Here is a 72,089-nt window from a genome sequence, read left to right on the forward strand (position 1 = left end):
GTCCCTGTGCGCGCGCATAGACTTGTGAGATGGCGATGATCTACGATTCACACGGCCCACGATTCCATAGATAGTTTCATTCGGCATCGTGATGGAGACTTAGACTCCCTCTTCCCCTATTCCTGAACCCCATAATTAGACTCACGAGCCAGGTGGCGCGCGCGCACGCATGATCCATGTAAAAAAAAAACCCTACCTGTGTGTGCGCATAGCTTTGTGTGCACGCACAACCTTCAACACCCCCTCTGCTCGCAGCACACGCACCCTTTGTGCGTGGGATCACCTCCCTCTTTTCCCTTCTGTGCGTCCGCACACGCCTCTGTGCACGCACAGACCCTTATGCCCCTTCCCTTTGCAGCGCCCGCACGTTGTTGTGCGCACACACAACCGCATTTTCCACCTAGTGTGCGTACGCACACATCCCGGTGCATACGCACGCCTCTGTTTTCTCACCTCTATGTTTTTTTCTTCTCTTCTCTCTACTTCTTCTCTTATTCTTCCTTCCACCCCTCTCTTCTCTTACTTTTTCCCTCTTCTCTACTTGCTTTGCTTTGTTTTGTTTTCATTTCATTTCTACTTTAGTGATTATATTAGTTTTGCTTTAGTTGTTTATTAATTAAATAAGTTGCAAGTGTTTGCTCAATGTTGATTGGGTTGCTTATTGATTGGACTTCATCAATGCACTTATACTTTGCCCTCCATTACTATCACCTAATTAGAATTGCACATTTAGATTTTGTTGGATATTAGGTAAAACTTTTATGAGTGCATATGAAATTTAGTGAATTGAATTGAATTGCTTGTTCATAATGGTTTTTAAGTCAATATAATCACATCACGATGTCCTTGTTTCTTGTTAATGCCTTGCATTTGTTTGAGTTGACTTGACTTGATTCCTATCAAGACTTGTCACTTTTTGTAACAAACACCTTAACCACATGATAATTTGATTTTTTCTTAGGGTGAATAAGTAATTTTTTTCCATCATTGCATTGGTTATTGGTTGTTGTGCTATTATATCCAATTTTTCTCTTTCACTTATACAACTTCAATATCCAGTAATTCTTACATTCAATTCACTCTTGTTGTAGTTGCCTAAGTTTGCATGTGCTTAATTAATACTTATTCATTTCTTGCACCTTAGACCACTTAATTGAGGTACTCATTCTTACTTTGTGATTGTGTGGATGCCATTTTTAACCTGCCGTTGTGTGTATTCTAACCGCGTGCACACTTGGAATACACACATGGCTCATCTTTTCATCATACCACACAACTATGCAAACTTCCTCAATTAGATGCTTATTTACTCTCACCTTTTTCTTTTTGTGCTACTTGCCCTATGATTCCTAATTATACTTTATTCATTCTTTTTGAGGATGAGATGTAAAGGCAAGGATCCGGGAGAGGAGAAAAACACCGAGGATGGAGATGCCGAGCATGCATTGGACTTGGCAATTTCCACACAACCTAAACCCCCGCATCCGCCAACCGAAGGTGCAGCTCTTGAGAGACATTCTCACCGGATCATATTCGTGCACGGAGGACCGTGCAATACTTAAGTGTGGGGGAGGATTCGTCATTTTGGGGCGTAAATCTTCTTTCCGAACACTTTTCACTTTGTTTTTGTTTCCTTGTTATTATGTTTCTTGTGGATATTTGGAGTGTTTTTTATTGTTGCATTGCATTTTCTTTTGGTATATATATCATAGTTATATCTATTGCATTTTTGCATCTTTTTCTTAGTATATATTTTATAGATAGAAGTTGTGATTGGATGATGTGAATAGTATAGCACCTAGTTCAATTTTGTCCTAATTGTTCATGTTAATTTTTGCTTGTTGAAAATTAGGAAAAGAACTAGGAAATTTTTTATGAGAAAGTGCATCCATCACAACATACATACATACATACATATAGGAAATAAGTTTGGTAAAACAACAAAGAAGTTTCAAGAAATCTCTTTTAGGGCATTCAATTGATTAGATTTGAAAACTTGTTTTTGGACTTGTTTAAAGTATTCTTTTTATGGAACATAGAAAAGAGCTTGAACAAATACCAAGTGAGATTTGAGCTTAAAGTGTGTGGTTGCACATTTTCAACCACAAATTTTATTCTTGTGTGTTATACTCCTTTGATGATTGTGATCTTTGGTTTGCTTTAATCTTTATGTCCTATATTTGTTATTTTGTATTGCATCTAGTATGATTGAGGCCATTTTTGAAATAAACTCACTTAACCCATATGGCCAACCCTTACATCTACCTTTATAAACCACTTTTTGAGCCTTTTAATTCTCCTTTGTCCTAATTTTAAGCACATCATTCACCCTAAGTGAAAGACCATTATGTCCTTGATTGTATCTTTGATTAGCTTGGATTTGAGTGTGTGTGTGTTAATCAAGTGTGGGGGGAATTCGTGGGAAATATTGGTAGAAAGTTAGTTTGGGTAATCATTGAGAAAATTTGGAAAAATGGGTAAACACTCATGCATTCTATACTTGAAACATATACATCTCTTTTGATGTTAAAAAAATGTAAAAAAAAATGAAAGAAAGAAAGAAATCAAAATAAGAATGTAAATAAAGGATGCATATGTGGTTGAATTGAAAAAAAGAAGGATGCATGAGTAAATGTGAGAAAGGGATAAATGGGTAGCTAGGATTGTTTTGTTATGTATATAGGATGATATATAGCATTAGGTGGGATGCTTGAGCTAATCAAAGATCCAACCTATTAGCCCACTTAACCATATTAATCCTACCCTTACCTAAGCCTCATTACAACCCATAAAAGTCCTCATGGTATTTGCATTCATACATCAAATATTAGTTGATTGTTAGATGACTTGCAAATCTTTGAGAAACATGATTAAAGGATGATTGAGTGATTAAACCCTACACACCTAGCGATTAGAGTGTAAACACATCTAGTGAGGGTTTCAATTGCTCAGTTCTATGTTCCCATTGCTTATCTTGTTTCTTCTTGCAAGTTGTTGAAATGAATTTTGAAAATTTCAAATCAAATCCTTGGACATTTATTATATTGCTATATTTTCATGTCTTGGCCCTAAGTTCCTATTTTGGATTGATTGAGATTCTCTTGTTTGTTTGTGCCAAACTCAATAGGAACCATAGTATAGATATAGATAGTTAGCATTTTGCATAGTTGCATGCATGTAGTTAGTACATTGAATAAATTGTTTTCCTCTTTACCCTTCTCCTTTGATTGCGATTAGCATGAGGACATGCTATTGTTTAAGTGTGGGAGAATTGATGAGTTCAGATTTTTTGGTATATTTTGGTTTGATTTGAGAGGATTTCATCACATAAACCCACATCTATTCATGTAAATAGCATGCTTTTATGTTTTCTCTCTAGATTGTGCCTAATTGTGAAAACATGCTATTTTGTGCTTAAATTAGTAATTTCAATCCCACTTTTATGCCACTCGATGCCATGACATGTTTGTTGAGTGATATTAGGTCCTATAGGCAAGTTTGGCAAGGCAAAAATGGAAGGAAGCATGAACAAAGGGAGAAAACATGAAGAAAAACAAAGGAGGAGCACACATTGGAGTGTGCGTGCGCACAACCTACTGTGCATACGCACAAGAACCACAAAATCATGCGTGCGTATGCACAACAACCTATGCATACGCACAAGAAGAAAACCAGCACGTGTGCGTATGCACACACCTGTGCGTCCGCACACGTCCCAACACGTGACTCATTTATTGCAAATCGCTGGGGGTAATTTCTGGGCCTCCAAGGCCCAATTTTGGGGCTTTTTGAAGCTGATTGTGTGCTATATGAAGGAAGGCCTCACTCCATGTGAAGGGGGGAGGAATTAGGGTTAGATTAGCATTATATAGGTTGTTCTCTAGAGAGAGAAGCTCCCCCCTCTCTCTAGAATGAGGGTTCTTTAGTTTAATTTCTTGCAATTTTTACTTTTAATTCTTGTTTCTATTTACTTTTCCTTGTCATTTTTTTGTTTTATGATACTCTTGTTATTTTAATTTACATTTAATGCAAATTTATGTTTCCATGTCATTTATTGTTCTCTTTAGTTGTTATTGTTATCTTCTTGCTTTGGTAGCTTTAGAATTTATTTTATTGCATTTTAATATTATTTTATTTTCATGCATACCAAGTGTTTGATAAATTACTTGGTTTAGTTTTCACTTAGTTTTTCTCCACTCTTGGCTTGAAATTGTTGACTTTGGTATTTCTTGAGTCATTGATGTCCATTCTTGTTTGATACAAAAGAGTAGTTAGTTGATTTGGTTTCCCTTGACTCTATGTGACCCCTTAGTGTTGACATAGGACTTAGGGATTGAAATCAACTATGCCTATTTGACTTATCTTCGATGTAAGATTGACTAAGTAGGATTAACTCTTCATAATCATCATGTGTTTGTGGTCAATGGCTAGGATAGGTAATCTTAGCTCTCCATGGCTTGCCAAGAGGTTTTCTTGCATTTTAAGTTTTCGTCCCTTGCATTTAATTGCTTTGACTTTTAATTCCTTGCATATTTATTTAATTGCTTTGATGTTTAATTTCTTGCATGTTTAATTTTCACACCCTTGGTTGAGAAATTAGGTGTTTGGATGGAATTGAGTTGTGGATGTCCATTCCGCATTGTGTGAGGATGGTTAATTGGTTTGGTTTCCATTGACGCTAGTCTTTCACTAAGTAATTAGTGAGTTGACTAAGACTTATGGATTGAGATCAATTACGCCTTTTGACTAATTCTCAAGGAGGATTGACTGATTTGGATTGATTCCACACAATTGACATGTTTGTGGTCCATAACTAGGATAGAAAACCTAGATTACCCAATTCTTGCCAAGAGTTTCCATTTACATTCCTTGCATGCTTGTTTGCTTTCTTGCTATTTATAGTACTTGCTCTCTTGCTTTCATTCCCAATCCCCCATGCTCTCCTTCATAGCCAATAATTGTACATTTCATTGCAACTCCTAGGGAAGACAACGTAGGAGTCTAATACTCTCGATTTATATTTGTTTTGTATTATGATAACATTTGATTGATGGTCAATTTGTTGGGTTAGGATTATACTTACAATGCCAATTCCATTTTTGATAATCAAATTCCTAACTTACGCAAATTTCTCATTCATCAGAGCCCTGCTGAGTCCTATGAATTAATAAAAGTACTATTGTTTCTTTTTCGATATGTGTTTGATCTGTTTCTAAGATGTATATCTGATCTTCATCGTGGTGAATAGGATGATCTGATAAATTAGCTCTATTCATCACATTAAGATGAACGTGCCTGACAAACACCCGCGTCTACTTGGATTCGTGTGAATACGTGGCCGAAAAGCACGAACCAACAACTATGTTTATACATCTCTCAGACGGTTAATCCATGACTTTGTTAAGGACTTCTCGAGACACCAGTTCAGCTGATTTTCGGGGAGATTAGGGTCTCTGTGGTATAGGCTAGAATCCATAGAAGCAGCACTCTCTGATCCGGATGATTCGACCTTGTCTGTGGCATTTTGAGTATGATCGCCAAGAGAATGAACTGCTAGAGATTCACCCTCTATCAGATTGAATGACCACGGACAATGGCGTTTAATCTAGAGCAGAGGAGATCGATGACCACGGGCCATGGCTTTGATCACATACAACCTGCCATAGAAGAAGATCACTCACAAGCAAAGAAGACAGTACTACCAGAATTAATTCAGAAAGACTAAGTAACTCCAATCCTTAACTAATCTCTTTTCATAAGTTTACACGACTTCTGAGTTCTAATTACTCTGTTTATTTATTTCCTTTATTTTTATGCAATTGAAAATAACATACTAACATCTCCTACTCTTTCATCTTCCTGACTAAGACCTGCAGGATAACCATAGATTGCTTCAAACCACAATCCTCGCAGGTTCGACCCTGACTTGCTCAGGTATTACTTGGATGACCCAGTGCACTTGCTGGTACAACAGTATGAAGGTGTAGGGATTCGTGCTACCAAAAAGCCCCCTCTTCTATCTAGAATTAGGGTTCTTAGGTCAATTTTCTTCTTAGATCTAGGTTTTAATTCTTGTTTTCCTTTAGTTTTTCTTGTAATTTCTTGTTCCTACATCTTAATTCTCTTAGTTCACATTGTTAATTTCTCTTTTATGCCTCTTTTAGTTTATGAATGCTCTTGTTGGATTTGGATTTCTTTTAATGCAATTGATGTTTTATGTTCCTTTATTGTTCAATTGAGTTGTTATTATTACCTTTCTTGCATTGGGTAGTGGTAGATTTTATCATTTCTTGTAATTTATGATGTTTTCCTTTTATGCCTTCCAAGTTTTTGACAAAATGCTTAGTTGCATGTTAGAGTAGATTTTTTAGCATTTTTGGCTTGGGAAGAGAAATTAGGCAATTTTGAGTCATGAATAACCAACTTATGTTGGTGATCTAGAGTTGTTGGTTAATATTGTTTTCATTGACGCAAACCTTTTGCTAATTCAATTAGTAAGTTGATTAGGACTTTTAGATTGAGATTAACTAGTCTTATTTAACTTTCTCTCGTGTGAAGATAATATTGTACATTCTTCCATTGTTGGAGATGACTAAATAGGATAAACTCTTGATAATTATTGTGATATGATTTATGACTAGGATAGAAAGCCTAGATTCTAAATCCTTGTCATGAATGTCTCTCTTTATTATTTGTTTGTTGCTTTATTTTCTTGCCCTTTTATCAAATCAAACCCCCTTGTTCCTTCATAGCCAATAATTGATCACTTCATTGCAATTCCTTGTGAGACGACCCGAGGTTCGAATACTTTGGTTAATTTTCATTGGGGTTTGTACTTGTGACAACCAATATTAAAATTTGATTGAGAGTTATTAGTTGGTTTGGAACTATGCATACAACGAGGTAATTCTTTTCTATAAGAGAAATTATAGACTGACAATAATTCTCTCTATCAAATTTTTGGCGCCGTTGCCGGAGAATTGCAATGGTGTTATGTTATTGGCTATTGTATATATGTTGATATTGTGAATATGCTTCTTTGTTAGTTTTTGCTTGCTTTAGGAGTTAGTTTTTATTAGTTCTTATTAGTATTTGTTTTTATTTTCTCTTTATACCATGAATTCTCATCACTTTGGCTATGAGTTTGGCTACAATTATGTTGTAAGAAATGAAAGCTTCAATGAGGAACCACATTGTGGGAATGGATATCTAATTAGGGAGGAGCCACATGTTTATGGTCAACCTTCATGGCAACAACCTCCTCCAATCTCTCATGGCTACAATCTACCCCATAATGTATATAATTATGAACCAAACCCTCAATATTGTTGTCAACTTCACTCACAAGCCTCATACCACCATTCACCTCCATATGATCCTAACCCATATCCACCATACCAACCACCATATGAACCATACTTAGAGCCACCACCATTCTAACACCAATACTCCCATGAACCACCATTTTCTTATACACCACCTCAAGACTTTCACCAATATGAACCACCTTCCAACTACAATACCTTTCCCCTCAAACAATGAACCCTCTCTTTCACCACCACCTTTGTTGGACCAATCTCTCCAACCCTTAATGCAAGAGCAACAAGAGCTTCTAGCTAGGTGATGAACCACGTGGTATCATTGTGCTCAAATATCCAAGACACTCTCATGGTTGAATGTGGAGGATTAATTGAGGAGCACAATGAGGAGGAGAATTTGGAGCTTCAAGGGGAAGAGGAAGAGTTAAAGCAAGAAGTGCAGCAAAAGAAGGAAGTGGAGATAATTGGACCAAAGGAAGTGGTTGAAAATTTAGGAGATGAGTGCAAAAGGGAATCTCAAGTTGAAGAGCCTTCTTCCGTGGAGTTTGAAGTCGATGTTAAGGAGGATAGTGCACAACCTCCAAGGCATTTTATGAATGAAGAACCGGAAGAGATGGTACAAGTATCAAGTCCTCCTATTTATGATGATTCTGTATCAACATATGATCCTTTTGAGTTTGAGGAAATGAGGTAGATTTCACTCAACTTCCTATTTATGATTTGAGTTATGGGGAAGAGCTTGAAGAAATTGGTGAAGAAGAACTTGAACTTGAGGAAGCTTGGCAAGAAGTAGAGCATGAAGCATCTTGTCAAGTGGTGGAAGCCCCTAGAAGAGGATGGATGGGAGTGGAACATGCTTTATCAAGATCATTGGAAACTCCTCCACCTAAGTTACCATCTAATCCTTCATTTGAGTGGGTAAAACTCATGACTCGTAGCTTTATTATTCCACTCGAATTTGGCTTGCTTGAAACGGATGGCCAACTTAGGGCACTTTATAGAATTAAGCATAAGAGGAGGATGTTTAGTAGTTGGCATTGTAAATCTAGGCTCATTATGGTTGGAAGCTCAAAATTTAGGAGCATGGATTGGTGTAGTGCTCAATTGGATGGGTCTAGGAGGATAGTTTGGTGCCTTAGTGAGAATTCGGCTTGCTCACCACCTAAAGGGAATCACCGTGATCAACTTGAAGACGGGTGTGAAAACAAGGTTTGGGATTTCGGATTACAATGTGAGGATCAATGTTGGGAGCTCTAAGCTTGTGAAGAACTCCATCAAGACTTGGTGCAATTAATTAAGAATCTTGAAGCACAATGGAAGACCAAGAATTGGTGGAAGTTCAAGGATGAATTCAAGCACAAGCCACCTTGATGAGAGCTCTACATAAGTCCAACTTAAGGACAATAAATAAAAGTGCTATGTGGGAGACACCCCACCATGGTAACATCTTTTTATTTTTCTCTTTTGTATATATTGGAAAAATAAGTTTAATTTCATGTTTTGTTTAGTTTGTTAAGTTTATTTAGTAGTTTAGTATGTTAAATAAGGTTTTATAGTGTTTTGGTAGCTGTTTGGAGGTTTGGAATGCTTAGTTTGGTGGAAAAACTTAGAAAAATTTTGAAAAACAGAGCACTATGCCACGCATATGCGTCACCCACGCGTATGTGTGACTGATGAATCCATATTTGACGATATATTTTGGTTTGATTTGAGTGGATTCCATCACATAAACCCACATTTATTCACCTAAATAGCATGCTTTTGAGATTTCTTCCTAATTTGTGCTTGAAAGTGAAAACATGCTCCTTTGTGCTTAATTTAGTCAATTTTATTCACTTTAATCCCATTTGGTGCCTTGATGTATTTGTTAAGTGATTTTCAGGTTTCCAAGGCAAGTATGGGTTGAAGAAGTGAGGAAAAGAGCATGCAAAAGGGAAGAATTCAAGAAATGAAGGATTTGGAAAGCTACCAACCCTGACCTCTCTGTACTAAATTGGTCATAACTTGAGCTACAGAGGTCCAAATGAGGCGGTTTCAGTGGCATTGGAAAGCTAACATTCGGGGCTTCAAAATGATATGTAATTTACTATAGTGGAGATAAGTCTAAGTGTGCGTATGCACAGGTACTTGTGCGTACGCACAAGTCAGGATTCAGCATGTGTGCGGACGCACACATCTGTGCGTCCGCACAGGTCCCTACACGTGACCTCATTAATTGCAAATCGTTGGCAGAGATTTTTGGGCCCCAAAAACCCAATCCAACTCATTTTTTTGAATCTATTTAAGGCCAAATTGAAGAAGGATGAAAGGGGCAATTAGGGTTAGCTTTTATCATGTTTCAGTGTAGTTTCTAGAGAGAGAAGCTCCCCCCTCTCTCTATAATTAGGGTTCTTTAGTTTAAATTCTTGTAATTTCTACTCTTAATTCTTGTTTTCATTTACTTTTCCTTGTCAATTATTGTTATTTCATCTTTGTTCTTAATTATTTCTCTTGTATTTCCTTTATTTTGCCACTTTTATGTTATGAGCACTCTTTTGTTATTTTAATTCCAATTAATGCAAATTTATGTTTCCATGTCATTTATTGCTTTCTTTAGTTGTTATTGTCATTTTCTTCCTTTTGGTATTTTAGCATTTATTTTAATATATTTTAATATTATTTTATTCTCATGCACACCAAGTGTTTGATAAAATGCTTGGCTTAGTTTTCACTTAGTTTTTCTACACTCTTGGCTTGAAATTGTTTACTTTGGTAATCCTTGAGTTATTGATGTCCATTCTTGTTTGATATATTAGAGTGAGTTAGTTGATTTGGTCTCCCTTGCCTCTATGTAACCCCTTAGTGTTGACATAGGACTTAGGGATTGAAATTAACTATGCCTATTTGACTTATCTTCGATGTAAGGTTGACTAAGTAGGATCAACTCTTCATAATCATCATATGTTTGTGGTCAATGACTAGGATAGGTAGCCTTAGCCTTCAATTACTTGCCAAGAGGTTTCTTACATTTTAAGTTTCCTTTACTTGCATTTAATTGCTTTGACTTTATTGTGTTGACTTTTATTTGCTTTGATGTTTAATTTCTTACATGTTTAGTTTTCACACTCTTGGTTGAGAAATTGGATGTTTGGGTGGAATTGAGTTGAGGATGTCCATTCCGCATTGTGTGAGAATGGTTAATTGATTTAGTTTCCATTGACGCTAGCCTTTCACTAAGTAATTAGCGAGTTGACTAGGACTTATGGATTGAGATCAATTACACCTTTTGACCAATTCTCAAGGAGGATTGACTAGTTTGTATTGCTTCCACACAATTTCCATGTTTGTGGTCCACAACTAGGATAGGAAGCCTAAATTACCCAATTCTTGCCAAGAGTTGCCATTTACATTCCTTGCATGTTCATTTACTTCTTGCACTTAAATTTCTTGCTATTTACATCTCTTGCTTTCATTCCCAATTCCCCATGTTCTCTCTCATAGCCAATAATTTTACTTTTTATTGCAACTCCTAGGGAAGACGACCCGAGGTTTAAATACTCTCGGTTATTATTTGATTTGAATTTATTATTTGATTGATGATCGTTGGTTGGGTTTGGACTATACTTGCAACAGACAAATTCTATTTTTAGTGTGAAAATCCAAACCTATGCTTTTGGTAATCGTCAGTGACCCCAAGTTTTTTGACCACTCACGCGTACACCTCGCGCACGTGTACGCATGACATCTGAATTTTTCACCACCCATACAAAAACCAGAGAGTTGCATGCGCTTTGGCTGGAATTGTGCCTCTAGCAAAAAATCCATCCACGCGTACATGTCGTCTCTCTAATTTGTCCATCAGTCACGCATACGCGTCGCACCCCTTTCACCTCACCACGCTTACGCGTCACACCACGCATACGCGTGGGGACGCTGTTCCATCCTCCCTCTTTCCTTCTCTTCTTTCCATTTCTTTCCTTCTTCTCCCTTCTCCTCTTGTCTTTCCACCCTTCAACGATCATCCAACACTACCAATCACCATATATTACCATTTCTTTTAGTTAGTTAGTTAGTTATTTAGTTAGTTTGATTTATGTTTATTTTTTTATTTTTCATTATAAGTGTTGGACTATTAATCTTGTTTACTATTTTTTGTTGCTGATTATTGATAAGATGTTATTTTAACATCATTGTTGTTAATTTTGTTTGTTGAATTTCTTTATTGAGGTTACCTTTTGTTACTCGGTTTGAATTTTTCATGTTTAACATCTTTGAATAGCTAGTACGTATGACATTGCCTTCAAGCACCTTAACTCTTTTGAATTGCATGCTTTAGCCACCATGCATTCATCATCCATTGTTAGGCAATTGTGTATTATCAATGCATTTTTTTGTTAGGTGATGCTTGTTTATGATTGACCATTATTCACATCACCTATTTCATGCATTGAGATTTTGGAGTTGTGAAATTGGATTGTAAGCTTGCCTAGTGACATATTTTTTAGCTTTCTACGCTTTGTGGACCATGCTTGCTATGTGATTGGTTTTTACTTCTATCTTCTTTTTCCTAAGTTCTATAGCACCCATGTCTTCCACTTCTATGTCAGTTAGGTATTGCAAATAAACTTCAATATGTGTCATTGTTTGATGTGTGAGCTCTATATTTCATTTGGTTCACTAAGTTTACTTACACATCAATCAATGTCCATTCATTATCCAATTCACAATTGCTTGATTTTTGCTTGAATATTTTCATGCCTCTCTATTGCTTGTTTGGTTGTCTTAACCTACAAGTTTTCTTTGAAGTATTTCAAGTACACTAGAATAAGTGAAGTGTATGCTTTTTTTTTGTGTAATTATGACATAGTTTTTATGATAGTGTGTGTGTTCTAAACCGCATGCAACTTAGAACTTATACATTACTCTCCTCAATGTCACACTAATTCACTCACTTCATTGAAGTGATCATCACCTCATTCCAATAATTTACGCTTTCTTGCTTTTGCATTTTTGCATCTTATTGTGCTATTTTCTATTTTTCATGGATGAGTCATCATAAGCAAAAATGGAAGGAAGAACACGCAGCAACCAGTTGATCCACCAGCTGAAGGTGGCAATCCGTATAGTCGCAGTACCCCCTTGCTCGTCTTTGAATGCACCGAGGACGGTGCAAACTTTTAAGTATGGGGAGGTCGTCCTACCAATCGGTGTTTTTGGGTGACAATTCCTAATCCCAACACTTTCGCGTCTCATTTTTAGGTCTTTTAGGATTTTTTGTTGCATTTTCTTGTTTTGCACATATACATAATAAGCTTAGTCAAAATAATAAAATTCTCCAAGGATGTTATCTATAGAGCACCCCAATTGATTGAAAAAAAATTTTAGAACTTTCTTGAATTATATATATTGTGGATCATGTTTTTGAGCTAAGAACACATAAGCATGTGAGCTTTGAGCCTAATTGTGTGGTTACATCATATAACCACTTATTTTCATTCTTGTGTATATTATTCTCTTTATATGATTGTAATCTTTAATTTGTTTGATTCTTTATGTCCATTTTTTGTGTATGAATGCATTGAATGTTAAACCATATGCATTGATTCTCTTGTATATATTTTAGTTTAAAAAAAAAACCATAAAGAAAAAGAAAAATGAAAAGAAAAAATATATATAGAAAAAGAAAAAGAAAGAAAAAGAAAAGCAATATAAAGGGGATAAAATACCCCAAAGTGAACTTCAATAATAATCAATGCATATGAGTTGTGATAAAAAAGAGAATGCATGAGTGTGTGAAAAAGTAAAGAATGAGTAGTTAGGTTTGTTTAGAATTGAATAGGTCGTAGGTTAGGTGAGAGTTTAAGTTAATCAAAGATTCAAATTTCAACCTTACTTGACCAAATACAATCCTACCTTGACCCTAACCCCATTACAACCTTTGGATAAGTCCTCATGATATTTGTATGCATGCATTGAATAATTGTTGATTGTTAGATGAAAAACAAATCTTAGAAAGCATGATTAGGGGAGGATTGAATGAATCAACCCTATACACTTGAGTAACTAGAGGGGATACACATCCGGTGAGGGTTCGATTGCTCAATTACATGTTTTCACTGATGATCATCTCTCATCTTGCAAGTTTGTAAACTATTTTTAATAACTCAATTCAATTGTAGATTTGATTTGATTATGATTGCCTCAGTCCTTATGTTCATATATGTATTCTTGGAAATTGATTTATTTCGACCAAGTAATTGCATTCATTTAGATAGATTGCATGTAGATAGGTTGCAATAGATTGTTTACTTGCATTGAATAAATGTTGATACCCTTAGTCTCTTTCTTGGTTTAGCATTAGGACATGCTTAGTTTAAGTGTGGGGAGGTTTGATAAACCCCAATTTTGTGGTTTATCTTGTGCTTAATTTAGGAAATTTTATCAATTGATCCCACATTTATTCAATGAAATAGCATGCTTTTGTAATTCTCCCTAGTTTTGTGCTTAAGTGTGAATACATGCTTTTTAGGCCCTAAAATAGCTAAATTTAATTCACTTTAATCCCATTCGATGCCTTGATAAGTTTGTTGAGTGATTTCAGGTTCATAAGGCAAGTATTGGATGGAAGAAGTGAAGAGAAAGCATGCAAAGTGGATAATTCATGAAAAAACAAGGATTTGGAGTACTTAGAGCGACGCGCACACATGACAGACGCGTACGCGTGAAGAGGTGCACCGTCAAAGGCGACGCGTATGCATGACATAACGCGTACGCGTGAGAAGAAAAAGCCAGACGACGTATACGCGTGGCCTATGCGTATGCGTCACAGCCAGCACGTGACCTCATTAAAGTGAGAACGCTAGGGGCAATTTCTGAGCTTCCTAGGCCCAAATCCAACTGATTCCTAAGGCTATTTCATGCAGAATTGAAGATTGGACAAAGGGGAAGCAATTAGTGTAGCTTAGGTATCATGTAGGATAGTTTTCTAGAGAGAGAAGCTCCCTCTTCTCTCTAGAATTAGGGTTCTTAGGTCAATTTTCTTCTTAGATCTAAGTTTTAATTCTTGTTTTCGTTTAGTTTTCCTTATAATTTCTTGTTCTTACATATTAATTCTCTTAGTTCACATTGTTAATTTCTCTTTTATGCCTCTTTTAGTTTATAAATGATCTTGTTGGATTTGGATTTCTTTTAATGTAATTGATGTTTTATGTTCACCTTTATTGCATTGGGTAGTGGTAGATTTTATCATTTCTTGCAATTTATGATGTTTTCCTTTTATGCCTTCCAAGTGTTTGACAAAATGCTTGGCTGGATATTAGAGTATATTTTTTAGCATTATTGGCTTGGAAAGAGAAATTAGGCAATCTTGAGTCATGAATACCCAACTTATGTTGGTGATCTAGAGTTGTTGGTTAATATTATTTCCATTGATGCTAATATTTTGCTAATTCAATTAGTAAGTTGATTAGGACTTTTGGATTGAGATTAACTAGTCTTATTTGACTTTCTCTCATGTGAAGATAACATTTTACCTTCTTCCATTGTTGGAGATGACTAAATAGGATAAATTCTTGATAATTATTGTGATATGATTAGTGACTAGGATAGAAAGCCTAGATTCTCAATCCTTGCCATGAATGTCTCTCTTTATTATTTGTTTGTTGCTTTATTTTCTTGCCATTTATTTTCTTGCCCTTTTATTAAATCAAACCCCCTTGTTCCTTCATAGCCAATAATTGATCACTTCATTGCAATTCCTTGTGAGACGACCCGAGGTTTGAATATTTCGGTTAATTTTCATTGGACTTTGTACTTGTGACAACCAATATTAAAATTTGATTAAGAGTTATTAGTTGGTTTGGAACTATGCTTACAACGAGGTAATTCTTTTCTATAAGAGAAATTCTAGACTGACAATATTCTCTCTATCAGTAACAGTGCCCAGTAATGTAAGATATAAGACTCAAGGACGCTAGAGGCAATCCTAGAACTTCATATCAACCATAATATTCAAACTTATAAAATAATTAAATAAATACTTAAACAGGTCAACTAACTTAGGGGATTCTAATCAAACATTTACACCGCTATCCCACAGCCTTCGCCAGCCTAAACTCCATGTGATCCCATTGCCACTGCCTTCTGAACCTCCTCAATCCCAATAGAAAACATAAATAATAGTAATACAAGTAAAGCACAAGTATAATCATGTATATAAAGTAATTCAAGAAATAACCAAGCATGTTATACAATTAGGCAAACAATGCAAGTCGGCAAAGCAAGCAAACATATAAAATATGCATATGATGAATGCTTGTCCTATTTGGCTGTGATCCGAATTTAGCTACGGGAATACCCCATGGATATAGTGCTGGGCACACTCCTGTGATCCGAAAGGATGCGAGCGGGATACTCTGCCACATACCTCACATCTCAATGTAAGCGGGATGAACCAACGTCTTTATACCACCGCCGCGACCTCGACAAGCGGGATCAACCAATCTTCCTTGCCAGGCGCATAGTGTCTCGAATAATCTTAGTATAAAACAATATATCAGTGGTTTTTAGAAATCGTTTTCAGTACTCAGTATGGTCATCATTCCGTTCCGAGTCCTAGACTTGTCTCAAACATCATCAACTCCATAGCTCCACAATTCATCATATTAATAGTCATTACAGTACTCTACCAACTCACTAAAATAATCCACCCTCAGTACTCCAGAAACCTAAGTCTCCTTCTTCTGGATTCATACAAAAATTCACTAAATTAAGTCACTAAATCATCTTTAAAAGTGTTCGCGCCTAAGTACTAGATAGTATTCCTAAACAGTACTTAGAGAATGTTTGGAAAGCTAGAGAACCTTGAAAACGTGCGAAAGAAGATTTTTCAGCAAAATAGGACATGTGCGTATGCATGCCCAAGTGTCGTATGCACACTTCAGTTTTGGACCATCATGCGTACGCATCCATGATTCGCGTACGCGGTGGTGCTGGGCAGAAAACTCGCGTATGGTGCAGGAGGCCACGTACTCATTCCTTGTTGTTGGCCCATATCATGTACGCATGAGGGCCAGGAAGAGACGCACGCCCGCATATAGGGGTGCCCGCATACGCTTGCCTTCCCAGATTTGCAAAAATTCTGTAAAGTTGCAAAAATCAGTTTTAAACACCAAACTTTAAATGTTCATAACTTCCTCTACAAAATTTCATTTTCATCAAACTTTATACCAATTTAAAGCTCTTTGAATCATCTTTAATTTAAAATAATTTCCATCTAATTTAAAAACAGAGCCTTAAGTTATGATCCGCAATGTAAACCAAAAACTGGTTTTTACCAATTTAAATTAGCTAGGTTCTCAAACTTCCAAAATTCTCAACCAAGATCAATTCCTACCACCAAAATTGTTCTCATATACTTAAATTATGTGCATATAACTTCTAATTCGTTTCGCAACCTACCAATACACATTTTCACCATTTTTATCTAAAAATCCTTAATTTCACATCTCCAATTCTCAACGATTGATGACTCAACCTCAATTCACCATCCTCAACATACCTCAACATCAACAAACATCATAACTCATTATCATTTCACACAAAACATCATTATTCAACCCAACATCATAATCCAACATCATCATTCACCAAAATCATCACAATCATCAAAATCATCATACATCACAATTATCAACAATCAATTTCAATCATATCTTATGGTCCACTAGCCTAAGTGTCTAGAAATATTACATATTACATAGACAAAATCGAAACCATACCTTGGCCAATTCCCAATATGTGAAAAACACCAAAATTGGACTCCCACAAGCCTTAACTCACTAACAAGCCACCAATTCAAGAACCAATGCTCCAATAATCACAATTTCAAGCTAGACATACATAATTTATCACAAATTAATACCTAGGATTTCTAAATACACAATTTCACAAGGATAAAGAGTTTTTTTACCTTCTCTGATGGTGTTTGGGGCACAAACAACCAATTGCCCATCCTTAGATACCACTTAATCAATTGAAAACACAAAATCTACTCAATAAACAAACTTGGAATTTCGAATTTCTTAGAGTAGCAGAATGGAGAGTGAATTTCAAAATTTATCTACAAGTTAGATAGAACTAACGGACTCGGTGAGAGGTTTGCGTAGCCACAAACGACACGCGAATCGGAGCTCCATAGCTGAAGTTATGGCCAAATGAAGAGATGAGTGAATAGTGTTTCTTCTCCTCCCTTTCTTTCAATTTCCAGCTGCTAGGATTAGTGTGTGTGTGAGTTAAAGCTGAATTAGAGTCATTAATGGGTTTATATATGTTAGGTTGGCCCAACTTGGACCCAGTCTAACACGTTAGCATTTTTGGCCCGTTTGGCTCAATTTCGGGCAAAACCTTTAAAATTAGCACCCAGTTTTTAACTTTAATTATTTTCCTAAGTTTTTCTACAGTTTTAACTGTTCTCACACAGTATCGGATAGATATAAGCTGATACTGCTGGCTAATTTACCGATACACATTTTTACACAATTTTCCACAAAAAAATACATTTTTCAACTCAGAAAAATCTATTGAGTCTAAATATTATATTCATATTTTTTAAATTAATATTCTAAATTTTTGGATCCTATTTTGGGCAATTAAATTATTTAATTAAGAGATTAATTAATCGCGGTTCTTACACAATGCACTAATTTAAATTTAAGGATTAATTTCGTTCTTCATCCTAGGGATTAAAGCATATTGGAAGATAACTCTTCTTCTATTTAAATTCTTGTTGAATCTTGGAAAAGTTAAGTCACTTGAATAACAGCTTGATATCAATTCCTCACAATTCTCTAATTATCTGGATTTAATGGGATACGTGACATATAATCTCCTTATTTTTAGGTACTTAGGGTTTGTGTAGTTCTTAAACTAGAATTAGAGTTAATCTTCTAATTTAAATTAAGTGACCAAGGAATTGGTAGTTGATTGAGTTAGATGAGATTAAATTACTATGGATTTAGAGTTTAATCACTTAAGGTTTACCATGAATTGAACCTTTATATGATTAAAGTAATTGATAAGAATTGTTAATTCGGAAATTTAAACATCTCTAAAGCCTTAACTGTTTTCTCATACTATTTTCACAACCCATTTACTGCTTATTTTCTTGCATTCTCTGATTACTATTTATGCTATTTGAATCCAAACCACTCAATTTAGCTTGTCTGACTAGCCTAATAACTCAACTATTGTTGTTTAGTCCATTAATTCTCATGGGATCGACACTCAGTCACCTGAGTTATTACTTGGTACGACCTGGTGCACTCGCCAGTTAGTTTGTGCTATTCAAAATCTGCACCAAGTTTTTTGCGCCGTTGCCGGGGATTAACTGTGATTGACAACTATCCGTTATTTGATTACCTAGATTAGACATTTTCTTACTTTAATTTGCTTAATTTTTCCTCTTTAATTTTCGAATTTTCTGCTTGAATTTTTTTCCTTGTTTGATTCATTTTATTTTCTTATTTTTCCCTTCTCAATTTCGATATTTTGCTTTAAATTTCTACTTTGTTTTCGAAAATAGTGCTTTTTTTATTTAATTTATTTCATTTTATTTTATTTCTTTTACTTAGTTTACCTCACTGGGAATTTTTTTCACTCTAACGTAGATATTTCTACTTTTTCTTACCTTCTGTTTGTTTATGAGTAGAAACAAGGACAAGGAACCTCTTCTTGATTTTGATCCTGAGATTGAAAGGACCGTTAGAAGATGCCAACAGCAGGCTAGACTTTTAGAGCCGCTAAAAGTCTCAAGGACAATTCTAAGGAGGAAGCTGAAGAAATCACTCTGGGGCCACATAACAACAATAATGTTGCTATTCCTAATGCTCTTGAGCAACTTAGAAAGACTCTTGGCTCTTACACTACTCCAAATCCCACTTTTTATGGTAGTAGCATTGTTGTAACCCCTATTAATGCTAATAAGTTTGAGTTGAAGCCTCACTCATCACTTTGGTGCAATAAAACTGTCAGTTTCATGGACTCCTGCAGGAAGACTCAAACTTGTTCATCTCCAATTTCCTGCAAATTTGTGATACAGTGAAGACTAAAAGAGTCCATCCTGATATTTACCGGTTGTTGTTCTTTCCATTTGTTGTACGGGACCGAGCCAAGCAGTAGCGTGATACACAACCTAAGGAGAGCCTGGATACATGGGATAATGTGGTCAGCAGATTCTTGACTAAGTTCTTTCCACCTCAGAGGCTGACCAAGTTAAGGACCGATGTTCAGACCTTCAGGCAACAAGAGGGTGAATTTCTCTATGAAGCTTAGAAAAGGTACAAGGTTATGCTCAAAAAGTGTCCTCCCAATATGTTTCCAGACTGGATACAGGCGCAAATTTTCTATGATGGGATTACTCAGGTCGTTACAACCTCTTTCGATAATTCTACAGGAGGATCCCTTCAAATGAAGAAAACCACTGAAAAGGTCTAGAGTTGGTAACAACCAATATTTATACTCTTCTGGGAGAACCGCAATGAGGAAAAGAGTCATGGAACTAGATGCTCTGGATACCATTCTTGCTCAGAATAAAGCTAAGTCTCAACAGATAAATGCCAATACTCAACACTTGGGTGAGAGTTATGATTATTGTCAATTAACAAATTCACATTTCATGGTATTTATTTGCTCTATTATGGTAGATTTTATCAATTTTTCCTACACTTATTCAAGGAAATAGCTTGGTTTTGTAAATTCACCATAAATTGCGCTCAAAAGTGAAAACATATTTTTCAGGCCCTTATTTGCTAAATTTTATTCACTTTAATTCCATTTGATTCCTTGATGTATTTGTTGAGTGATTTCAGGCATGTAAGGCAAAGATTAGATTGAAGGAATAAAGAAAAAACATGTAAAAGCAGAGAATTCATGAAGAAATGGAGTTTGGAACATTTCAGCAAGTCATGCGTACGCACAGGTCCTAGCACGTGACCTCATTAATTCAATTCACTGGCAGCGAATTTTGGGTCCCCAGAACCCAATCCAACTCATTTTTGAAGCTATTTCAACCCTAATTCAAGAGGAGGCAAGGGGAGAGCAATTATGTTTTAGGTTTTGTCATGTTGTAGGTCATTTTCTAGAGAGAGAAGCTCCCCTTTCCCTCTAGAACTAGGTTAAGTTTAGTTAATTTTCTCTTAGATTGATGCTTTCATTCTTGTCTTGATTTAGTTTCTTTACTATTTTCTTCTTCTTGCCTCTTACTTCTTTTAGTTTTACTTGTTATTTCTTTTATTTGGTTATTTTATTGTAATGAACTCTTGTTAATTTGAATTTCTATTAATGCAATTTAATGTTTCTTTATTTATTGTTATTTAATTGAGTTGTTATTATTATTTTCTTGTACTTGGTAGCTTTAGATTTTATTTTTATTGCAATTTAATATGCTTTTATTTTCATGCACACAAAGTATTTGATAAAAATGCTTGGCTTACTTTTTCCTTAATCTTGGCTTGGAATTGAGGACTTTGGTGACCTTGAGTCATTGATGTCCATTCTTGATTGATATATTAGGGTAGTTAGTTGATTTGGTTTCCACTAACTCTAAGTCTTCCATTAATAGAGTTGGCTAGGACTTGTGGGTTGAGATCAATTATGCCTATTTGACTTATCCGCGATGTTAGGGTTGACTAAGTAGGATTCACTCTTCATAATCATCATATGTTTGTGGTCAATGGCTAGGATAGGTAACCTTCACTTTCAATCCTTGCCAAGAGGTTTATTAGCATTTGAATTTTCCTTTCTTTTGCTTTATTGCCTTGAGTTAAATTGGCTTTGATATTTAGTTATTGTTTGCTTATTTACTTTCTTGCTATTTACATTTCTTGTCTCTTGCAATCTCAAATCCCCATTCCCTCATAGCCAATAATTGACACTTTATTGCAATTCCTAGGGAGAACGACCCGGGATTTAAAACTCCCGGTTATTTTGTGTTGATTTTGAGAATCCTTTATTTTATACTTTGATGGTGGTTGATTGTGGATTTGGAACTATACTTGCAACGCCAATTTTATTTTGAGAAAAATTCCTAATCCGCTCCAGGCCAATCATTAAGCTTTTGGCGCTGTTGCCGGGGAGTTGCAATGGTGTTATGTTATTGGCTGTTGTAAGTATGTTGATATGTAAATATCTTGCTTCTTTTTGGTTGTTTTGTTGATTCTGTTAGTTGTTAGGAGTTTGTTTTAGTTGCTTCTTGATAGTTTTTTTTTTATTTTCCCTCTTTTCTATGAATTCTCACCCTTTTGGCTTGGAGTTTAGTTTTTATGATGTTGTAGTAAGTGAGAACCTCAATGATGGCTTGGAGTTTAGTTTTATTTTCCTCTAAATTACCATGTGCATAAAATATATATATATTTTCAGTATTTAAATAAGGAGATACAAAAATCTCCCAATTGCAAAATAAAATGAATCAATGCACATGGGACAAAATTTCAAAATTAAATTTAATACATGAGCTTGTAATACAAAGTGGGAAAATTTGGGTAAATAGGTAAAGGAACTTTAAAATTATATAAAGTATGTATATGTTAGGTGAAATCTTAGACTAATCAAGGATTCACTTTATTAGCTCACTTAGCCTTATACGTATACCCTTACATTTACCTTGGCCCCATTACAACCTTCAAAAAGACCTCATGATTTTTGTATGTCTATATTCAATATTTATTGATTGGTTAGATGAAGAACAAAGTTTTAGAAAGCAAGGATAGAAAAATAATAGAGTGATTAACCTAATAAACACTGAGTGACTAGAGAGTAAACACAAAAATCCAGTGAGGGTTCAATAGCTCATCGCCATATATCTCTGCTTAATTGTTAATTGTCTTGCAGGTTTGTGAAATACTTTTACCCATCTCAATTGTAAAAGTGCTTTAACATTATCTAGGGTCTGGCTATGTATATATGATTCCTTGAAAGTATGAAACAAATTAACCACATGTAAGCTTTATATATACAGGTGGATAATAATTAGAATTGCATGATTCATTTAGGTAGTTGCATTTAGAATAGATTGCATTGCATGAAATTCCACCACTTTACCTTACTCTTTCTCTTGGATTTAGCATGAGGACATGCTAATGTTTAAGTGTGGGAAGGTAGATAAACCACTATTTCATGGTTTATCTTGTACTCAATTGAGTGGTTTTTATCAAGTCTTCACCCACTTATTCATATAAACTGCATGGTTTTACCATTCTTTCCTCATTTTATGAGATTTATAAAAATATGTTTCCTATGCTTTATTAATATTATAATTTATTTATCCTTTATTACCATCCGATGCCGTGATTTGTGTGTTAAGTACTTTCAGGTTTTATAGGGCAGGAATGGCTTAGAGGACAGAAAGGAAACATACAAAAATGGAAGGAAAGCATAAAAATGGAGTTTTGAAGAGAAGGCAGCAATGCGAACGCATGGACGACGTGACCTGAGCGGAACGCATACGACGCGGACGCGTAACTGACGCATACGCGTGACTAGGAAATACTCCAGATGACGTGAACGCGTGACCCACACGCACGCTTGACAGACGCCACATGCAGAAACTGCAGAAAATGCCCCCAGTAATTTCTGAAACCCTTTTGGCCCAGATCCAAGTCCAGAAAACACATATTAAAGGCTATAAAGTGGGGGAATGCATTCATTCGAGGGAGGTCTTCGATTATTCACTTTTCATAATCTAGATGTAGTTTTTAGAGAGAGAGGTTCTCTCCTCTCTCTTAGGATTTAGAATTTGTTCTTCTCAAGTTCCAGGTTTAATATTCTTTCTATTTACTTTCTCAATTTAGTTTATGAACTCTTTATGTTTGGATTTAATTTCTTTTATTAATGCAATTTGAGGTATTTCAGAATTATGATTACTTTCCTTTATTTATATAAATAATTTAGATTTTTTTCCTTTTGGCTTTAATTGATTAATTGGAGACTCTTGAGTTATCAAACTCATCGTGATTGATAATTGTTATTTTTGCTAATTGAATTGAATTCCAATAACTCTAGTCCTTTCTTAGGAATTGGCTAGGACCTGAAGATCAAACTAATTAGTCCACTTGACTTTCCTTTGCTTTAGTAAAGGTTAACTAAGTGGGATTAAAACTCAATTCTCATCACCATCGATAAGGATAACTAGGATAGGACTTCCAAATTCTCATACCTTGCCTAGAGTTTTATTAGCTATTGATTTATTTTTCTTGTCATTTAAATTACTTGTTCCCTATTTCAAAAATCCAAAAATATAATATTTTCCATAACCAATAATAAATACACCTCCCTGCAATTCCTTAAGAGACGACCCGAGGTTTAAATACTTCGGTTTATACATTTTATTGGGTTTGTTACTTATGACAACCAAACGTTTGTATGAAAGGATTTTCTGTTGGTTTAGAAGCTATAGTTACAATGCGATCATATAATTGTGAATTTCTTTACCGACTGGAAAACCGATCGTCACCTTCTCTTTCCCCTTTCTAGAGGTTTTTTCGGTTTTAGGTGCCATAAATGGTTATGGAAAAACAAAAAGCAACGCTTTTACCACACCAAACTTAGAAGGTTTGCTCGTCCTCGAGAAAAAGAAGAAAGAAGGGAGGGGAATAAGAAGAGAATGGAGGAGATGGAGAGGTGTGAGTGGGTCGGCCAAAGGGGGGAAAGAAGTGTTTATAATGTGTGAAAATAAAGGAGGGATGAGGGGTTTATATAGAAGTGGAGAGAGGGGTAGGGTTCGTGTATTAGGGGTTGGGTTTGGGAGGTAAAAGATTTGAATTTGAATTGTGAAGTGGGTGTTATGGGGGAGAGAATTGGAGGTGATTGGAGAAGGGTATTTGAGGAAGGGTGTTATGGGAAGGTGTGAAGAAGAAAGAGAGAGAGTTGAGGTAGGTGGGGATCCTGTGGGGTCCACAGATCCTGAGGTGTCAAGAATTTTTCATCCCTGCACCATTTTGGGCGTGTAAATGCCCCTTGGAGTGCCATTCCTGGCGTTAAATGCCAGGTTGCTGCCCATTTCTGGCATTTAACGCTAGCTTTTCTTCCCTTTCTGGCGTTTAAACGCCAGTCTGATGCCCTTTTCTGGCGTTAAACGCACTGGGCGTTTAACGCCCATTCTGCTACCGTTACTGGTGTTTAAACGCCAGTAAGCTCATCCTCCAGGGTGTGCTGTTTTCAATGCTATTTTTTATTTCAGCTTTTGTTTTTGTGACTCCACATGATCATCATCCTAAAAAAAAACATAAAACAACAATAGAAATTTAACATAGATAAGTAAAAATTGGGTTGCCTCCCACAAGCGCTTCATTAATGTCAATAGCTTGACAGTGGGCTCTCATGGAGCCTCACAGATACTCAGAGCATGATGATGGCCTCCCGACACCAAACTTAGAGTTTGAATGTGGGGGCTCTGTTTGACTCTGCATTGAGAGAAGCTTGTCATGCTTCTTCTCCATGTGTACAGAAGGAGATTCTTTAGCTTTAAACACAAGGTAGTCCTCATTCACTTGAAGAACCAACTCTCCTCTGTCAACATCAATCACAGATTTTGCTGTGGCTAGGAAGGGTCTGCCAAGGATGATGGATTCATCCTTACTCTTCCCAGTGTCTAGGATTATGAAGTCAGCAGGGATGTAAAGGCCTTCAACCTTTACCAAAACATCCTCTACAAGTCCATAATCCTGTTTCCTTGAATTGTCTGCCATCTCTAGTGAGATTCTTGTAGCTTGCACCTCAAGGATCCCTAGTTTCTCCATTACAGAGAGTGGCATGAGGTTTATACTTGACCCAAGGTCACACAAAGCCTTCTCAAAGGTCATGGTGCCTATGGTACAAGGTATTAAGAGCTTTCCAAGATCCTGTTTCTTCTGAGATAATTTTAGTTGAACCAGATCATTTAGTTCATTGATGAGCAATGGGGGTTCATCCTCCCAAGCCTCATTACCAAATAGCTTGGCATTCAGCTTTATGATTGCTCTTGGATATTGAACAACTTGCTCTTCAGTAATATCTTCATCCTCTTCAGAGGAAGAATACTCATCAGAGCTCGTGAATGGCAGAAGTAGGTTCAATGGAATCTCTATGGTCTCTGTATGAGCCTCAGATTCCATTGGTTCCTCAAAGGGAAACTTCTTTTCATTCAGAGGACATCCCATGAGGTTTTTCTCACTGGGAATCACGTCCTCCTTACTCTCTCCAGGTTCAGCCATGTTAGTCATGGTTATGGCCTTGAACTCTCTCTTGGGGTTTTCTTCTATATTGCTTAGGAGGATGCTAGAAGGAGTTTCAGTAATTCTCTTACTCAGCTGACCCACTTGTGCCTCCAAATTTCTAATGGAGGATCTTGTTTCATTCATGAAACTTAGTGTGGTCTTAGATAGATCAGAGACTATGGTTGCTAAGCCAGAACAGTTCTGCTCAAAATTCTCTGTCTGTTGCTGAGAAGATGATGGAAAAGGCTTGCTATTGCTAAACCTATTTCTTCCACCATTATTGTTGTTGAAGCCTTGTTGAGGCTTCTGTTGGTCCTTCCATGAGAGATTTGGATGATTTCTCCATGAAGGATTATAAGTGTTTCCATAGGGTTCTCCCATGTAATTCACATCTTCCATTGTAGGGTTCTCAGGATCATAAGCTTCTTCTTCAGAAGAAGCTTCTTTATTACTGCTGGATGCAGCTTGCATTCTAGTCAGACTCTGAGAAATCATATTGACTTGCTGAGTTAATATTTTATTCTGAGCCAGTATGGCATTCAGAGTATCAATCTTCAGAACTCCTTTCTTCTGAGTTATCCCATTATTCACAGGATTTCTTTCAGAAGTGTACATGAATTGGTTATTTGCAACCATTTCAATGAGTTCCTGAGCTTCTTCAGGCGTTTTCTTCAGATAAAGAGATCCACCAACAGAGTTGTCTAATGACATCTTGGACAGTTCAGACAGACCATCATAGAATATGCATATGATGCTCCATTCTGAAAGCATGCCAGAAGGACACCTTCTGATCAATTGTTTGTATCTTTCCCAAGCTTCATAGAGGGATTCGCCTTTCTTCTGTATGAAGGTATGGACTTTCACTCTGAGCTTACTCAATTTTTGAGGTGGAAAGAACTTTGCCAAGAAGGCATTGACCAACTTTTCCTAAGAGTTCAGGCTTTCTTTAGGTTGTGAGTCCAACCATGTCCTAGCTCGGTCTCTTACAGCAAAAGGGAATAGCATGAGTCTGTAGACCTCAGGGTCAACCCCATGGGTCTTAACAGTGTCACAGATTTGCAAGAATTCAGCTAAAAACTGATGAGGATCTTCCAATGGAAGTCCATGATACTTGCAATTCTGCTGCATTAGAGAAACTAATTGAGGCTTAAGCTCAAAGTTGTTTGCTCCAATTGCAGGAATTGAGATGCTCCTTCTACAAAAGTTAGAAGAGGGCGTAATGAAGTCACCAAGCATCTTCCTTGCATTGTTGGCATTGTTGTTATTTTCAGCTGCCATGTCTTCTTCCTTTTCAAAAATTTCTGTCAGGTCCTCTCCAGAGAGTTGTGCTTTAGCTTCTCTTAGCTTCCTCTTCAAGGTCCTTTCAGGTTCAGATTAGCTTCAACAAGAATGCCTTTGTCCTTGTTCCTGCTCATAAGAAAGAGAAGAGAACAAGAAAGTATGGAATCCTCTATGTCACAGTATAGAGATTCCTTGAGGTGTCAGAGGAAAATAGGAATAGAGGGATGAGGTAGGTAGATAAGAATTCGAACATATGAAGAAGGAGAGAGAGTCCGAATTGCTAATTGAGGAGGAGTGTCAGTCCTTAAATAGAAGAAGGTGAGGAGGGGAAAAATTTTTGAAAACAAATTTTTTTAAATAAAACTAAAAATTTTTAAAATAATTAAAAAGAATTTTGAAAAAGTGGTTGATGGTTTTTCGAAAATTAAAAGTGAGAAAGTGTTAGGTGATTTTAAAGAAGATTTTGAAATCAATAATCAAAAAGATATGATTGAAAATTATTTTGAAAAAGATGGGGTTGAGAGAATATGATTGAGAAGATATGATTGAAAAATAATTTTAAAAAATTTTAAATTAATGATATGATTGAGAAGATATGATTGGAAATTAATGACTTGGCTAACAAGAAATTTAAAAGATATGATTCTAAAATTCAAATATTGAACCTTTCTTAGCAAGGAAGTAACAAACTTGAAATTTTTGAATCAAATCATTAATTGGTAGCCAGGATTTTCAAAAATAGTAAGAGAAAAATGGAAAAAGATTTGATTTTGAAAAAGATATGATTTGAAAAGGATTTGATTTTGAAAAATTATGAAGATTTGAAAAAGATTTGAATTAAAAACTAACTTACCTCCCTTGTGTTGTCCTAGCGTTAAACGCCCATTTGGCTACCTCCTTGGGCGTTAAACGCCCAGCCAGGTATCTTGGTTGGCGTTTAAACGCCATAATTCCTTCTTCACTTGGTGTTTTGAACGCCCAGCTTTTTCTCTGTAATTCTTCTGCTGTATGTTCTGAATCTTCAATTCTCTGTATTATTGACTTGAAAAGACAATTTTGAAATTTTTTTTTTGAAATTTTAATGATGAGAGAGAACAACAACAAAATGAAACTAATCATGAAAAACTAAGATCAAATAAACAATGCATGCAAGAACACGTTGAATGTCAAGATGAACAATCATATTATTTATTTTTTTTAGAAAAGAAAGACATGCAAGACACCAAACTTAGAAATTTTCATATTAGAGACACTAACAAATTGAGAATGCACATGAGAAACAACAAAAGACACAAAACAAGAGAATTTAAAGATCAGACCCAATAAAATCATCAAGAACAACTTTAAGATCAATGAAGAATATAATGCATATATTTTAGAAGAATGCAAGAAAATTAAAAATATGCAAAACACCAAACTTAAAATGTGACATTAGACTCAAACAAGAAACACAAATTATTTTTTATTTTCATGGTTTTATTAATTTTTTTTGTATTTTTTGAAAATTATTTGGAAAAAGAAAAATAAGGGTTTCAAAATTTTTAATAAGAATTCCAGGAATCATGCAGTGTTAGTCTAAAGCTTTAGTCTAAAAAGATTAGACATGGCTAGCCAAGCTTCAGCAGGACATTACATACAACAGCCAAATTGATGGGAATCAATTAGCTCCTGTGATGATAGAAGCATCATCTGAAACTCTAGAATTCATTCTTAAAAATTCTGAAGACATAGAATAATTTTTTTTTGAAAATTTTTTAGAAAATAAAAATAATAAAAACAAAAAGCTTAAAATTAAAATAAAATTACCTAATCTGAGCAACAAGATGAACCGTCAGTTGTCCAAACTCGAACAATCCCCGGCAACGGCGCCGAAAACTTGGTACAAGGAATCGTGCTCTCACACTTTTCACACAACTCCGTGAAACTAACCAGCAAGTGCGCTGGGTCGTCCAAGTAATACCTTACGTGAGTAAGGGTCAATCCAATGGAGATTGTCGGCTTGAAGCAAGATATGGTCATCCTTGTAAATCTCAGTCAGTCGAATTAAAATGGTTTTGAGGTTTTGATAATTAAAATATAATTAAAACAGAAAATAAGATAGAAATACTTATGTAATTCATTGGTGGGATTTCAGATAAGCGTATAGAGGTGCTTTGTTGCTTCTGAACCTCTGCTTTCCTACTACCTTCTTCCAACCATGCGTTACCTCCTTCCATGGCAAGCTGTATGATCCTCTCGGATGAAAAAAAATCCATCTGCGCTGTCACCGCAGGGCTAATCATCTGTCGGTTCCCGCTAGCGTCGGAATAGGACCATTGTCCTTTTGCGCACTGTCACTTGCGCCCCACATTCGCAGGTTTGAAGCTCGTCACAGTCATCCCTTCCCAGATCCTATTCGGAATACCACAAACAAGGTTTAGACTTTCTGGATCTCAGGAATGCTACCAATGGTTCTAGCCTATACCACGAAGACTCTGATCTCACGGAATGGAAGGCTCTGTTGTCAGGAGAGGCAACCATGCATCGTAAACCAGGAGGCCAAGAGATACACACTCAAGTTGTTGCAGATAGAACGGAAGTGGTTGTCAGGCACGCGTTCATTAGTGAGAATGATGATGAGTGTCACGGGTCATCACATTCATCAGGTTGAAGTACGAGAGTATATCTTAGAGAATAACTTGTAATTGCATTAATTCATGAAGAACAGCAGAGCTCCACACCTTAATCTATGAGGTGTAGAAACTCTACCGTTGAAAATACATAAGTGATGAAGGTCCAGGCATGGCCGAATGGCCAGTCCCCTAACCGTGATCAAGAGATTAACTCCAATTCTGGTGCCAGTTTAGGCGTTTTACGCCATAAATTTTAGGCTGACTTTGAACGCCAATTTGGGCCATCAAATCACGGGTAAAGTATAAACTATTATATATTGCTGGAAAGCCCAAGAAGTATACTTTCCAACTCAATTGAGAGCGCACCAATTGGGCTTCTGTAGCTCCAGAAAATCCACTTCGAGTGCAGGGAGGTCATAATCCAACAACATCTGCAGTCCTTTTTCAGCCTCTGAATCAGATTTTTGCTCAGGTCCCTCAATTTTAGCCAGAAAATACCTGAAATCACAAAAGAACCCAAAACTCATAGTAAAGTCTAGAAATGTGATTTTTATTTAAAAACTACTAATTATATACAAAAAACTAACTAAATCATACTAAAAACTACCTAAAAACAATGCTAAAAAGCGTATAAATTATCCGCTCATCACATACATTAAATGATTGTTGATTGTTAGATGAAAACCAAATCTTAGAAAGCTTGAGTGGAAGATATTGAGTGAATCAACCCTAAACACTTGAGCAATTAGAGTGTATACACATTCGGTGAGGGGTTTGATTGCTCAATTTCTATGTTTTCGCCTTTGATCATCTCCTTTCTTGCAAGTTGTTAACTCTTTTCAATAATTCATTTCAATTGTGGACTTGATTTGATTGCTTTAGCCCTTATGTTTATATATGTATTCTTGGAAATTGATTCATTTTGACTAAGTAGTTACATTCATTTAGATAGATTGCATATAGCTAGTTTCCTTATATTGAATAAATGTAATACCCCTTGTTTCCTTCTTGAGTTTAGCATGAGGACATGCTATTGTTTAAGTGTGGGGATGTGATAATTCTACATTTCATGGTATTTATTTGCTCTAATTGGGTGGATTTTATCAACTTTTCCTACACTTATGCAAGGAAATAGCTTAGTTTTGTAAATTCTCCATAAATTGTGCTCAAAAGTAAAAACATGCTTTTTAGGCCCTTATTTGCTAAATTTTATTCAACTTAATTCCATTTTATGCCTTGATGTGTTTGTTGAGTGATTTCAGGCTTGTAAGGCAAAGATTGGATTGAAGGAATGAAGAAAAAGCATGTAAAAGTGGAGAATTCATGAAGAAATTGAGTTTGGAACTTTTCAGCAAGTCATGCGTATGCACAACCCTTTGTGCGTACGCACAAGTGGAAAAATCAAAAAGTGTGCATACGCACACGTCTGTGCGTACGCACAGGTCCCAGCACATGACCTCATTAATACAATTCGCTCACAATGAATTTTGGGCCCCTAGAACCCAATCCAACTCATTTTTGAAGCTATTTCAACCCTAATTAAAGAGGAGGCAAGAGGGATGCAATTATGTTTTAGGTTTTGTCATGTTGTAGGTCATTTTCTAGAGAGAGAAGCTCCTCCTTCTCTCTAGAATTAGGTTTGGTTTAGTTAATTTTCTCTTAGATTGATGCTTTAATTCTTGTCTTGATTTAGTTTCTTTACTATTTTCTTCTTCTAGTCTCTTACTTCTTTTAGTTTTACTTGTTTCTTTTATTTGGTTATTTTATTGTAATGAACTCTTGTTAATTTGAAAATCTATTAATGAAATTTAATGTTTCTTTGTTTTATTGTTATTTAATTGAGTTATTATTATTGTTTTCTTGCACTTGGTAGCTTTAGATTTTATTTTTATTACAATTTAATATGCTTTTATTTTCATGCACACCATGTGTTTGATAAAAATTCTTGGCTTAGTTTTTACTTAGTTTTTCCTCACTCATGGCTTGGAATTGAGGACTTTGGTGACCTTGAGTCGTTGATGTCCATTCTTGATTGATATATTAGGGTAGTTAATTGATTTGGTTTCCACTAACTCTAAGTCTTCTATTAATAGAGTTGTCTAGGACATGTGGATTGAGATCAATTATGCCTATTTGACTTACCCTCGATGTTAGGGTTGACTAAATAGGATTAACTCTTCATAGTCATCATATGTTTATAGTCAATGGCTAGGATAGGTAACCTTGACTCTCAATCCTTGCTAAGAGATTTATTAGCATTTCTATTTTCCTTTCTTTTACTTTATTGCCTTGAGTTAAATTGGCTTTGATATTTAGTTATTGTTTGCTTATTTGCTTTCTTGCTATTTACATTTCTTGTCTCTTGCAATCTCAAATCCCATTCCCTCATAGCCAATAATTGATCACTTCATTGCAATTCCTAGGGAGAACGACCCATGATTTAAAACTCCCAGTTATTTTGTGTTGATTGTGGCAATCCTTTATTTTAAACTTTGATGTTGGTTGATTGTGGATATGGAACTATACTTGCAACGCAAATTCTATTTTGAGAAAAATTCCTAATCTTCTCTAGGCCAATCATCATCAATTTTTTGCTGAACAGGTTAATTATATGGGCAATTCCTCCAAACCCCCTAATAATGATACTTTTTCCAAGACTTACAATCCAGGGTGGAGGAATCACCCAAATTTTGGATGGAGAAATCAACCACAAAGGAAACCAAACTTCAACAACAACAACCATCAGTTCTAGCCCTCTCAACCATACCATCATCCTTCTCTTCTTAAAATCCTTCTGACTAGGAATCTCTAGTTGCAGAACTTGATAAGAACACTAATAGTTTCATGCAGGAAACCAGAGCTTAAATTAGAAACTTAGAACTTCAAATGGGTTAGTTAAGTAAGAAAGTAGCTGAGAGGCCCCCTAATACTTTCTCTAGTGATATAGTGCCCAACCCAAGGAAAGAGCACAAGGCCATCCATCTATGAAGTGGTAAGGTACTAAGTAAAGAAGCTCAGGCTAGTGAGGAGCTGGTTGAAAAAGAAGCTCCAGAGAAGGCCCAAGATAAGGTGGAACACACCCCTGAGAGACATCCGAACAACCTTTTTCCGATTGATGTTGAGCAATACAAAGTAAAGTTTCCAGTTCCTGAATACAAGCCGAAAATGCCATATCCTCAAAGGCTTCAGAAGGCATCTAAAGACAAGTAATTTTCAAGATTCTTAGAGGTCTTCAGGAAGCTTCAGATCAACATTCCTTTTGTAAAGGCTTTAGAGCAAATCCCTCTCTATGCTAAATTTATGAAGTAATTGTTGAGCAACAAGAGGAATGGGAAAGAGAGTGAAGCCGTGGTGCTCACAAAGGAATGCAGTAAAATTTTTTAGAAGGATCTTCCTAAGAAGATGAAAGATCTGGAAAGCTTTTTAATTTCTTGCACCATTGGAAATATCACTATTCAGAGGGCATTATGTGATCTTGGAATAAGCATCAATCTCATGTCAGTTACTTTGATGAGAGTTTCAAATTCTTGAGGTAAAACTCACTTGAATTTCTCTTCAACTAGCTGACTGTTTAATTAAATTTTCACTTGGGGTTGTTGAGAATTTACTGGTGAAAGTAGGAACTTTTATTTTTTTTTGCTGATTTTGTGATATTGGATATGGAAAAAGATGTGAATACTTCCATTATTTTGGGAAGACCTTTTCTAACTACAGGGAGAGCCCTTATTGATGTGCAAAAGGTTGAGTTGACTTTGAGAGTCAATGATGAAGAGGTTGTCCTGAATGTGCTTGAGGCCTTGCAATATCCAAGTGATTTTGAGGGATGTATGAGAGTTGATCTTATTAAGCCATTAATTCAAGAGGTCTTTAAAGTAGAAGAGCTTGATGGTGTTTTAGAACCCCCTTTGCAGAATGGTTTGCTAGAGATTGATGATTCACCACCACAAAAAGGAAAACCAAACATGCCTATTCAAGAGGAAGGGCCGCCCAAGCTTGAGTTGAAGCCATTGCCTCCCTCTCTAAAGTATGCTTTTCTAAGCGAGCAGGATTCGTATCCAGTGATTATTAGTTCCTCTCTGAGTCATAATGAAGATGAGGCTTTGATAAAGGTATATAGAAGCCATAAAACAGCTCTTGGGTGGACCATTAGTGACTTGAAAGGGATAAGTTTGGCTATGTGTATGCACAAGATACTACTTGAAGAAGATGCTAAACTTGTAGTGTAACCACAAAAATGGCTCAATCCAACTATGAAAGAAGTGGTCCAGAAAGAAGTGATAAATCTTTAGGAAGCCAGAATAATCTACCCAATTTATGACAGTCCATGGGTGAGCCATGTGCAAGTGGTTCCCAAGAAAGGAGGCGTGACAATGGTCAAGAATGAGAAGAATGAGCTTATTCCTACAAGAATTGTCTCGGGGTGGTGTACGTACATTGATTACAGGAGGCTCAACACTGCAACTAGGAAGGACCACTTCCCCTTGCCTTTTATTGATCAAATGCTTGAGAGGTTAGCTGGACATACATTTTATTGTTTTTTAGATGGTTATTCTGGATATAATCAAATTACAGTGGACCCTCAATATCAAGAGAAGGAGGCTTTCACTTGTCCCTCTGGTCTATTTGCTTACTGAAGGATGCCGTTTGGACTGTGCAATGCCCCATAAACTTTTTAGATGTGAATGCTTTCAATATTTTCCGACATGGTTGAAACGTTTATTGAGGTTTTTATGGATAATTTTTTTGTATTTGGACATTTTTTTTATTCTTACCTGAGACATCTTTCCTTAGTCTTGAAGTTGTGACAAGAAACTAACCTTGTTTTGAATTGGAAAAAATGTTATTTTATGGTAACTGAAGGTATTGTTCTTGCGCACCAGATTTCAAGTGAAGAAATATAGGTTGATAAAGCTAAGGTGGAGGTAATTGAAAAATTACCACTACCCACTAATGTAAAGGCAATACGGAGTTTCTTAGGATATCTAGGATTTTATAGAAGGTTTATAAAGCATTTTTATAAAATTGTTAAACTCTGAAAGCTAAGCTTGTCTCTGCACCCATCATAGCTACTCCTAACTGGGATTTACCGTTTGAATTGATGTGTAATACGTGAGCATCTTGTACCCATTTTCCCCTTGTTTTCTAGTCATTTTTAAGTTGGAATCTATTAAGTTTTATTATATTTTAGTGCAAAAATCCTCTTTGCAAGAGTTTTGTGAAAAAAACAAAGGAAGAAAGTAGATGCTGTCAACCCTTATCTCCCTGCATTATAACAAGCATAACTTGAGCTATAGAGGTCCAATTGACGCGGTTTTAATGGCGTTGGAAAGCCAATTTCAAAAGCTTTCTAACAATATATAATAGTTTGTACTTTTTGTCTGGAATCAGTGCCTCGAAGGATGCTAAACGCCAGCTCGGCGTTTAGCGCCTAGGAAGACAAAACTCACTGCCCATTTTTGACGCTGAATGCCAGCTAAACGCCAAAATACGGATCCACATTTACCAAAGGAGTATGTTTAGTTGGATTTGGCTTCTAATTACTATATTTTGTTTTATTTTTGTTTTTTTAATTACAAACAGAATCTTTTAGATTTAGAATTGAATATCTTATTTTAGTTTCAAATCAAATTAGGTTAGTATAAAAGGGAAAAGATTCACCCTTAGAAGGGGATCGGACTTTCACATCTTTTTTACTTCCATACTTATTAGAACCCTAGTTTTTCTCTGTAAGTCATGAGCCACTAAACCTCTTTGGTTAAGGTTAGGAGCTCTGTTTATTTCTATGAATTGAAACTATTACTTTTCTATTTGAATTAATGTACTGATTTAATTTCATGGATTATTTTTGTTCTTAATTTTATGAATCTGGGTGAAACGAGAGTATGCCCTTTATTCTAGATGCATTCTTGTGACCCTCGGGAGAGGTCTCTCACCTGGACACAACTTGAAAATAAATTCCTCTTAAATTGCTATTTACTTGAACTAATCTAGATACGTGACATATAATCCATTCAGCTTTGGGTAAATAGGGTTTTTGTCACCATAAACTAGATTTGAACTTAACCCTCTAATATGAATCAAGGGACCAAGAGATTGGCGGTTGATGAACATTAGAGGAGGCTAAATCACAAACAGATTAGGGTTTAATAATTAAAGTTTGCCATGAAATGAATCTTTTATGATTAAAATAGTTGGTAAAAATTTATAATCCGGAAAAGTAAACATCTCCCATACCTTAACTGTTTCTCTCATATATTTCTACACCAAACTCATTATTTGCTTTCTTTACTCTTGATTTATTGCTTAATGCTCAATTCACTAAACCAACTTTTCTGTCATCCTAACTAAACCAATCAGTCGACCATTGTTGCTCAGGCCATTAGTTCTCATGGGATCGACCGTCACTTACCTGAGGTATTACTTGGACGACTCGGTGTACTTACCGGTTCAGTTGTGGATATTCTCAATATTCGCACCAATGTGTGATATTAGTGACTATGATATAGGGGCTATATTGGGACAGAGACAAGACAAGCTTATGCACGTCATTTACTATGCTAGCCGTGTGATAAATGACGCACAAAAGAACTATACAACTACAGAAAAAAAAACTATTAGTTCTAGTTTATGCTTTTGATAAATTTAGGTCCTATTTGATTTGTTCTAAGGTTATTATTTATACTGACAATACCACTCTTAAGTACCTTCTAACCAAACAGGATGCTAAACCAAGGTTGATATTGAGATTAGAGATAGGAAAGGGTCAGAGAACTAAGTGGCTGACCACCTTTTCAGCATTGAGCATGAAGATGTTGTGTAGCAACCCACTCCTATGACTGAGACTTTTTCTGATGAGCAACTCTTTGTTATTCAAAGAGCTCTGTGATTTGCGGATGTTGCAAATTACAAGGCTATGAGGTTTATCCCAAAAGAGTACACTAAACAGAAAGTGAAGAAGTTACTCAGTGATGCCAAGTACTTCTTATGGGAGGACCTTTATCTTTTCAAGAGATGCTCATATGGTATTATCCAGCGATGTGTTTTGAATGAGGAGGCTGATGACTTACATCATCTACCTCTTTCTCTCATCTAAAAGGACCATAGAATTGATGAATTCTCATTCAATTGATGCAATTACATGAACTATATGGTGAATTTGTGGGACATTGCTTTGAAATAAATCTTACTTGAATTTCAGGTGAAAAGAGCAGCAAAAGAAGGAGAAAGCAAGAAAAAAGAGCTGGGCATGCCACTTCATGCAAACGCCACCATTTTGAATGGGTGTGGCACACCAGCTATGAGGCGTGGCACACCAGCTATCATTTCCAGGGAGCAAGATTTGAGGTACTATTATGGGCGTGCCACGCCAGAGCTGGGCGTGGAACACCAACTATACTTCCCAGAAAGAGTCCATGAAGAACTTCAATGGGCGTGGCACGCCAAGGCCAGGCGTGGCACCCCAGTTACAGTTTCCAGAAGAGACACCATGAAGAGCTACTATGGGCATGGCACGCCAAGGCCAGGCGTGTCACGCCAGCTATCTTTCCCAGAACATGGATGGATGAGCTTTACAATGGGCATGACACGCCAATGCTGGGCGTGGCACGCTAGTTATCCTTTTCTAAAAAAAGGAGCTCTAAGCTTTATAATGAGGGTGGCACGCTACTGCTGGGCATGGCACGCCAGGTATTCTGGCCAGAGAAAGGATCTTTGAAGACTTGCAAGGGGCGTGGCACGCCAAGACTGGCGTGGCACGCTAGCTCTATCCTCCTTAATGGGCGTGGCATGCCAGATCAATTGAGCAGAGGAGAAAGGAAGAAGCAGCATTGAAGGCGTGTCACTTGGTACTTTGGGCATGGTACGCCAAGCTTGTGAGTTTAACCATTATCATGGGCATGCCACTTGAGTCTTGGGCGTGGCACGCCAGTTCACCAAACCAAAAAGGGCGCATGAAGCTCCAACAAGGGCGTGGCACGCCAAGTTGAAGGCGTGGCATGCCAATACAAACTCACAGAGAAGAAGGGACAAGGACCCATCGAAGGTGTGCCACTTGATACTTTAGGCATGGCACGACAAATCAAAGTATCAATGGGCGTGCCACTTGGTGTTTTGGGCATGGCACGCCAACCTTGTTTGCACCATGGGCGTGCCACTTGAGTCATGGGCGTGGCACGCCAGCTTACTGGAACAGAAAGGAATGTTCATGCACCACAATAGGCGTGGCACGCCAGACCTGGGCGTGGCACGCCAATTCAAAGTTCTAGAGAAGAGTTTAGAGACATTAATAAACGCGTGACATGCCAGTACAAGTGACCAGAGAAGAAGAGTGATGAGCTTAACAAGGGCGTGGCACACCAGTTCAAAAGTCCAGAAGAGGAGCTTGAAGATATCAATATGGGTGTGCCACTTTGGATCTTTGGCATGGCATGCTAGTTCAACATGCATCATGGGCGTGCCACTTGAGAGATGGGCGTGGCACGCCAAGCCAGCTTCACTAAGGGGCGTGCCACTTGGTAGCCAGGCGTGGCACGCCAAGCCAAACTGATGAGCTAGGCGTGGCACGCTAGTCACACGCCGCGCACACGCCACTCACATGCCTCAATTTAATGGTTTTTCTCTTTAGTTTTCAATTGTAATTTTCTTTTCCTTGTGTAATTTTCATTTCCAGTAATAGGAGTAGTATAAATATCCCTTGAAGAGTACTGAAAAGGGGTTGGTTTTTGGGGGGTTGGTTTTGGGTTAGTTGTTAGCTTGGAACTTTTACTTCACTTACTTGATCTTCTTCCATCTCTTGTACTTTTCTCTAAGCTATGAGTAGCTAACTTCCCTCTCATTGGGGAAGGGAGCTCTATTGTACTTGATGGATTAAATGATAGTGAATTTCTTCTTCTCTTCATCTCTCTTTGATTTACTAGAAGGAATTTTGTTATTCATGTTTAGTGTTCAATTATCTTGAAAAAGGGATTGAATGCAAATTGGGTTTCATGGGAACCTTGGAAAAGGAAACATGAAATCATGCTTGAAATCCCTTCTCATATTGAGTAGATCTGGGTTTTGGGATTGAATATGGTGACATGAAATCTACCCAATTATTTGGATCTATGAGGATATTTGATAAAATCAAGGATCATGCTTATCTCTCTTCATGAGCAATTAGACCAAGGAATTGGCTGATTATCAAGATTTGAGAGATTGAATCACCAAGGAATTGGGATTCAATCAATCATGATTGCCAAGAGGTCAATGAGTTGCATGATTGAAGAAGAGATGATCTAAATCTAATCCAAAAAGAGCAACATCTCCCAATTCTAATGAATCTTCCCTATTCTTATCTTCCCTATTCCTTATAGCTTTCTTTAAATTCTGCTATCAACCCAATCCCTATTTACAATTCAGTCATTTATATTTCTTCAATTTACTTTCATGTTCTTTATATTTCTGCACTTTATTGCTTTCCTTTATCTTGAAGTCATTTACAATTCTGCTATTTAAAATTCTGCATTCAACAATTATTCTTGATCAGCTTGACTAAATCACCCAGTGACTAAAGTTGTTCAATCAATCAATCTCTATGGGATTCGACCTCACTCATTGTGAGTTATTACTTGACGACAATTTGGTATACTTGCCAAGAGGGATTTATTGTAGTGATGCAGTAAATTCTAGTCACCAAGTTTAGGGCACCGTTGCCGGGGATTGATTTTGAATATAATGATTAAGTTGATTGGTACTTCGATTAAGCATATTCTTTACTTTGTTAATCCCTTTAAATTCAGTTCTTTATTTTCTTTATTTTTTTTAAGCACTTTATTCTCAATTGTTTATTGTATATATAGCCATTCTAACAAGAAGCACACTAAGAGTTTGATGCTTTGCTTCAACCAAACTTGACTTACCCACCCTTCTTCTAAGAGGGTGTTCATCTTTGTTTTATATTGTGTTTTGTGTTGTGTATGACAGGGAGGAGAGAAGCTGTAACCTCCTATGATTCTGAACCTCAGAGGACATTTCTAAGATTGAAAAGAGACGCAGTGGCAAGAGAAAAAAGGGTAGTTGGTGAAGAAGAAAAAGAGAATCCAACCTAAAATATGGAGGGTGAAGCATACAATCATCAAAATAAAGTAGTGGGCAACCATGCTCCCCCATAAGAGAGAAGAGTATTAGGCTCCTTCATCAATCCCAACCCTGGGAATTGTGGGAGTAGCATCTTGAAACCCACCATACATGCCAACAACTTTGAGCTCAAACCACAGCTAATCACTCTTGTTCAGAATAGCTGCTCATTCGGAGGAAATGCTCAAGAAGATCCAAATCAACATCTAATAACCTTCTTGAGAATCTGTGACACAATGAAGGCTAGTGGTGTTCACCCTGACACCTATAGACTGCTTTTGTTCCCTTTTTCTCTTAAGGACAAAGCATCCAAGTGGCTGGAATCATTCCCAAATGAGAGTTTGACAACTTGGGAAGAGGTGGTGAATAAGTTATTGGCAAAATTCTACCCTCCCCAAAGAGTTATCAAGTTGAGAACTGAGGAGCAAACATTCAAACAACAAGATAGAGAGACTCTCTACGAAGCTTGGGAGAGATATAAAGAGCTAACAAGAAAATGCCCTCCGGACATGTTCAATGAATGGGTGCAGCTGCACATTTTCTATGAAGGATTGTCTCAAGTGGCAAGGAAGGCTTTAGATCACTCTTCAGGAGGCTCCCTCAATACCAAGAAGACAATTGAAGAGGCCATAGCTATCATAGAAACCGTGGCTAACAATGAATATTTCTATGCCTCTGATAGGAACCCAAGGAGTGGAGTAATAGAGCTAAACCAGATGGATGCTCTGCTGGCTCAAAACAAGGTGATCACAGCTCAATTGTCAGCTCTAACCAAGCAAATAGAGAAGAATAAAGTCTCAGCAATCAACATTCAAGCATCATTGCAAGAAGGAGCCAGTCCGGAAGCTGAATATGAATGGGAGCAGACCAACTATGTGAACAATCCACCCAGACAACCATATGATCCCAATGCCAAAACCTACAACCAAGGATGGAAGAACTACCCAAATTTTGAGTGGGAAAACCAGCAAAACCAATCCCATGACCATAAGCCATACCACTCCAACAAGTACAATAACCCCAGCCATCAATCACACAATCATAGATCCTACCACAACTCACAGAATGCCCTTTTCCAATCTAACCAACAATCACACAGCAACCGTTCTCAAAATACATCATCCTCAAACTCACAACTATGTGATGACAGTGACAAATTTGTAAGATTGGAAGCCATGATGACACGAATGGCAGGAGATATTGCTGCTGTTGCAGAGAGATAAGCACACACTGACAAAAAGATAGATACATACCAATAAGAGGTCAGATCCAATATAAAGAACCAAGGGGCAGCAATCACAAAACTGGAAGCACAACTTGGATACCTATATAAGCAGATGCCCATGTCTACAAGTGCATTCCCAAGTGATACCATAACTAATCCAAGACGGGAATGCAAGGCCATCACATTAAGAAGTGAGAAAGTGGTGAAGGAGGCATCTTCAAGCCACAACTTGCAAGAAGAAGAGGCTACAATGACTTAAAAATCAAGAAGGAAGAAGAGATACATACCCCAACCCCACCAAAGCAAGTCTTGAAGCTCTATGTACCAAAGATACCCTACCCACAAAGGCTGAGAAAAGATGGGAAGGACATCCAGTTTTCTAGGTTGTTGGAGGTCTTTAAGAAGCTTCAAATTAACATACCTTTTGCTGAAGCACTAGAGTAAATGCCACTCTATGCCAAGTTCCTAAAAGAGCTCATGACTAAGAAAAGAAACTGGGGAAAAAAGGAAACTGTAGTGCTCACGGAGGAATGTAGTGCCATCGTACAAAAGAAGCTTCCCCAAAATATGAAAGATCCTGGGAGCTTCCAAATCCCATGCATTATAGGGGATATTAGCATTGAGAAAGCATTGTGTGACCTAGGAGCTAGCATCAACCTTATGTCCTTGGCCATATAAAGAGAATGAGAATTAAAGAGGCTAAACCAATAAGGATGGCACTTCAACTAGCTGACAGGACATTCAAGTTTTCCCGTGGAGTAGTAGAGGACTTGTTGGTTAAGGTGGGAGAGTTCATCTTCCCAGCTGATTTTGTAGTGCTTGATATGAAAGAAGAGGCTAATGCATCAAGGGAGGCCATTCTTGGCAACAGCTGGGGCTATAATTGATGTACAAAAGGGAGATTAGTCCTAAGGCTACATGATGAAAATATGGTATTCAATGTTTTTACTGCTATGAGTTACCCAAAGGAATCCATTGGAGAATGTATGATGGTAGACATAATGGAAAAACTAGTTCAAGGAGTCCTAGAAGAAGATCAATTTGAGGATGCAACAGAGCAAGAGCAACAAACATCATGTGGTGAACTACCACAAGAAAGCATGGAAGGTTCAATCTTGCTAGACAAGGCAAACAAGGAGAAAGTGGAAGCACCAAAGCTGGAGTTGAAGACCCTGTCCCCAAGCTTGAAGTATGCCTACTTGGGGGACAATGATACTTTTCCATTAATCATCAACACAAGGATGCCATAGGGTGGACACTTTCAGACTTAAACGGAATCAGCTCTTCTATGTGCATGCACAAAATCCTTCTTGAGGAGGATGCCAAGCCCTCAATACAGCCACAAAGAAGGTTGAATCCATCAATAAAAGAGGTAGTGCAAAAGGAAGTGCTGAAGTTATGGCAAGCAGAGGTGATTTATCCTATCTCAAATAGCCCTTGGGTGAGCCCGGTTCAAGTAGTTTCTAAGAAGGGAGGAATCACAGTTGTGCCAAATAAAAGAAATGCATTGATACCAACAAGAACAGTGATTGGATGGCACATGTGTATAGACTACAGAAATCTCAATGAAGCCATAAGGAAGGATCATTTCCCTCTACCATTCATGGATCAAATTTTGGAGAGGCTTACTGGGCATGAGTACTATTGTTTCTTAGATGGATCCTAAGGACCAAGAAAAGACATCTTTTACTTGCCCTTATGGTGTTTTTGCATATAGACGTATGCCCTTTGGTTTGTGTAATGCACCTGCCACATTCCAAAGGTGCATGCTATCCATTTTTTTGATATGATTGAGAGGTTTATTGAGGTTTTCATGAATGATTTCTCAGTATTTGGTGACTCCTTTCCTAATTGCTTACATCATCTAGCCTTGGTGCTCAAGAGATGCCAAGACACTAACCTAGTTTTAAACTGAAAAAAGTGTCATTTTATGGTTACCGAAGGGGTAGTCCTTGGCCACAAAATCTCTAAGAAAGGCATAGATGTATATAGAGCCAAGGTGGAAGTGATTGAAAAATTACCCCCACCTTGCAATGTCAAAGCAATTAAGAGTTTCTTAGGACATGCTGGGTTCTATAGAAGGTTCATTAGAGACTTTTCAAAAATTGCCAAACCTTTAAGCAACTTGCTTGTCTCTAATGTATCATTCATATTTGATAGAGAATGTATGCAAGCTTTTGATGAGCTTAAAAGAAAGCTTTCCTCTGCACCAGTTATAGCACCACCTAGCTGAGATTTACCTTTTGAATTGATGTGTGATGCATCAGATTTTGCTATTGGTGCTATCTTAGGACAAAGGAGAGACAAGCTAGTACATGTCATCTATTATGCTAGCAAGGTGCTTAATGAAGCCCAAAGAAACTACACCACCACAGAAAAAGAACTCCTTGCTATAGTTTTTGTATTTGATAAATTCAGATCTTACCTCATTGGTTCTAAAGTCATTGTTTACTGATCATGCAGCACTCAAATACTTGTTAACCAAATAAGAGTCCAAGCCTAGATTGATAAGATGGATCCTACTGCTCCAAGAATTCAACATTGAAGTCAAGGATAGAAATAGAGCAGAAAATAAGGTGGCTAACCACCTATCAAGGAACCCACATGAAGAGGAGGAAGCACACAGCCCTGGTGTAAATGAGAGTTTCCCAGATGAGCAATTAATGATGATCCAAGAGGCTCCATGGTTCGCAGATATAGCCAACTTCAAGGCCATTGGAGAGCTACTTTCTAACATCAATAAACACTTGAAAAGGAAGCTCATCAATGATGCCAGGCATTACATTTGGGATGAGCCCTATCTCTTCAAGAGGTGTGCTGATGGACTGTTAAGAAGATGCATCTCCCATGAGAAAGGTGATGCGTGAGCATCTTCTCTATCTTTTCCTAGTGAATTTGCACTCAAATTATTGAGTTTAATCAAGATTTAATTACCTTTTGCCACTATAAAGGATACTTTGAGTTGTTTGTAATTTCTGTTTATTTTAGGTAGATTCGGATGGATTTGACGAAGTTTTGTAGCAAAAAAGGAAGAAAGCGAATGATGTTGTCAATCTCGACCTTCTTGTACTCACACAGGAATAACTTGAGCTATAGAGGTCCAATTGACGTGATTCTAGTAGTGTTAGGAAGCTAACTTCCAGAGCATTCAAATAATATATAATAGCATACCCTTTTCTTCCATTTCGTATGGACCACTTCATGTCAAACCTAAGGAAGCTCAAGTTTGGCGCTAGCTTAATCATCCCAAGGAGAACTCGTTGCCATCTCCACACCGAACTTGAGTTTACTCAAGTTTGGCGCCAACTCAAAGGATCCAAGGAGAATTCACACTGCCATCTCCACACCGAACTTGAGTTTACTCAAGTTCGGTGCCATATCAAGGGAATCCAAAGGGAAGCTACGCACGACCTTCACGCTAAACTTGGATGCTTCCAACTTTGGCGCCAACCCTAATGAAGCCAGTGGTCCCCAACCTCATCCAAAGGCTCGCACAAATCATTCATTTAGTTCCGATTTTAAATTTTATTTTATAATTAGGAAAAGATATTATTTAGTTTTAGGAAATATATTTTACATTTATTAGGATTAGATATAAAAGGGAAAAGAATCAGCCCTTCGGGCTCATCTCTTCTCTCTTACTTCATTCAGCAATTTACCGTTTTACAGAATCCTAGTTTTCTCTATGAACCATGAGCAACTAAACCTCCAATGTTAAGGTTAGGAGCTCTGTCTATTTAATAGATTGATACTATTATTTTTTTATTTTAATTCATGTACTGATTTCTATTTCAAGAATTATTTTCGTTCTTTATCTTATGAATTTGGGTAGAACGGAAGTATCTCTTGTCCTAATTGAGTTCTTGTATAACTTGGAAAAGCTCTTTACTTGAACAACAGCTTGAAAATAATTTCTCCTAAATTTCTAATTATCTGGACTTAACGGGATACGTGACATATAATCCTCTTATATTTGGGTAATTAGGGTTTTTGTGGCATATAAACTAGAATTGAACTTCACCCTCTAATTGGAATTAAGTAACCAAGGAATTAGCGGTTGATGAAGGTTAGAGGAGTCTAAAAAGGTCTAAGGAATTAGGGTTTTGTCACATATAGTTTGCCATGAATTAAATCTTGCATGATTAATATAGTTAGTAAGAAAAGTCAATCCGGAAAATAGATAACTCTAAAGCCTTAACTGTTTTCTACATATATTATTCACATCAATATACTGTCTGCTTTCTAATTCTCTGAATTTACTGTTTGATGCAATTAAACTCTCAAAACACTCTTTTCTGCTTGTCTGACTAAACCAATCACTCAATCATTGTTGCTTGATCTGTCAATCCTCGTGGGATCGACCCTCACTCACCTGAGGTATTACTTGGTACGACTCGATGCACTTGCCGGTTAGTTTGTGGGTTATAAATTCTGCACCAGAAGGACAAGAGGTTTTTTGGCATTGCCATGGATCTATCTATGGAAGACATTTTAGTGGAGAAAAGACTGCAGCTAAGGTGTTACAATGTGGATTCTTTTGGCCTACTATATTCAAAGATGCAAAGGAGTTTGTGACAAGGTGCAATGAGTGTCAAAGAGCTGGCAGCCTACCCAAAAAGAATGAGATGCCACAAAGATTTATCATGGAGTTGGAATTCTTTGATGTTTGGGGGACTGATTTCATAGGACCTTTTCCACCCTCATATTAAAACAATTAATTTCTGAAATTAAGTTTGGTGTTACCTAGTTAATTTTATTTTAATTTTCCTGTTCAATTTTTTTTATTTATTTCGATATTTTTAGCTTAATATTATTTATAATTTTCAAAATTTGCTTATTAATTAGTTAGTTGTTTATTTTATTTCTATACACAGGTTACTTCACAGGGAATTCTCTACACTCTGACGTAGAGAGTCCCATCTTTTCTTATCTTCTGTCTGTTTATGAGTAGGAACAGGGACAAAGAACCTCTGTTAGACTTTGATCCTGAACCTGAAAGGACTTTGAGGTGGCATTTGCAACAAGCAAGACTTTACAGTGTTGCAGAGTCCACTATGGATCATAATGATGCTGCTAATGCCAATGTGGCAAAAGTATTGTGGTGCTTCCTATAGCTGCAAACAACTTTGAACTAAAGCCACAGCTAGTTACTCTTGTGCAACAAAATTGTCAGTATCATGGACTTCCTCAGGAAGACCCAAATCAGTTTATTTCTGATTTTCTGCAGATTTATGACACTGTGAAGACCAATGGAGTGAATCCTGAGGTATACAACTCATGCTCTTCCCATTTGCTGTGAGAGATAGGGCAAAGCTGTGGTTAGATTCTCAACCCAAGGAGAGTCTAGATACTTGGGACAAGGTTGTCACTGGATTTTTGACTAAATTTTTCCCACCTCAAAAGCTGACTAAGCTAAGGGTGGAGGTTCAGACTTTCAGAGAAAAAGATGGTGAGACCCTTTATGAAGCTTGGGAGAGATTCAAGCTACTAACTAGGCAATGCCCTCCAAACATGTTCTCTAGATGGACTCAGCTGGATATCTTTTATGAGGGGTTATGTGAAATGTCCAAGATGCGCTTAGATAATTCTGCAGGTGGTTCTTTGCACATGAAGAAGACACCAAAGGGTACTGAGCTTATTGAATTGGTTGCTAACAACCAATACTTATACTCCTCCAACAGGAATGCTGTGAACTCTGAGACCCCTCAAAAGAGAGACATTTTGGAAGTGGAAGCTGTTAATACTCTTCTTGCTCATAACAAACTTTTGTCTCAGCAAATAAGCCTAATTACTCAACAGTTAAGTGGAATGTAAGTTTCAACTGTCAACACTCAGAATGCACCCCAAGAAGCCTCTTATGACATGACAAGTAATTTTATGCAAAATGGAAATTATAATTATGCTCAATTTTCTTCTGAACAGGTCAACTACATGGGGAATGCTCCTAGAAACCCCAATAATGATCCATATACTAAGACCTATAATCAGGGGTAGAGAAATCACCCAAATTTGGGGTGGAGAGAACAACCTCAGAGACCACAGAATTTTAATAATAATTCTCAGCGCGGTTTTCAACATAATAATTTTAATCACCACCAGTTTCAGTCATCTCAGCAAGTAACTTCTCAGCCCCAGAAGAACACTGATTTGGAAGCAATATTAGCAAGCTTTATACAGGAAACCAAAGCATCAATCAAGAACTTAGGGGTTCAGATGAGTTAATTAGCCACAAAAGTTAATGAAATTGATCAAAGGACCACTACTAGCCTTCCTGCTAACACAATTCCAAATCCAAGAGAGGAATGCAAGGCTATCACCTTAATAAGGGGACAAGTGGCAAGTACAGAAGCATAAGTTAATGAGAAACCAGTTGAAAAAGAAGCTCCAAAGGAGAAGAAAGAGGAGGTGGAGCACGTCCCTCCAATGCGTGCAGATAACCCGTTCCCAAACTCTCTTGACACTTATCCTACATTGCCTAAGGCGCTTGAGTACATGCCTAAAATGCCATATCCTCTGAGACTTCAAAAGGAGACTAAGGACAAGCAGTTTTCAAAGTTCTTGGATGCTTTTAGAAAGTTACAAATTAATATTCCTTTTGCTGAGGTTTTGGAGCAAATGCCTCTCTATGTTAAATTCATGAAGGAGTTGTTGTCAAAGAAGATGCCTTTAAAGGGAGATGAGACAGTGGTCTTTGACTAAGGAATGTAGTGCCATGATTCAGAATAACTTGCCAAGGAAGATGCCAGATCCAGGGAGCCTTCAAATTTCCTGTACCATTGGGAGCACAACCTTTGAGAAAGTGTTATGTGATCTAGGAGGAAGCATCAATTTAATGCCCTTGTTTGTGATGAAGAAGTTACAAATCCAAGAGGCACAACCCCCAAGGATTGCATTACAAATGGCAGACAAATCTCTAAAGCCCACATATGGATTAGTGGAGAATTTCTTGGTTAAAGTGGGTAAGTTTTTCCTCCCAGCAGATTTTATGATTCTTGACACAGGGGAGGATGAGAATGCCTCTATAATTCTAGGAAGACCATTCCTAGCCACTAGAAGAGCTCTGATTGATGTGGAAGAAGGTGAATTAGTGCTTAGAGTGCATAATGAGCAACTGGTCTTTCATGTCTTCAAAGATATGCATTCAGTAGGTGAAGAAGAGAGGTGCATGCAGACTGAGCTTATTAATCCAAACCTTCAAGAACCCCCTGATGATGCACAACAGAATCTACAGCTCAAACCTCCTTTGGTGACCATCAACAAAATTCCCCCTGACATCAAACCTAAGTTTGGTGTCAGGAAGGCACCATCCACCAAAGTGGAGGTTCCCAAAAAGAAGAAAGTACCCAGGGGATGGAGAAACAAAAAGATTCTCACTGAAGACTTTTCCCCAGGAATGAAGGTGGTATTCACTACATGCTGAATCTTGCCTCATATATTGAACAGGATTCTATCTTTTGAACATATAGAGTTTATCAATGGAAGCACAGGAAAGAAGTTCAAAGTGAGGGGTGAGGAGCTGAGCCCCTATGACCCTCCTCCTTAGAGGAGCTGACCGTCAAGCTAGTGACGGTAAAGAAGCGCTTGTCGGGAGGCAACCCGATAATTTCCTATCCTTAGTTTATTTTCCGTTGCTTTGATTTTATTCTTGATTTGATTTTTTTATTGAGTTTTTACTGTTTTTCCTTTATTTTACATGTGTTTTGATCAGGCAGAAATTTTAGAACAGGAACCCGAACACTTAGAAAAATTTTTGCCACCCTGGAGAGGTTTGACTCGGTCTGGTTGGCGCCAAACTTGAGATTTCCAAGTTCAACGCCAAGTGATGCATACAAAAGGGGAGATGGCTCTGGATGGTCCACGCTGAACTTGAAAATTCCCAAGTTTGGCATGGAGAACGGTGTAACAATGAGCAAAACCAACAAATGTTGACGCCAAGCTTGAACTTCTCAAGTTTGGTGTGGGAGCCACGTGTGAAAGAGGCAGAATTCTCTGCCAGGGGGACGCCAAACTTGGCTCCCCTGGCATTTGGCGTGAAGAATTTAAAAAAAAAAGGGGGAGACGGTGCCAAACTTGGAATACACCAAGTTTGGCATGGAGAGGGAAGACTCAATTCTGAACCCATGGCGCCGTACGTCACTCTTACCAAGTTTGGCGCCGATTTAACCACCTTCACCAATTATAAAGGAAATCTAAGCATTTTGGCACCCAATCTCCCCATTCCCAATATTCCCTTGACCAAATCCTGAGTAAACCCACCTACCCACCCTCTATTTCATTCATTCCCCATTTATTTCCCATGACCTCTCCCCCCCCCCCTCTATTATATATATATATGTTTCCCTTCCACCCCCCTCTATATAATTTTAACCTTTCTTATCCTTTTATCATTTTATTCTTCCTTTGCAATAATATTTGTTTTCACTCCTCCGTACGTCTTTTTATGTCCCTTTCTGTTTTCAATACTTCTTTGCTCGAGGACAAGCAAACTTTTAAGTTTGGTGTTGTCTCTTCGCTTGTGGATTTTCTATTTATTTTAATAGCTCCAAAGGGAGACAAATCATCTTGAGGGAGGAGCACAGCCTGAAGAATAAAACGGCCATTAGGATAACTGAGGTAGTGTGTTCCTTTCATTTTGTATTTCCTCCCATTCTTACCATGTTATGTTCCTGTTTTTTGCTGTTTTGCCTTAGTTATTGCATGATCATTTGTTATTTTAATTCCTAGGTTCTAGTTTAATTTACTTTTTTTTATTTTGTTGTTTACTTGTAATTCTGAAAAATGTCTCATGTATTACTCATTGAGCCTGAATTCAAAAGAAAAGGAAGAAAAAAAATGTGTTGCATGAGAAAAAGAGTTTATAACAAAGAGTAGTCTTAATTACCTAAATATGGTGGTATTATTGTTGATTCTGAATGCATGATATGAACAGTGGATATTTGAATTTGAATCAAAGGATGTTGATGTATAAAGAACAAGAATTTAGAGAACTATTATGAATTATCTGAAGTTAGTGAAAGCTTAATCCTCGAAGCAAAAGAAATAACAAATGAAAAATAAAAGCAAGGTCCAAGAATCTGAGCATCAATGACTAGGGAGGTCAGACATGATTAAAAGCTCAAAGAGTTATTTTCCTAGTCATATGCTTATGGTGTTCTTGTGTCAAGTAATCCTTGAGACAGAATATTTAGAGTCGAGATCAAATGCAATTAGCAAAGTATGCCAAAGGCTTTGAGTACCACTGTCTGGGAGTAGCTGAAAGAAAAATTAGAACTTCAAGAGAGTTTCTCAGTTAAGTGCTTGTGGTGTTCTGGTGTCAATTAACCCTTGAGACAGAACATTTAAAGTCACGGCTAGGCTCAAGGTGCAGAGCACCAATTAAAAGAGAATTGAAGGACATCTGTTGTGTTCAAAGATTAAATGAAGTATAAAGATCAGAGAATTCATAATATTATCCGGATTCTAATTCCGAATGACAGTAACATTCTTCTGATTCAAAGGATAGTGAGATGCCAAACCTATTCAGGATTGCAGTTGAAAACCCCACTTCAAGAAGAAACATGATCTTAATCGAACTCTCACTCTAATGCAAATTCACATCCTGAGCCTATAGTAGCTTTGGTTGCTTGAGGACAAGCAATAATTCAAGTTTGGTGTTGTGATGCATGAGCATCTTCTCTATCTTTTCCTAGTGAATTTGCACTCAAATTGTTGAGTTTAATCAAGATTTGATTACCTTTAGCAACTATGAATTCTACTTTGAGTTGTTTTCAATTTTTGTTTATTTCAGGTAGCATTCGGATGGATTTGACGGAGTTTTGTAGTAGAAAAGGAAGAAAGCAAATGATGCTATCAACCCCGACCTCTTTGTACTCAAACAGAAATAACTTGAGCTACAGATGTTTAATTGACGTGATTTTAGTGGCGTTGCAAAGCTAACTTCCAGAGCTTTCTGACGATATATAATAGTATACTCTTTTCTTCCATTTCGTATGGACCACTTCACGCCAAACCTGAGGAAGCTCAAGTTTGGCGCCAGCTCAATCATCCCAGGGAGAACTCGCTGCCATCTCCACGCTGAACTTGAGTTTACTCAAACTCAAGTTTGGCGCCAACTCAAAGGATCCAAGGAGAATTCACACTTCCATCTGCATGCCAAACTTACTCAAGTTCGGCGCCAAATCAAAGGACTCCAGAGGGAAGCTACGCACGACCTTCACGCCAAACTTGGATCCTTCCAAGTTTGGCGCCAACCCTAATTAAGCCAGTGGTCCCCAACCTCGTCCAAAGGCTTGCACAAATCATTCATTTAGTTTTGATTTAAATTTTATTTTATATTTAGGAAAAGATATTATTTAGTTTTAGGAAATATATTTTACATTTATTAGGATTAGATATAAAAGGGAAAAGAATAAGCCCTTCGGGCACATCTCTTTTCTCTTACCTCATTCCGTAATTTACAGTTTTATAGAATCCTAGTTTCTTTCTAAACCATGAGCAACTAAACCTCCACTATTAAGGTTAGGAGCTTGATGAGCGGATAATTTATACGCTTTTTGGCATTGTTTTTAGTATGTTTTTAGTATATTTTAGTTAGTTTTTATTATGTTTTTATTAGTTTTTAAATAAAAATCACAAATCTGGACTTTATTATGAGTTTGTGTGTTTTTCTGTGATTTCAGGTATTTTCTGGCTGAAATTGAGGGACCTGAGCAAAAATCTGATTCAAAGGCTGAAAAAGGACAGCAGATGCTGTTGGATTCTGACCTCCCTGCACTCGAAGCGGATTTTCTGATGCTACAGAAGCTCAATTGGCGCACTTTTAATTGCGTTGAAAAGTAGACATCCTGGGCTTTCTAGCAATATATAATAGTCCATACTTTGGCTGAGATTTGATGGCCCAAACAGGCATTCTAAGTCAGCTTAAGAATTCTAGCGTTTAACTCCAAAACTGGCACAAAAGCTGGAGTTAAACGCCCAAACTGGCACAAAAGCTGGCGTTTAACTCCAAGAAAAGTCTCTACACATGGAAGCTTCAATGTTCAGCCCAAGCACACACCAAGTGGGCCCGGAAGAAGATTTCTGCATTAATTACCTATTTCTGTAACCCTAGGCTACTAGTTTTCTATAAATAGGACCTTTTGCTATTGTATTTTCATCTTTTAATCATGTTTTGATGATTGAACCCTCTTTGGGAGGCTGGCCATTCGGCCATGCCTGGACCTTTTGTTCTTATGTATTTTCAACGGTGGAGTTTCTACAGACCATAGATTAAGGTGTGGAGCTCTGCTATTCTTCATATATTAATACAAAGTACTATTGTTTTTCTATTCAACTCAAGTCTATTTCTTCTCCAAGATATTCATTCATTCTTCAACTTGATGAATGTGATGATCCGTGACACTCATCATCATTTTCACCTATGAACATGTGCCTGATAACCACCTCTGTTCTACTAGCAATGGCTTGAATGCGTATCTCTTGGGTTTCTAATCTAACATTGGAACCTTCGTGGTATAGGCTAAACCTTGTCTTTGGTATTCTGAGTAGGATCTGGGAAGGGATGACTGTGACGAGCTTCAAACTCACGATTGTTGGGCGTGTGACAGACGCAAAAGGATCAATGGATCCTATTCCAGCATGATCGAGAACCGACAGATGATTAGCCGTGCGGTGACAGCGCATTTGGAACGTTTTCACTGAGAGGACGGGAAGTAGCCATTGACAACGGTGATGCCCAACATAAAGCTTGCCATGGAAAGGAGTATGAATGATTGGAAGAAGGCAATAGGAAAGCAGAGGTTCAGGAGGAACAAAGCATCTTCATACGCTTATCTGAAATTCCAACCAAAGAATTACATAAGTATCTCTATCTTTATTTTATGTTTTATTCATCTTTTAATTATCAATTCTCCATCACCATCTGAATTCACCTAACTGAGATTTACAAGGTGACCATAGCTTACTTCAAGCCGACAGTCTCTGTGGGATCGACCCTTACTCGCGTAAGGTATTACTTGGACGACCCAGTGCACTTGCTGGTTAGTTGTGCGAAATTGTGACAAAGTGTAATTCACGTTTAAGAGCTCTAAGTCCTTTGGCGCCATTGTTGATGATCACAATTTCGTGCACCAAGTTTTTGGTGCCGTTGCCGGGGATTGTTCGAGTTTGGACAACTGACGGTTCATCTTGTTGCTTAGATTAGGTACTTTTCTTTTTATTTTTCAGAATTTTTAAGAATGAATTCTAGAGTTTCAAGGTGATGTTCTTATCATCACAAAAGCTGATTGATTCTCATCAATTTAACTGCTGAATGTAATGTCCTGCTGAAGCTTGGCCAACCATGTCTAATCTTTTTAGACTGAAGCTTTAGACTAACATTGCATGATTCCTGGAATTCTTATTAAAAGTTTTGATTCTCTTTATTTTCTTTTCCATATAATTTTCGAAAACCACAAAAAAAATTTTATGTTTTAGTCTAGTATCAATTTTTAAGTTTGGTGTCAATTACATGTTTCTGTTCTTCTTGCATTTTTCGAATTCATGCATGTGTCTTCATTAATCTTCAAGTTGTTCTTGATGATTTGCTTGCTCTGATCTTTAAATTCTCTTGTTATGTGTGTTTTGTTGTTTTTCTTATGCATTCTCAATTTGTTAGAGTCTCTAATACAAAATTTCTAAGTTTGGTGTCTTGCATGCATTGTTTATTTGATCTTAGTTGCATTTTTATTGTTTCTCATCATCAAAAACTCAAAAATATTTTCAAAAATATGTCTTTTCAAGTCAATAATACAGAGAATTGAAGATTCAGAACATTCAGCAGAGGAATCAAACAGAAAAAGCTGGGCATTCAAAACACCTAGTGAAGAAGGAAAACTGGCGTTTAAACGCCAGCCAGGGTACCTGGTTGGGCGTTTAACGCCCAAAAGGGTAGTATTTTGGGCGTTAAACGCCAGAATGGATGCCATTCTGGGCGTTTAACGCCAGAAGGACAACTAGAGGGAAGATTTTATTTTTAATTCAATTTTTTTTCAAATCTTCATAATTTTTCAAAATCAAATCTTTTTCAAATCTTATATTTTCAATCATATCTCTTCAAAATCAATTTCTTTCCATTTTTTTATTTTCGAAAATCCTTGTTATAATTAGTGATTTAATTCAAAATTTTCAAGTTGTTACTTGCCTATTAAGAAAGGATCAAAAATTTTAATTCTAGAATCATATCTTCTAATTTCTTGTTAGTCAAGTAATGAGCTTTAATTTTAAAACTTTCCCTTTTATTCTGATTTTCAATCATATCTTCTCAATCATATCTTTTCAATCACATCTTTTTCAAAATTAATTTTCAATCATATCTTTTTAATTTCTAATTTCAAAATCTTTTTCAAAAATCACTTAATTTCTTTCCCAATCTTAATTTTCGAAAATCTCAATCAAATTTTCAAATTTCTTTTAATTATTTCAAAATCTTTTTAATTTATTTTCGAAAATTCTTCCCCTCTTCTCACATCCTTCTATTTAAAGGACTAACACTCCTCCTCAAGGTATAATTCGAACTCCCTCCTTCTTTATATGTTCGAATTCTCTTCCATCTACCTCCTCCTTCTATTCTTCTTTTCCTCTGACACCTCAAGGAATCTCTATACTGTGACATAGAGGATTCCCTACTTTCTTGTTCTCATCTCTTTCATATGAGCAGGAACAAAGATAAAGGCATACTTGTTCAAGCTGATCCTGAACCTGAAAGGACCTTGAAGATAAAGCTAAGAGAAGCTAAAGCACAATTCTCATTAGAGGGCCTAACAGAGCTTTTCAAGGAAGAGAAAACCATGGCAGCCGAAAACAACAATGCCAACAATGCAAGGAAGGTGCTTGGTGACTTTACTGCACCTACTCCCGACTTCTATGGGAGAAGCATCTCAATCCCTGCCATTGGAGCAAACAACTTTGAGTTTAAGCCTCAATTAGTTTCTCTAATGCAACAGAATTGCAAATTTCATGGACTTCCATTGGAAGATCCTCATCAGTTCTTAGCTGAATTCATGCAAATCTGTGACACTGTCAAGACCAATGGGGTTGACCCTGAAGTCTGCAGACTTATGATTTTTCCTTTTGCTGTAAGAGACAGAGCTAGGACATGGTTGGATTCACAACCTAAAGAAAGCCTGAACTCTTGGGAAAAGCTAGTCAATGCCTTCCTCGCAAAGTTCTTTCCACCTCAAAAATTGAGCAAGCTTAGAGTGGAAGTCCAAACCTTCAGACAAAAGGAAGGAGAATCCCTCTATGAAGCTTGGGAAAGATATAAGTAATTGATCAGAAGATGTCCTTCTGACATGCTTTCTGAATGGAGCATCATAGGTATTTTCTATGATGGTCTGTCTGAACTATCCAAAATGTCATTGGATAGCTCTGCTGGAGGATCTCTTCATCTGAAGAAGACGCCTGCAGAAGCTCAGGAACCCATTGAAATGGTTGCAAATAACCAATTCATGTACACTTCTGAAAGGAATCCTGTGAATAATGGGATAGCTCAGAAGAAACGAGTTCTTGAGATTGATACTCTGAATGCCATATTGGCTCAGAATAAAATATTGACCCAACAAGTCAATATGATTTCTCAGAGTCTGTCTGGAATGCAAGCAGCAACAGGCAGTACTAAGGAAGCTTCCTCTGAAGAAGAAGCTTATAATCCTAAGAACCCAGCAATGGAAGAGGTGAATTACATGGGAGAAACCTATGGAAACACCTACAACCCTTCATGGAGAAATCATCCAAATCTCTCATGGAAGGATCAACAGAGACCTCAACAAGGTTTCAACAACAATAATGGTGGAAGAAACAGGTTTAGCAATAGCAAGCCTTTTCCATCATCTTCTCAGCAACAGACAGAGAATTCTAAGCAAAGCCACTCTGACTTAGCAACCATTGTCTCTGATCTAATCAAAACCACTCAAAGTTTCATGACTGAAACAAGGTCCTCCATTAGAAATTTGGAAGCACAAGTGGGTCAGCTGAGTAAGAAAATTACTGAACTCCCTCCTAGTACTCTCCCAAGCAATACAGAAGAGAATCCAAAAAGAGAGTGCAAGGCCATAACCACAACCCACACGGCCGAACCTGGAGAGGAGGAAGAGGCAGTGATCTCCACTGAGGAAGACCTCAATGGACGTCCACTGGCCTCCATGGAGTTCCCTGATGAGGAACCATGGGAATCTGAGGCTCATACTGAGACCATAGAGATTCCATTGAATTTACTTTTGCCATTCATAAGCTCTAATGAGTATTCTTCCTCTGAAGAGGATGAAGATGTTATTGAAAAGTAAGTTGCTAAGTACCTTGGAGCAATCATAAAGCTAAATGCCAAGTTGTTTGGTAATGAGACTTGGGAGGATGAACCTCCATTGCTCATTCAAGAACTGGATGACTTGACTAGGCAGAAATTACCTCTGAAGAGACAAGACCCTGGAAAATTCTTAATCCCTTGTACCATAGGCACCATGACCTTTGAGAAGTCTCTGTGTGACCTGGGGTCAAGAATAAACCTTATGCCTCTCTCTGTAATAGAGAAGCTAGGGATCATTGAGGTACAAGCTGCTAGAATCTCACTAGAGATGGCAGACAATTCAAAGAAACAAGCTTATGGACTCGTAGAGAATATCTTGGTAAAGGTTGAAGACCATTACATCCCTGCTGATTTCATAATCCTAGAGACTAGGAAGTGTATGGATGAATTCATCATCCTTGGCAGACCCTTCCTAGCCATAGCAAAAGCTGTGATTGATGTTGACAGAGAAGAATTGATCATTCAAGTGAATGAAGACTCCCTTGTGTTTAAAGCTCAAGGATATCCCTCTGTAACCATGGAGAGGAAGCATGAAGAGCTTCTCTCAATACAGAGTCAAACAGAGCCCCCACACTCAAACTCTAAGTTTGGTGTTGGGAGGTCACAACCAAACTTTAAGTTTGGTGTTAACCCCCACATTCAAACTCTAAGTTTGGTGTTGGGAGGTTCCAACATTGCTCTGAACATCTGTGAGGCTCCATGAGAGCCACTGTCAAGCTATTGACATTAAAGAAGCGCTTGTTGGGAGGCAACCCAATTTTTACTTATCTATATTAAATTTCTATTTTCTTTTATTATTTTATATTTTCTATAGGTTGATGATCATATGAAGTCACAAAAACAATTGAAAAAGCAAAAAATAGAAGGAAAAATAGAATGAAAAACAGAACATCCTGGAGGAGAAACTTACGGGCGTTTAAACGCCAGTAAGGGTAGCAGAATGGGCGTTAAACGCCCAGTCTGGCACCATTCTGGGCGTTTAACGCCAGAAATGGGCACCAAACTGGCGTTTAACACCAAGAATGGGCAAGAAGTTGGCGTTAAACGCCAAAAATGGGCAGCAGCCTGGCGTTTAACACCAGGATTGGCAGCAAGGGGCGTTTTACACGCCACATGGTGCAGGGATGAGAAATCCTTGACACCTCAGGATCTGTGGACCCCACAGGATCTCCACCTACCCCACCTCTCTCTCTCTTCTTCACCCATTCACCAATCACCTCAATACCTCTTCCCCAAAAATCCCTCACCTATCAAATCCCACCATTCTCTTCACCACTTACATCCATCCTTCATATCACTCCACCTACCTCACCATTCAAATTCAAACCACTTTCCCACCCAAACCCACCCATAATGGCCGAACCACACCCCCCTCTCCACTCCTATATAAACCCATCTTCACTCCTTCATTTTCACACAACCTAAACACTACCCATCCCCCTTGGCTGAAACACAAAGCCCCCTCCATCTCCTCTATTTCTTCTTCTTCTACTCTCTTCTTTCTTCTTTTGCTCGAGGATGAGCAACCTTCTAAGTTTGGTGTGGTAAAAGCTAAAGCTTTTTTGTTTTTCCATAACCATTAATGGCACCAAAGGCCGAAGAAACCTCTAGAAAGAGGAAAGGGAAGGCAAAAGCTTCCACCTCCGAGTCATGGGAGATGGAGAGATTCCTCTCAAGGGTTCATCAAGACCACTTCTATGAAGTTGTGGCCAAGAAGAAAGTGATCCCTGAGGTCCCTTTTAAGCTCAAAAAGGGCGAATATCCGGAGATCCGACATGAGATTTGAAGAAGAGGTTGGGAAGTTCTCACCAACCCCATTCAACAAGTCAGAATCTTAATGGTTCAAGAGTTCTATGCCAATGCATGGATCACCAAGAACCATGATCAAAGTGTGAACCCAGACCCTAAGAATTGGCTTACAATGGTCCGAGGGAAATACTTCGACTTTAGTCCGGAAAATGTAAGGTTGGCATTCAATTTGCCTATGATGCAAGGAGACGCACACCCATACACTAGAAAGGTGAACTTTGATCAAAGGTTGGACCAAGTCCTCATGGACATCTGTGAAGAGGGCACTCAATGGAAGAGAGATTCAAGAGGAAAGCCAGTTCAGCTAAGAAGGCATGACCTCAAGCCCGTGGCTAGGGGATGGTTGGAGTTCATCCAACGCTCAATCATTCCTACTAGCAACCGATCTGAATTTACTATAGACCGGGCTATCATGATTCATAGCATCATGACTAGAAAGGAAGTAGAAGTTCATGAGGTTATATCCCAAGAACTCTACAAAGTGACGGACAAGTCCTCTACTGTGGTAAGGTTAGCCTTCCCTCACCTCATTTGTCACCTCTATAATTCAGTTGGAATTGACATAGAGGGAGATATTCTCATTGATGAGGACAAGCCCATCACTAAGAAAAAGATGGAGCAAACAAGAGATCCCATTCATGGACAAGAGCATGAGAAAACCCTTCATGAAATCCCTGAGATGCCTCAAGGGATGCATTTTCCTCCACAAAACTATTGGGAGCAAATCAACACCTCCCTAGGAGAATTAAGTTCCAACATGGGACAACTAAGGATGGAGCACCAAGAGCATTTCATCCTCCTCCATTAAATAAGAGAAACCAAAGAACCATGAGAGAGGAGCAACAAAGGCAAGGAAGAGACATTGAGGAGCTCAAGCACTCCATAAGATCTTCAAGAGGAAGAACAAGCTGCCATCACTAAGGTGGACCCGTTCTTTAATTTCCTTGTTCTTTATTTTCTGTTTTTTCGAAAATTGTGCTTTATGTTTATTTATGTTTGTGTCTTTATTACATGATCATTAGTGTCTTAGTGTCTATGCCTTGAAGCTATGAAAATGAATCCATCACCTTTCTTAAATGAAAAATGTTTTTAATTGAAAAAGAAAAAGAAGTGCATGAATTTCAAATTTTAAAATAGTTTAATTATTTTAATGTGGTGGCAATACTATTGTTTTTCTGAATGAATGCTTGAACAGTGCATATTTTTGAATTTGATTGTTTATGAATGTTAAAATTGTTGGGTCTTGAAAGAATGATGGGAAACGGAGAAATATTATTTGATAATCTGAAAAATCATAAAATTGATTCTTGAAGCAAGAAAAAGCAGTGAAAAGCTTGTAGAAAAAGAATATATGTGAAAAAAGAAAAAAAAGAGAGAAAAGAAAAAGAAAGAAAAAGAAAAGCAAGCAGAAAAAGCCAATACCCGTTTAAACCAAAAGGCAAGGGTGATAAAAAGGATCCAAGGCTTTGAGCATCAGTAGATAGGAGGGCCCACAGGAATAAAATCCTGGCCTAAGTGGCTAAACCAAGCTGTCCCTAACCATGTGCTTGTGGCATGAAGGTGTCAAGTGAAAACTTGAGACTGAGCGGTTAAAGTCGAGGTCCAAAGCAAAAAGAAGAGTGTGCTTAAGAACCCCGGACACCTCTAATTGGAGACCCTAGCAAAGCTGAGTCACAATCTGAAAAGGTTCACCCAGTTATGTGTCTGTGGCATTTATGTATCCGGTGGTAATACTGGAAAACAAAGTGCTTAGGGTCACGTCCAAGACTCATAAAGTAGCTGTGTTCAAGAATCAACATACTTAACTAGGAGAATCAATAACACTATCTGGATTCTGAGTTCCTATAGATGCCAATCATTCTGAACTTCAAGGAATAAAGTGAGATGCCAAAACTGTTCAGAAGCAAAAAGCTAAAAGCCCCGCTCATCTAATTAATACTGATCTTCATAGATGTTTTTGGAATTCATTGTATATTCTCTTCTTTTTATCCTATTTGATTTTCAGTTGCTTGGGGACAAGCAACAATTTAAGTTTGGTGTTGTTATGAGCGGATAATTTATACGCTTTTTGGCATTTTTTTTAGTATGCTTTTAGTATATTTTAGTTAGTTTATATTATGTTTTTATTAGTTTTTAAATAAAAATCACAAATCTGGACTTTACTATGAGTTTGTGTGTTTTTCTATGATTTCAGGTATTTTCTGGCGGAAATTGAGGGACCTGAGCAAAAATCTGATTCAGAGGCTGAAAAAGGACTACAGATGCTGTTGGATTCTGACCTCCCTACACTCGAAGTGGATTTTCTGGAGCTACAGAAGCCCAATTGGTGCACTCTAAATTGCGTTAGAAAGTAGACATTCTGGGCTTTCCAACAATATATAATAGTTTATACTTTGCCCGAGATTTGATGGCCCAAACAGGCATTCCAAGTCAGCTCAAGAATTCTGGCGTTTAACTCCAAAACTGGCACAAAAGCTGGAGTTAAACGCCTAAACTGGCACAAAAGCTGGCGTTTAACTCCAAGAAAAGTCTCTACACATGGAAGCTTCAATGCTCAGCCCAAGCACACACCAAGTGGGCCCGGAAGAAGATTTCTGCATTAATTACCTATTTCTGTAACCCTAGGCTACTAGTTTTCTATAAATAGGACCTTTTGCTATTGTATTTTCATCTTTTAATCATGTTTTCTATAAATAGGACCTTTTGTTCTTATGTATTTTCAATGGTGGAGTTTCTACACACCATAGATTAAGGTGTGGAGCTCTGCTGTTCTTCATGAATTAATACAAAGTACTATTGTTTTTCTATTCAACTCAAGTCTATTTCTTCTCCAAAATATTCATTCGTTCTTCAACTTGATAAATGTGATGATCCATGACACTCATCATCATTCTCACCTATGAACATGTGCCTGACAACCATCTCTGTTCTACTAGCAATGGCTTGAATGTGTATCTCTTGGGTTTCTAATATAAGATTGGAACCTTCGTGGTATAGGCTAGAATTATTGGCGGCCATTCCTGAGATCCGGAATGTCTAAACCTTGTCTGTGGTATTCTGAGTAGGATCTGGGAAGGGATGACTGTGACGAGCTTCAAACTCGCGATTGTGGGGCATGTGACAGACGCAAAAGGATCAATGGATCCTATTCCGACATGATCGAGAACCGACACTGATTAGCCGATGTTGTGACAGAGCATCAAGACCATTTTCATTGAGAGGACGGGATGTAGCCATTGACAACGGTGATGCCCAACATAAAGCTTGCCATGGAAAGGAGTATGAATGATTGGAAGAAGGCAATAGGAAAGCAGAGGTTCAGGAGGAACAAAGCATCTTCATACGCTTATCTGAAATTCCAACCAAAGAATTATATAAGTATCTCTATCTTTATTTTATGTTTTATTCATCTTTTAATTATCAATTCTCCATCACCATCTGAATTCACCTGACTGAGATTTACAAGGTGACCATAGCTTGCTTCAAGCCGACAGTCTCTGTGGGATCGACCCTTACTCACGTAAGGTATTACTTGGACGACCCAGTGCACTTGCTGGTTAGTTGTGCGGAATTGTGACAAAGTGTGATTCATGTTTAAGAGCTCCAAGTCCTTTGGCGCCATTGTTGATGATCACAATTTCGTGCACCAGAGCTCTGTTAATTATATGGATTGATATTAATATTTTTTTATTTTAATTCATGTACTGATTTCTATTTCAAGAATTATTTTCGTTCTTTATCTTATGAATTTGGGTGGAACGGAAGTATGACCCTTATTCTAATTAAGTTCTTGTATATCTTGGAAAATCTCTTTACTTGAACAACAGCTTGAAAATAATTTCTCCTAAATTTCTATGTATCTGGACTTAACGGAATATGTGACATATAATCCTCTTATATTTGGGTAATTAGGGTTTCTGTGGCATATAAACTATAATTGAACTTCACCCTCTAACTGGAATTAAGTGACCAAGGAATTGGCAGTTGATGAAGGTTAGAGCAGCCTAAAAATGTCTATGGAATTAAGGTTTAGTTACATATAGTTTGTCATGAATTAAATCTTGCATGATTAAAATAGTTAGTAAGAAAAGTCAATCCGGAAAATAGATAACTCTGAAGCCTTAACTATTTTCTCTATATATTATTCACATCAATTTACTGTCTGCTTTCTGATTCTCTGGATTTACTGTTTGACGCAATTGAACTCTCAAAACACTCTTTTCTACTTGTCTGACTAAGCCAATCACTCAATCATTGTTGCTTGATCCATCAATTCTCGTGGGATCGACCATCACTCACTTGAGGTATTACTTGGTACGACCCGGTGCACTTGCCGATTAGTTTGTGGGTTATAAATTCCGTACCAGAAGGACAAGAGGTTCTTTGGCATTGCCATGGATCTATCTATGCAGGACATTTTAGTGGAGAAAGGACTGCAGCCAAGGTATTGCAATGTGGATTCTTTTGGCCTACTATATTCAAAGATGCAAAAGAGTTTGTAACAAGGTGCAATGAGTGTCAAAGAGCTGGCAGCCTACCCAAAAAGAATGAGATGCCACAAAGATTCATCATGGAGTTGGAATTGTTTGATGTTTGGGGAATTGATTTCATGGGACCTTTTCCACCCTCATATTCAAACAATTACATACTAGTGGCTATGGATTATGTGTCCAAATGGGTAGAGGCCATAGCAACATCAACAAATGACAACAAAGTGGTGATCAACTTCTTGAGGAAGAACATATTTAGCCGGTTTGGGGTTCCGAGAGCTCTTATAAGTGATGGGGGAACTCACTTTTGCAACAAGCAACTAGAGACACTCCTCCTCAAATATGGTATTCAGCATAAGGTAGCCACCACATACCATCCACAAACCAATGGTCAAGCTGAAATTTCAAATAGAGAGCTCAAGAGGATCCTTGAGAAGACTGTTGGGAACTCAAGAAAAGATTGGTCCAAGAAGCTAAATGATGTATTGTGGGCTTATAGAATAGCTTTTAAGACACCTATTGGCATGTCTCCATACCAATTGGTGTTTGGAAAGGCTTGTCGTCTACCAGTGGAGCTTGAACACAGAGCATTTTGGGCTCTAAAGATATTGAACTTTGATAACCAAGCTGCTCGAGAAAGAAGGATGTTGCAACTCAATGAGTTAGAAGAATTCAGAACTCAAACTTATGAAAATGCCATGATTTACAAAGAGAAAACAAAGAAATGGCATGATCAAAAGCTAGCAAGAAGAGAGTTTGTAGAGGGGCAAAATGTTCTCTTATACAACTCAAGGCTCAAATTTTTCCCAGGGAAGCTGAAGTCAAGATGGTCAGGGCCATTCACAATCATCAGGGCTTCTCCCTATGGTCATGTGGAGCTCATGAATGACAAAACACAGAGGACTTTCACTGTTAATGGCCACAGACTTAAGCACTACTTTGGGAGACTCACTAGATGAGCAAAGAGTGAACTATAACCTCAGCTGAAGAGGAAGAACCGTCAAGCTAGTGACGTTAAAGAAGCGCTACTTGGGAGGCACTCCAACACTCAAATCCTTTCAATTTCAAGCTTTATAGATTAGTTTATGTTTTCACTTTGGTTTATGGTTTTTCAGTTTCTAGTTGTTAGTTATTTAGTTGATAGTTTCTTCGACTTTAGCTTTAAAAGTTTTCTTAGTCTTGCTGAAAGTGCAACTTTGCATGTTCCATTATGTGATATTTTAATTGGGTTGAGAAGTTGGCTGAGGAACTACGTTTGGTGTGGCCACCAGCCCACTTAATCTTTTGGACTTACAACAATTTGATTAATCTTAAGAGTAAGCCAAAAATTTAAGTTTAGTGTGGCCACCATCATGAGAATTCAGTCGTGCATCCACATTAAGCCCAATAATTTGGCATTTTAATGCACCTAGTAACTTGGCAAGATAATTGAATAGGTTGCTTAATTGTGTACACATAGAGTGAAAGTGGAAGGGTATGAGAAATTAATTTTCTTTCACTCATTATGTATACAATAAAGTTTAATTATGAGCCAATTACTAGATGCAATGAATCTAAATTTGGTGTCCAAGGGACAGACAAAATGAATGCTAATTAAATAGAGGAAAAGGAAGCAAATTTTTTATCACTAATGTGAATTTATAACTGAATTTTCAGGAAGAGGTGGGACCCACAGGATATTGAACACTCATCAAGTCAAGAGGTCAAAGTGTACTTAACACTTTGGAACTCAAAAACCTGAAGAAAGCTGAATAGCCTTTTGGGTTGGCGCTTTCCCCACGCTAGGTGCCAATATCAAGGTTGAAAACTTTAATTTTAGTCATCAATTACACCCTTCCAAACCCTTCCTTCCCTCCTTATATATTGCTTCACTCACCTTTCTTCCTCACACCACTTACACTTCTTCTCTCATACCGAAACCCTCTACCCATTTGTCTACTTTCTTGCCTTCTTTCTTTCTTTCTTGCTTTCTTGATTGGGACAATCAAGTCTTAAGTTTGGTGTTGAAGCTAACCCTTGCTTTGCCTTCTTTCTCTTTCTTTCTTCTAACCCTTTTAATCACACTTCTAAACCTTTCATCATTACTCAAATGGCACCACCAAAGGCCACTGGTTCAAAGAAGAAAAAGACCAAGGAAGCTTCCTCTGGCTCTTCAAGCTACAATGAATTTGAGTTTCTCTCATTCTTCCACCAAAACTAGTTTTATGGGTAGGTGAGTGAGAGGCAAATAATCCCTGAGATTGGCTTCCAACTAGGGAGAGATGAGCATAGGAAAATCACCAATGAGATCAACAGTAGGGGCTGGACAATCTTATGCAACCCACTGAAGAAGGTGGTAGTGAGCTTAGTGAGGGAGTTTTATGCTAATGCTATTCCACAGCCAGGGCAATAACTCACTCATTTAAGCTATGTAAGAGGAAAGGATATTGACTACAGCCCGAAAAACATAGAAAGAATGCTGGAAGTGAGGCACACAAGATCCTCCCAGAGCTATGAAGAAAGAATCCAGCAACTTGATCCCGGATTCAAAGACATTTTGAATGAGATATGCGTCCTCAACACCGAATCGATCAAGGACAAAGATGGAAGGCCAAACCAATTGAGGAGAAGAGATTCGTGCCCCCAAGTTAGAGGGTGGCTTGATTTTATAAGAAGATCCCTCAATCCCACCTCCAACACTTCGAAGGTGACTATAGAGAGAGTCGTGTTGATTTATAGCATAATGAAAGGGGAGAACCTGAATGTGGGAGAGATGATTGCTAATAACATTCAGAGGGTGATAACAAGCACCAAGGACAGCATAAGGTTGGCTTTTCCAATCATTATCCAGCGACTATGTGATGAGGCTGGAGTAGAGACTATGATTGATGAAACCCTGCTGGAGCAAGACAAGCCAATAACTACCAAGAAGATGGAGAAAGTGGTGGCCATCAATCCACTACAAAGAGCCAGAGAACAAAGGGCTCATGTGCAAGATCCACAAGGGCCACCACAACAAGAAGAAGCATATGTCCAAGCACCAATTCCACAGTTTCAAGCACAATTTCTAGAAGGTTTCAATTGGGAGGAGATGCAAGGGAACATCCACCACATGCAAGGGGACATCAACCAACTTATGGAACAACAAAAGCAATGGGAACAAATGTAAGAGAGCATTCAGCAACTTCAAGGAAGTATGGAGTATATGAAGGAGCAACAAAGTCAATTTCATTGGGGAGAAATGCAAGGCAGACTCAACAAAATTCTTGAATAATAAATGGTGCAACAGAGGAATCTTGCTGAGTTTAGGTCCCTCTATGAGGCTAGGACCACATCAAGAAGACAATATGACATAAATACACAAGCGAAGCTGAATCACTTGTGTAATGTGGTAGCTACCCTGAACCCCAACTATCCAACATTCATGCAAGGAATGGAAGAGCTTAGTGCCAGGCAAGAGGAGATTCTAGCTCAGCACAAGGAGGATGAGAGGACCTACATGAGGGGGCTAGGCTTCTGGAAACCAAGGGACACTCAAGCACAAGAAGGAGCCTCAACAAAGAAGAACAGTGATGAGTCCTCCAAGAAGAAGGATAAAGGGAAAGGGCCTATGTATTGAGCTGCTAATGAGTAAAAGGTGGTTGAGTCTCGATTGGAAGTTATTTTCTAAATCTGCTATCTAGAAGTTCATTTTGATATGATAGTTGTTGTTTTTTTAAGAGTTTTAGAGTCCTTTAAATTCCAGTTTTTATTTTGAGAAAGAAAATATTTTCTGTTAAGTTTTCATTGCATCAATAAAATTAGTTATTTTCACAAAGAGTCAATGATGAGTTATTGCTAAATAAGAGTGAGAGACTAAGACCCAAGTGAGCTGGATTGAAAATAAGAAGATGAGAACAAGTGTAAAACCATGAATTGAAGTTTGAAAGTGAGTAACCCATAATGAAGTAACTAGACCTAGGGGACATAACAAGTAGATACTAAGGATGACCCTTGAATATCAATAGAACCAAGAAGTAGTAAGAAAGACCCAAGGCTCTAAGTATCAACTACTAGAAGAAAAGAAGGAAACAAATAGCTCAAAGAGCCAAGATCCTAGTAGATACTTGTGGTGAAGATGTGTCAAGAAGAGAGACCTGAGCAAGTAAATTCTTGGGAGTGCTAATTGAAAGCTCACTTTAAAGGGTCGTCTTGAGACAAAACACTTAGAGTCGTGGTCAAGGGAACAAAAGGATAATGAAAGAAAAAGAGCAATCAAAAGAAAAATAATAAATCTTACTACTTCAAGGAGACAATCAATAGAAGGGGCTCTAAAGGCAAGCACTTAAAAGGGTCCTCAAAAGTCTAAAAGCTCATTGTGATATGAAAGCAATAACAAAGTTCATGCATGACTTGGTACTTAGCCTCTATCTTTATTTGTGAATACATTCTCTTAAGGGTCAAGTTCCAATCAATTAGAACAATTCACATTGATTTGCTTGGGGACAAGCAAAATTTAAGTTTGGTGTTGTCATAACTTATATCATCTACCTCTTTCTCTCATCTAAAAGGACCATAGAATTGATAAATTCTCATTCAATTGATGCAATTACATGAACTATATGGTGAATCTGTGGGACATTGCTTTGAAATAAATCTTGCTTGAATTTCAGGTGAAAAGAGCAGCAAAAGAGGGAGAAAGCAAGAAAAAGGAGCTGGGCATGTGTGCTGGGCTTGCCACTTCATACAAACTCCACCATTTTGAATGGGAGTGGCACGCCAGCTATGAGGCGTGGCACATCAGCTATCGTTTCCAGGGAGCAAGATTTGAGGAATTATTATGGGCGTGGCACGCCAAACCTGGGCGTGGCACTCCAGACCTGGGCGTGGCACACCAGTTCAAACTTCCAGAGAAGAGATTGGAGACCTTAATGAAGGCATGGCACGCCAGACTTGGGCGTGGCACGCCAGTACAAGTGACCAGAAAAGAAGACTGATGAGCTTAACAAGGGCGTGGCATGCCACTAAAGGGCGTGACAGGCCAATTCAAAAGTCCAGAAGAGGAGCTTGAAGATATCAATATGGGCGTGCCACTTTGGATCTTTGGCGTGGCATGCCAGTTCAACATGCATCATGGGCGTGCCACTTGAGAGATGAGCGTGGCATGCCAAGCCAGCTTCACTAAGGGGGCGTGCCACGCCAAGCCAAGCTGATGAGCTGGGCGTGGCACGCCAGTCACACGCCGCGCACACGCCATTCTCATGCCTCAATTTAATAGTTTTTCTCTTTAGATTTCAATTGTAATTTACATTTGCAGTAAAAGGAGTAGTACAAATACCCCTTGAAGAGTACTAAAAAGGGGTTAGTTTATGTGGGGTTGGTTTTGGGTTGGTTGTTAGCTTGAACTTTTACTTCACTTACTTGATCTTCTTCCATCTCTTGTACTTTTCTCTAAGCTATGAGTAGCTAACTTCCCTCTCATTGGGGAAGGGAGCTCTGTTGTACTTGATGGATTAAATGATAGTAAAATTTTTTTCTCTTCATCTCTCTTTGATTTGCTAGATGGAATTTCATTCTTCATGTTTAGTGTTCAATTATCTTGGAAGAGAAATTGAATGCAAATTGGGTTTCATGGGAACTTTGGAAAAGGAAATATGAAATCATACTTGAAATCCCTTCTCACATTGAGTAGATCTAGGTTTTGGGATTGGATATGGTGACATGAAATCTACCTAATTTTTTGGATCTATGAGGATGTGTGGTAAAATCAGGGATCAAGCTTATGTCTCTTCATGAGAAATTAAACCGAGAAATTGGCTTATTATTAAGATTTAAAAGATTGAATCACCAAGGAATTGGGGTTCAATTAATCATGATTGCCAAGAGGTCAATGAGTTGCATGATTGAAGAAGAGATGATCTAAATCTAATCCAAAGAGAGCAACATCTCCCAACTCCAATGAATCTCCCCTATTCTTATCTTCCCTATTCCTTATAGCTTTCCTTAAATTCTGCTATCAACCCAATCCCCATTTACAATTTAGTCGTTTATATTTCTGCAATTTACTTTCATATTATTTATATTTTTGTACTTTATTGCTTTCCTTTAATTTTAAGTCATTTACAATTCTGCTATTTAGAATTCTGCATTCAACAATTATTCTTGATCAGCTTGACTAAATCACCCAGTGACTAAATTTGTTCAATCAATCTATCTCTGTGGGATTCGACCTCACTCATTGTGAGTTATTAGTTGATGACTGAAAGAGCAAAACTCTCGTGCGATCTAGAATTTTCACAAATAAATTTGCGTTGTAAGTATAACTTCTAGACTGACAAGAATTCCTTTCTTACAAAAGTTTGGTTGTCACAAGTAACAAAACCCAATAAAATTTTATAACCGAAGTATTTAAACCTCGGGTCGTCTTCTCAAGGAATTGCAGGGAAGTGTTCTTATTATTGGTCATGAGTTTTGTGAATTGGGGGTTTTTGAAATAAGGAGCAAGTAATTTAAATGACAAGAAAAATAAATTAATAATAATAAAATCTCTTGGCAAGGTATAAGAATTTGGAATTTCTATCCTAGTTATCCTTATCAGATGTGATGAGAATTGGATTTTAATCCCACTTAGTTAAGTCAAGTGAAATAATTAGCTTGATCCTCAAGTCCTTGTCAATCCCTGTGGGAAGACTAGCTTTAGAGCGATCTAGATCAATTAGTAATCTGCCAATTTCAACCACTACTGAGTTTCACAACTCAAGTGTTACTAATTACTTAACCAAAGTCAAAATGAAGAAAATATCTAAATTAAATTAAAAGTATCCATATAAATAAAGCAAAACAAAGTCAAATCTGAAATACCTCAAAATATATTAAATATAAAACCAATCTAAACAATAAGAGTTCATAAACCAATTTGAAAAAATAAATAAAAAGAACATTAAACCTGGAAATTGGGAAGGAATAGTCCTAAATCCTTTAAGAGGAATCCTAATCCTAAATCCTAAGAGAGAGGAGAGAACCTCTCTCTCTAAAAACTACATCTAAATTATGAAAAGTGAATAATGGAAGATCTCTCTATGAATGGATGCATTCCCCCACTTTATAGCCTCTAGTATGTGTTTCTGTACTTGGATCTGGGCCAAAAAGGGTTTCAGAAATCGCTGGGGGTATTTTCTGCAGTTTCTGCACGTGGCGTCTGTCATGCGTGCGTGTGGGTCACGCGTTCGCATCATCTGGAGTTTTTTCCTGGTCACGCATCCGCGTCGTCCATGCGTTTGCGTCGATTGTGTTTTGCGCCAGGCACGCGACCGCGTCATCCATGCATTCGCGTCGCTGCCTTCTCTTCAAAACTCCATTTTTATGCTTTCCTTCCATTTTTGTATGCTTCCTTTCCATCCTCTAAGCCATTCCTGTCCTATAATCTCTGAAAACACTTAACTCACATATCAAGGCATCGAATGGTAATAAGAGAGGATTAAAATTAGCTAAATTAAGATCAAAGAAACATGTTTTCAATCATAGCACAAAATCAGGAAGGAGAATGTAAACTCATGCAAATAGTATGAATAAGTGGGTAAAGAGTTGATAAAATCCACTCAATTGAGCACACGATAAACCATAAAATAGTGGTTTATCAATGACAATTTGGTATACTTGCCAAAAGGGATTTAGTGTAGTGATGCAGTAAATTTTAGTCACCAGAGGCACAACAGATCCTTTGGCATTGTCACGGTTTTGAGTATGTAGCCACTTTGGTGGTGAGAGGATGACAACTAAAGTCCTCAAGAGTATTTTTTATTGGCCGACTCTCTTTAGAGATGCTCGGAATTTTGTGAGGAACTGTGGCAAGTGCTAGAAAGTTGGGAATCTTCCTAACACCCATGAGATGTCATAGTAAGGAATATTGGAGATTGAGTTATTTGATGTATGGGACATTGATTTCATGGGACCTTTTCCACCCTCATATTCAAACAACTATACTCTAGTGGTAGTTGATTATGTATCCATGTAGGTGGAAGTAGTGGCTTTGTCCACTAATGATGCCAAGGTGGTGCTGAGCTTTCTTCAGAGATATACTTTTAGCCGATTTGGTGTCCCAAGGACATTAATTAGTGATGGAGGCAGCCACTTCTGCAACAAACAACTGAACTCTTTCCTTCCGAAATATGGAGTCCGTCATAAGGTTGCTACCCTCTATCATCCTCAGACAAGTGTATAGGTTGAAGTCTCTAATAGGGAACTCAATAGAATTCTGAAGAAGACCGTTAGTACTTCAAGGAAGGACTAGGCTAGAAAGCTTGATGATGTTTTCTAGGCAGACCAGACGGCCTTCAAGACTCCTATTGGCATGTACCTGTATCAGTTGGACTATGGTAAAGCCTGACACTTGTCTATGGAATTGGAGCATAGAGCATACTGGGCAACAAAGTTCCTAAACTTTGATGCCAAAGCTGCAGGAGAGAAGAGGCTCCTCCAACTCAATGAGCTTGATGAATTCAGAAACTCAGCATATGAGAATGCCAAGCTCTATAAGGAGAAGACAAATGTGTGGCATGATAAGAGGATAGCCACCTGAGCATTTGAGCCAGGCCAAAAAGTCTTATTATTCAATTCAAGGCTCAAGATCTTCCCTGAGAAGCTGAAGTCCCAGTGGTCAGGACCATTTTTGGTAACTAGAGTGTCTCCTTATGGTCATGTCGAGCTCTAGGAAGAAAACTCTGATAGGAAGTTCACAGTCAATGGCCAGAGGCTGAAGCACTATCTTGGACGTAAGGTTGATCGCCAGAGGTCTGCTCATCTCCTGACTTAGCAGAGCTGACCGTCAAGCTAATCTTTAATGTCCTTTGACTTTATACGTAATTTGGTTTTAATTATTTTGTTATAGTCATTTATATTTTTCCTTCTTTTTACATATGATTTGGTCATGCAAAGTGTTTAAAACAAGAATAGGTGCAGTCAGAAAGGAGTTTAGAACACTCTGGAGGAAATTTAGTTCGGGTGCCACGGCGCTAAACGCCGAGACCTGTCGTTTAGCGCCAGGAGGCACGCAATTCGAGGATTTTGCCATTGTGAGGTGGCGTTAAACGCTGCATGTAACACCTTTACTATCAGAATGTCACGCTTCCAGCTGCGCCACTCTGATAGCAAGAAGTATTACGACGACTTCATATACTTAATAATAAAATAGGAGCCTTTGTTTGAAATGTTGTTTTGAAAGATTTGGATTTGAGAAATTATATTATTTAAATTTGAATAGTAAAGAGAGATTGTTTTTTAGCTTTTGGGAAGTTACTAAACTTGAGAAGGAGTTTTATTGATTACTTTTAATAAGAGGGTTATGTTTTGAAAAGTATTTATTAAAACTAAAATAAATGATTTTATTGAGTCCTTTGAAAGAGAATTAAACTGGAAAATAACTTTAAAGATGGTTTGAGTTAAGATGTTACAAAAGTGAAAGTCATAAAATTTGTACTGTATCATTGAACAGAGAAAGAAAGAGTTACTAGATAAGAATGTGAAACTGATGATGAATAATGAGGATGATGATTAATTGTTGGGCCTTAGGCTGAGCACAGTAACGGGGACGCTTATAAACTGTGTGTTGCTTTTCCGTTAACCCTAGATATTTTGTAGGCCAAAGTTCACCTATAGAGAGTTGTTGCTTCTGTAGGCCGAAGTTTACCTACAGAAAATTGTTATTCCTGTAAGCCGA

At 37.6% G+C, this 72,089-nt stretch overlaps 3 non-coding genes across 3 annotated transcripts; 1 reads left to right on the top strand and 2 right to left on the bottom strand.

Annotated features, from left to right (window-relative positions):
• Nucleotides 1–26,315: 26,315 nt before the first annotated feature.
• Nucleotides 26,316–26,419, top strand: LOC148544975 (small nucleolar RNA R71). Its single transcript, XR_015900412.1, has one exon. It is a non-coding gene; the product is annotated as a small nucleolar RNA R71 (small nucleolar RNA).
• A 19,768-nt stretch (nt 26,420–46,187) lies between these two features.
• Nucleotides 46,188–46,293, bottom strand: LOC148544976 (small nucleolar RNA R71). The gene has a single exon (XR_015901402.1). It is a non-coding gene; the product is annotated as a small nucleolar RNA R71 (small nucleolar RNA).
• An 8,712-nt stretch (nt 46,294–55,005) lies between these two features.
• LOC148544977 (small nucleolar RNA R71) lies at nt 55,006–55,113 on the bottom strand. The gene has a single exon (XR_015901542.1). It is a non-coding gene; the product is annotated as a small nucleolar RNA R71 (small nucleolar RNA).
• Between the last annotated feature and the right edge of the window lie 16,976 nt (nt 55,114–72,089).

This window comes from Arachis ipaensis, chromosome B9 (genome assembly GCF_059453495.1).
Source record: "Arachis ipaensis isolate K30076 ecotype BB chromosome B9, ASM5945349v1, whole genome shotgun sequence".
NCBI lineage: Eukaryota > Viridiplantae > Streptophyta > Magnoliopsida > Fabales > Fabaceae > Arachis > Arachis ipaensis.